This window comes from Myiozetetes cayanensis, unplaced genomic scaffold (assembly GCF_022539395.1).
Source record: "Myiozetetes cayanensis isolate MyiCay16 unplaced genomic scaffold, myiCay2020 scf1, whole genome shotgun sequence".
NCBI classification, from domain to species: Eukaryota; Metazoa; Chordata; class Aves; order Passeriformes; family Tyrannidae; genus Myiozetetes; species Myiozetetes cayanensis.
Genome location: NW_026086604.1, coordinates 80,751,888 through 80,823,976, shown reverse-complemented (window position 1 = coordinate 80,823,976; position 72,089 = coordinate 80,751,888). Strand labels below are relative to the sequence as shown.

General features: G+C 37.7%; 1 protein-coding gene across 2 annotated transcripts; it reads right to left on the bottom strand.

The window, feature by feature from the left end:
* Positions 1 to 19,071: 19,071 nt before the first annotated feature.
* On the bottom strand, positions 19,072 to 59,464 carry MC4R (melanocortin 4 receptor). 2 transcript variants are annotated; one of them, XM_050312578.1, is made up of 2 exons: positions 58,503 to 59,344; positions 19,072 to 19,139 (listed from the first exon to the last, which is right to left on the bottom strand). In XM_050312578.1, exons 1-2 carry the CDS (start codon positions 58,937 to 58,939, stop codon positions 19,097 to 19,099), a joined length of 480 nt encoding a protein of 159 aa, XP_050168535.1. In that variant the 5' UTR covers positions 58,940 to 59,344; the 3' UTR covers positions 19,072 to 19,096. The 2 variants fall into 2 exon arrangements, with proteins under 2 accessions (XP_050168535.1, XP_050168528.1); XM_050312571.1 differs by lacking the exon at positions 19,072 to 19,139 and having other exon boundaries at positions 57,516 to 59,464.
* Between the last annotated feature and the right edge of the window lie 12,625 nt (positions 59,465 to 72,089).

Genomic DNA, 72,089 nt, shown 5'->3' with positions numbered 1-72,089 from the left:
AACAGAAATTTGTGTATGATAATGTCTGCATAACAGCCCTTTAACTCTTTCTGACCACCTGACCTGCCTATGCAGTGCTCTCACTTTGGTCTAATGGCAGTGCTCTCAGCATACATCATGCCTTAGTATGAGCTGTGTTAGCCAAAATCTATGCAGCAGTTGAATAAATAGTCAAAGGTGTGCAGCCACATCACTGAGTGGCATGACCATCACACCTACATTGCCAGGGTGTTCTGAGGGAGTCCCCGAGACAGGGCTGGGAGCAGGGTGGGGAAGCAGAAAAATGGAGCACAACTTGGTTGTCCCCCTGACCGTGAGTCCCCCTAGTCCTACCAGGCAGATTTTCACACTTGGGAAAAAAATGGCCTGTTTTCCAATGTTGTTGAGATCCTAGTGTCTGCTTTTAACCCCCAGAGGGTGTTGCTTTCTTTCACAAACTCCCTAACCTCTAGTGAAGGTCAGGGCCAAGGAGCTCTGTGCCAAGCCCACTCAACTCACCATACAATCCACCCAACTCCCTTGGCTTGGGATCAAACCCCAGAAAGCTTTTCAGGGCACATCACAGCTCTTTTACAGTTTGTTGCAGCAACAAGACACGACAAGCACATGGTGACTTGGCCAAAGTGGCTGCAGGGCAGAGTAATGTCACCCAGATGCCCTCTGCATGCTTCACTGTTTCTTTGTTACACACAGCTATGAGTAGGAGCAGCCTGGTCACATAGTCATCCCATCTTTGCCCATGGAAAATGAGGGAGCTGCACTCTTTATGAATCTTCGTAACAAAGGTCTGAGTGATTCTCTTCCTAAAAATTAGAACAAAGGTTATTTGGTTAAATTTAAAAAGACAAATAAAAACCACTCTACAATGTAGTGATACCACAGGTTCATGGCCAGGTTAGTTTTGGCAGTTGTTTATTATCAGTGGGGAAAAAAAAAAACCAAGAAGAAGACTCCTACACTTAATTCTGATGTTCATAAGCCATATCATGTTTTTTCAGCTGACAATGAGCTCATTTTTGAAATGTCTTAAAGTTCATCCTGTAAAAAAAAAAAATAAAATTAGCAGGTGGTTTGTTTTTGTTTGTTTGTGTTTGTTTGTTTGTGTTTGTTTTTGGTTTTTTGTTTTGTTTTGGGTTTTTGTTATTTTTGTTTTGTTTTGTTTTCAAAACTTACAGTTTATTTTAACAGTATTTCACAATGCATGAGAAACATGATCAAATGGATGTTTTTTTTTGTTGCAAGACCAGGGTGCACTAATATTTGCCTTTCTGCAGAGGAGAAAGATGCTGCGTTTTTGATGGACAGACACGTTAAGGGGTAACCACACAGTCTGTGACTGTACCTACAGCATCTGTTAAGTGTAGTTCACATTTAGATTTTTACTACAAAACTAACTGAATTTATGTGAGCTGTGAATTACAGCCCTGGACTGAAATATTCCAGCATTTCAGAATCATGGCTTCAATTATTTTTGCTGAACATTAACACTGGACTATGTAGCAGAGTTTCTGTGCTACACCATCACCTTTAATACTTTCTCTGTGAGACTGCAATAACTCCAAAACATTGTAGGCTCATTTAAGGTAAAATTACAGCCCTGTCAGTTTATGCTCTGTGGAGTAAGAGTGTTTAACAGCTACCTGATGTGCTGTAGAAAGAGTCAAAAATTTTTTGTACCAAAATTGGCCTGTAAGACAGTCAGGAAACCAATACTACCTAGTAAGGCACATTTAGTACACAGATATTTTTGTACTGTACCAACCCACTTAACCATCCAACTCTAAACAAGTTTGAAACCAGCCTCAATCCCCAGCCAGTAGCAAGTATTTACAGGGGGAAAAGGCTTGCAGATTATTTTCAGTCACATATAATGCAGAGGGTTTGGCACAAGGAGATTATGTAATGTACAAAAATATTACATTATTTGATGACTTGCAATTAAAATCAGTTTTACTTAGTTTATACTGCTCTAAGAGACTACAAAGCCATATAGATTTTTACCCGAAAATAGATTTATAACGTGTGATTTTAAGGCGTAGTTATATACTATTGCCTAGTACTAGAGCCCAAGGGAAAGTTTTCTCCCTTTCCTTTAATTAAACACTGCTACAAACTTTCTTCCTATTCAATTATTGTACATGGCTACAACCAAGCTGATATAATAAATTTATTCAATACAGCCTCATTGGCAGTCAGCAGCATTCCTGCACCACTTGCTTCTAGCCAAGTTCCATTAAGCTCTAGGAAATGACACTGAAGCATTGCTTTTTTCGAGTTAAGTCCTGCGAATTTAGCTTAGAATACCAAAGCAACTATAATCCATCCAGCCCAGATTAATATATCACATCATCATGTGAACTAAAAACCAGACCAGGATAACCTCAGACATTAGGTAACACTTAACATCAGGAAGAAGTAACATATAAGAAGCTGAGTTTTAAAGCAAGGAAGAAAAAACCTGAAACTTCAGGCAGACTAATGGATGGCTTTTTGACCTTCTGCTTGCAATTTTTCCATATGGCCAAGTTTGCCTGGAGCATAGAAATTTAGTCTAATAAACAATAAGCAATGTTTGCATGCCAGATTGTCAGAATGATACTCAAATTATTTGTAAACAATGGCTTTGCTATCACCAATGAATCTGAATGCATGCTTAACTTAATTGAAAACATCAGGAATGAAAAATGGTGGCTCGTGGCCTTTTATCCCTGCAAATTATACTATAGCCTGTCAGAGGTGAACGAGACCTTTTCAGTACTTTGCAAATAAAATTTCATATGCAAATACAAGTAGTAGCTCTCAACTAAGGCTCTCAAACATGGCTGGCTGCCCAGCACTGGTTTGTCATACGCCTTGCTGAACAGGGGAGAAGTGGGAATATAATCAGGAAAGGAATGCTTTACACAGATGCTGTCCACCACTACTGCAAAAACAAATGTATGATCACACCTTGAGTTTATCTGCACTAAAAGGCCAAGATACAGGAGCAATTGCTATAACTTCATTTACTACAAAAGATTGGCTTTTACAGTACATACATGTTGGTATTCGCTGCAGCTGTGAACCATTCCCCAACTAAACCAGTAGTGTCAAGACCACTATAAACTTGATTGAAGTAGTGAGGATGTCCTAAAATGACAGATGGGTGAAACAGATTCTGTATAATAAATAGCTTTCTCAGAACAATCTCTATTATTTTTCATGAAGTGAGTAATTAAAAGGATATGCAGATCAATATGGAACACAAAAAATAGCATGTTTCATACTAATGTTGGAAAAGATACATTCCTCAGAAAAGGATATTATGGAGGCTGTAAAGCATTAGGCACCATTAAAAAAAATTAACTAAATTTAATATGTACATTAAGATGATGTATACGTGTTTGCTGAAGTTAGTTATTTTGGCAGAATGTTCAGAAGCATCCTATTTTCTTTAGAGTCAAAACTCCGTATGTCCTTGAATATCTGAACAAATTTGAATGGTTTTACCTCTTTCTGTTACTTCCTGGACTGTATTGAGTTAAGGCCTGTGTTCTGCTTAATGCCTCTGTAAAAGCTGCAGAAAAGTTAGGTGAAAAGAGATGGGCAAAAAGGACAGGGGAACTCAGTCAAGCATGTCATAAACAATGCCATCATTAAGAGGGGGAAATGGAACAATGCAAAAACCCATCCAGATTTGCAAAAATATCAGTGTTTCAAATAACTTTGTCATCAATGAATGAGTAAGGAGGGCATTTTCCTCCTGCATTTGTAGGTACGTATCAAACTTTAGTACCTAAGTTATGAAGTAATAATTATTGTATCCAATTTAGGAGCCTACTTTTGTCACTGACCATACAGATGAGACAGCATAAATAACTATTCTGATCTATTAGCTGACTCCAGAGTAGTACACCTCTTTCCATCATATGTCTTCTATAACAACAAAATCTTTTTAGAATGTTATGAACATCACTGGAGATACAGAATTGCCACAAAATGTATACTACACATTTGGTAAACCTCAGTTTTTCACACAAATCTAGTCTAATTCACAAATCAATTTTTCAAGCATCCACAAAACAATGAAACAAATGAGGCATGTATGGTTTTACCTCTTTTAACTCCATAGTTTAGGGTGTCCCTATATTCAGCAAGTATTTGTTCCGAGGACTCTGGCTGGTTCAGACAGCTCCAGTATAAAACCTTTCAAGCCTTCCAGAAGCTGATAGGGGTGGTGAAAGTCCAGAACTTTTATTTTCTTCATCACAAGTTTTCTTAATGTAACACAGGAGAATCTCTGCCACCTCAAGCAAGAACCGTTCTGTGAAGCCTTTAGTATTTTTAGCAAGTAATAAGCCATGCAAAAGTGAGAACATGCAAGTAAGTGTTAAGCTTTAGCTGCTCAGCCAGGATGGTCAGAGACTGTTTTAGTGGCTACGAATATCCTGCAGAGTTTCTCCCTGGATATCCATTTCACAGGTAATCAAACAGGAATGGGGATGTAACAAAACAGTGAGGAAAGGCAAAAACATAGTTAAGAGCATGCAGCCTTAAGACATGAATGTTTTGGCAACATTTGTAATTATGCTGTATTTCTTGCTTCTGAAGAAATACCACGGAGTGCCACGGAGTGCCACCTAACTTGTGAGAGACTTGTCATTTGCAAAGTGACCATCAGCCCACAAGTAAGGCGAGGAAGGGTGAGAAGCAAAGCATTAGCTTGTTTTACACTCTTTCCTGGACACAGTAGTTTATTGCTCCACCTTCCAGCAGCAGTGAGAGAGTATGCCTCCCAGCAAGAAAGGCAGAACTTAACCATAAATCTTCACATTGCTCCAGAGGTGACTATGAAAATGACCACTGTACTTTCACAGGAACAAGTGGAGACCACCAAAGGTGACCATTCCTTCCCCCTCAGCATGGTCCTGAAAATACGTTTCTGCATATTTACAGGAAGAGAGACAGACATAAGTGGAGGATGGGAAAAGATTTCCATTATCTGGCTAGTCCCCCTCAATGCTTTGCACAACTCTTTTAGGAATCCATACCATCATCAATTTTCAACCTCTCTGACTGAGGCAGCAACCTCAGTACTATTCTCTCAGGTTTTGTCTGATGAGGTGAACAGAAGTTTTATGTCTAGGTAAGTTTTGAAGAGGTAAAAGATATGACAAAGATGAAAAAGACTTAGAGAATCATAAAGAATGATAATACACAGAGGTAGAGGTTGGAGAAGAGGGATCTTCATGCTCAGTGTACTTCACTTCTTCACTTTCTCCTCTCTCTCAGATATGGTGGTGGTTCCTAAGAATTCTGCCATACTAGCTCCACAGGAAGCTACTGAGGCCCTATGAGACTTGCCTGAGAGAACAGGAAAAAAAAAGAATGTGTACTCAGTAATATTTAAACTGTAGAAATTCACAAATTACTAGTTGTTGGGGGGGGGGGAGGTGCTTGGTTTTTTGTTTGTGTTGAGGTTTTTTGGGTTGGGTTTGGTTTTTTGGTTGTTGTTTGTTTGTTTGTTTGTTTAATTTAGGTTTATCTGATGCATGGGTGTTTGAAAAATAATTCCCAAAGCTCTTGGTGCAAATCTCTCTCTTCTCCCACTCTTGCTGGAGACTGCAGATGTGTATTTTATTTACTTCTCTAGGCTTAAAATTAATGTCTTTATCTGCAGAAATAACATCAAGATAGGGACAGGGAGAGAGAGAAGAATAAGAAAAACATTACTGGGAACTTAAGAACTTCCATACCTATGAGATGGGCTCACTATCTGATTTAGCTGAATATTGGATGATCATTTGAGTATGAAAGTAACTTTTTGGCCTCACATAGCCTGACACTAAAAAAACAACAGGTTAGAGAAGCTGAAAATGGAGTGAGGCATCTGAAATGGCTCCTTTCATGTTCAAGTCCATTAAGAAAAGAGACCAACCTTTTGTGATGGTATAACAACAAAAACACCAAAGATTAAATGAAGAGGTTCTATAAGTACCAAAGAGGAAACCTGAAAGCCTTACAATTCTTTCAGTCTTTAGGGCTCTGATGAATCCTGTAACTTTTCACTTTTCTGAAGTTCCTGTTATCTAGTTTTATATATAATAAGAAATACTTTTCTCAAGGTGAAAAACTTTTAATATACCCATGATATCAGTAGATCCATTATGAGGTAGGTATTAAGAGAAGCATATTTACCACTAAACTATAGAAACAGAATGTCAGTTACAAGAGAGTAATTTATTAAAAGCACCTTTTGCAGCAAATATTTATTTTTATTTTTTATTTTTAAGAAAGAACTTACTTTTATTTTAGATATTAATGAGACAAAGAATCAATAGCATGCTATCAAAAGAAATATAGGCCACTTTCTCCTGAGGGGTATGATTGGCATTTCACAAATGCAAAATAAGGACTATATTGATTCAAAAAGCTCTGTTTCAGTCCCTATTCATGAAAAGGAGAATAAGGGAGACTTGAAAGAAGGTTTCACTTTCTTTTCTTCCCTCTCCGCCTCTTTCAATGAGACATATTTCTCAGAGAAAAATGGAAAAAATGTCTGCTGCCGCTTACAACTCACTGGTTTCTAGGTATTTTATGGATGTTCTGTTTACTTTCCCATTGATTTGTCAAATGATATTGGCTTACCTTTTTTTTTTTTGTTTTTAAACTCACTGCACAGAGGAAGCTTTGCAGACTCCTGCCCTGGTTGTACAACCTGTAACCTGCACAGACAAAATAATGCTTTTAGGTCCTAACTTCTTTCTGTAACTGTTCTGAAACTTACTATTTCTTCTGTAACTATTTTCTATCTTGCAGAAATATTTCTATGCCAGTATCATAGTGCTCGTTAGGTATGTGTATGTTTTTGAATGGAAGATAGTAACAAACGGAGTCTCATATGCAGTTTTGGCTTTCTTGTTCTCTTCTCCATTGTAATAAAAGATTTGAAGATAATTAGGATAGTGAAGGTTTTTCCAACAAAAGTTTCAGAGAAAGTACATGTTAACTTAAAACTTTGTGCTAGGACTCCAATTTTTTTTCTGAAGTTTGCTTAAACTCCCACTCCATGTACAGGCTCTTAGAAGACATCACTCTCCTGAATCGTCTTTCCTTGTCTGCAGTAGGAAAAGTTTATGAGCAGTATCTGTCCTACAGAAGATTTCAGGGAAACAAGAAAGGTGAATGAAGTACCATTTCAGAGGAGCACAACAATAGTTTGAATGTATGAGATCTACATGTTTAGAAGAAATATTTCAAGATCAGGATCAAGAAAAGATAAATTTAGGTTTCCTGTGAAAAGTAGATTTCTTCTGAAAAAGCCATACCACTTTACAGTGGAGGAAACAAATTATATGGACTAAAGTGTAGGGATTCCTTGGATCAGCCATCCTTGTAGCAATACTTCAGAGCTTTCTGATAATTCCTGAATTAAACCACAAGGCTTGTTTCACCAGCGTCTGAACGACCTCCCTATGAACAATTGCACAACTCCATGAATTTTCCCTTTTCTCCTGAAACCATGGGTTGAAAAAGGAAGTGTTGGGATCCAGACTGAGTGACAAGAGTGCAAGTGGAGTTTGCCTTAGGGGTAAATCTTAGCAAAGTAAGTCTTGTTGATAAGCCCCATTCTAGATTTGTGCTTATTTTCCAAATATAAATTAAAGAAATGGAATTGAAACATCATATTTTTCGTTAACTAATGGCAAGTTGGTACAGTGTTTTTGTCATGATTCTACTGCACTAAGAAAGAAGTCCTCCATAGCTACATAGAAATAAATGAGCTGAACATCTTCATGTTATCTGTTGGCATCAACTGTTACATACATACACACACATGTGTAAAGTAACCTACACACTCCCTGTTGCACGTGCAGTGAAAAATATGATGTCTGGCAGAAGTTGCCAGTGTATTTTTAAGCCAGTGGATTCTACACACGAATGTTTTCCTTTTTAACATTTCATCCCACAGCTACCTCTGCCTAATTTCCATTATTTTTAGCAGAAAACTTGTATACAAATCTAAAGATGAAATATTTGCCTTCAATGACTGTCTAAAATGAAAATCGTTACAATTTACTAAACTTTAACTATTGGCCTTCGCTTTTGTTAACTTTGCTCTCAACTAATTTTTCTAATATAAAATTTATATTACAATAAACCAAGTCTTTCTGAATTTCACATTTATTTTAATTATTCTTTCCCTGAAAAAGTCTTGTGAAAAGCCAAGTACTCTTCAGCAAGCAATATTACATTAAATTATAAATCCCAATTATTTTAAATCTTAAACATGGCTAACATGAATTTAAAGCAATAGTGGAAAAGGACTTGGAAGTATTAAGTGTCAAGATTTTTGATACCTAGATTATATAGTGTTTAACTCCAAGTTAAGCAATTATAACTATAGTTGTATAGATTATCAGCAGTCGAAATTACATGTCACATCATCAGGAATTAAACTAATTCTTTCCAAACATGTTATATAATTTTGGATTTCACTATTGCTTTTGGAATTTGACAAAACCTCAAGAGACCAGACCAAAACCTCTCAAAAGATTTACTCCATTTTCCTCTGTGAAGTTAATTTTTACTGCACTTGAATCCCTTATCTCAGCCAACAGCAACATAGAGATGTGACAGCACGCTCAGTAGCTCACCTGGTCCTATGCTGGTGTGTTGTGTGCTATACAACCCTTTCTTTACACATCCAAGCAAAACATCAAGCAAACAGAAGCCTTGAATTCTCCTGAGTACAAGAATACTTCAAAATTAGCATGGCTAGTCTCTCTAACACAGATAAAGAACAAAAAAAAAACCAGGTATAAAAGAAAACATATGCTGTTCTCAGGGCAACATTTTAAGGTCGTATGAAGCCTCTTTCATTCACTTCCAATCTAAAGCCCTTTCTTCATGGCTTAGGAGACCCTGAGTTCCTTAAAACTGGAATAATGCATCACTAGCCTACCTGTATGCGTGAAAGATAAATGCAAAATAACATCAAGAAGCTTCCTGCTCTCTGAATTCATTTGTACAGAAAGAGCTTGGAGAGTTAAGAGGAAAGCACTTAGCTCAAAAGACTCATCAGATTAGACATCACTCTTGAGGCACAAAGTTACATCCCATTTAACACGTTGGAGGAAGCCTGGGAGAAGGACAGAAAAAAAGCTTTTAAAGTGGCTGTTCGCTTGCAATTTCCTCAGAAAAAGATAAGACATGGACCACAATAACACCTGTCACAACAATTTTGGAAGCTGTAAAAGCTACACTTTCCTTTCAAACAGCTCCTTTGAGTACTCCATGTTCTCAACAACAATAATTGAAAGACAAAGCTTTTACAGCTTCTGAAATGCTTGTCCCTGTTCCTCCTTTACATAGATCAAGGACAGTAAGAGACTAATTACTGACTCACTGGAAATATATAGCCCACCAACATCTTGAAAAATAGTAGATATGCCCTTTTTTCTGTTCTTAGCCTTTTCCTTAATTTGATGAAACAAATGGACTGAAGAGGGCTTTGAAAACATTGGTTCTTCACCTTTGTCAAACAGTTACTTTACAAAATTATTTTTCCCCTTGATCTTTCTTTTTAGATTTGCTGCCTGCAATGACCTATAAGGACCTAAAATTAACCTACTTGACCACAGGGGGATCATCCTTGCTTAGATATCTCCTTATTGTAATTAAATCTACACTATCTTTTTATTAGACACCAAGGAGCTGACTCCTTCACACCTGCAGTGGCTCAGAGGCTTTTGCCTTATTGAATCTTCAATTCTCCCTTGGGCAAAATCAAACAGTATCCATACTGCAAACTGTCTGCTTTGCCTCCTAACCCAACGGTCATCCACAATATTCTTCAGCTGGAAAGTGCTGTCTCACTTGCCCTGCAACACCCACAGCATCAATATGCTTCTCTCATGATACCTGGCATGGTATCATGGCACTCTGGCAGATGCCCTGGCACTCTCTGCAGAAGGCCATGCCAAATGCTTGATCTGAGTTACTGCACAAATCCCACCACTTCTCCCTCTGTTTCTATTGATGGCAGGGAGACTATAACACCATGAATGGGTTCATTTTTGGGACAGAGGAAAGACATGAGCAAAGGTGTTTCCTCAGCTCCAGCAGCAATTCATGTTGTTTTAAAATGACCATGCAACTATGGCCTGAGATTATTTAAGATTTGTGTATAAGATGAATGTCCCATACATGCACATGCACAGAAATATCTAGAGAGCAACACGTCCTACAGCAGATTTCCCTGTGTGGCGATGCCAACATGACTTAGGATAGCCTACTGCACAGATTATTAGGGAGAATGGGAAAGTAAACCCTGTCCAAAATAAAGGCCTGAAACTGACTCAAGAGCATTCATTTAGTCTTCAGTGTGGGCTGAGGCTCACATGAATATAGCTTCTTCATCACCAGGGCACCACAGAGGCAGTTTAAGTCAGCCTTGGCAAATTACTCCACTTTCTCTCCATGTCACATTACTCAGTTTGCATCCTCAAATCTGGAATTAACTGTAGGACAGGTTTCCCTTTTCCAGGGACTTATCTGGGTTTTTTTAAACTACCTCATTTGGAAGGTGTCATGACACTTAAAAAAACATCACTTGTTGCATCTGCCATTTTGTGTGAACAATGCCCATATAAATAATGACATGAAGTTAGCCATAATATACTACACTACTATCTTTGTCTTAACTAGCAGCCCATTAGAAACCTTAGTGGTTTTTTTTGTCTAATCTTGGGCTAAGACTGACTCTAGATAAAGATAATGAACTATTAAACACTCATTTACAGAAAAAAAAAAAGTCTCTGACTTGAAATTTGCAAACTACAACGCAGAAAAAAGTTGAAATCTTTAGCAAGTCATCTGAGTGACACACAACATGTTCAGTTATGATTTATGCCTATAGACCTAGTCTATATGAGATATCTTGCTCTATTGTCTCTTATGCTGGTATGCAGAAAATTGTGACATTAATTGCAGATCACAAAAAAAATAAAAGGCAATAAAAGACTCTTTTCAAAGTATGACACTCTGGTTTTGACAACATAATCTAACCTCTTCATATACAATTATGTCCTTGAAGTGATGCTGGAAATGCTGTTTCAATAAATCACCAAAGGAAAGCTGCTCTTGTTTCTGCATTATAACATGTTACTTCAAAATCAACCCAAAGCAAAAAACTAGCACCAAAAGAAAGGCTAAAATACGGAAACAAAAGGAAGTTAGAACTATTGGTGGCCCTAGCATACAACTCACCCAAAGCCACTCAAAATAAGCCTCCAAAGAGTGCCAAACTGTTCTAGACATCATTCTGCTGCTGTTGAACTTTTGTCCCATTTGTGGGATAGATCAGTGCTAATAACTATTTGCCTTGCCCAGAAATTAAATAGTTTTTGTTATAAGCACTGGGAAATGCTACAGAATCAGAATGAAGTTCTTCAAATGGGTTATAGGATGGGGAGGTTGGGGGGGTGGGGAGGGGAAATTTCCGGGACAAAGTTCTACACCCAAATAATCAAAGAGTAAAGTAGAAATTTGATTGGCTAAGCGAACAAGAAAAGGCAAAACACAGACCAGTGTGCAGATTTGAGCAAAGGAAGAGCAGTGTAGAGAGAAGAAATAAAGAAAACCTCAACCTTCATAAATGTAGGAGGATCATATCTGGGGTTAAATGAATATCAGATGTTTCAAAGCACCAGTGCATTATTAATAACTAGACTTGACTACATAAGTATTATTAAGTCAAATAATTATGGCTTGTAGACTAGGAATCTAAAGCTCTCCTGGTTTCAGCAGACAAGTCTTACACCCCAGGGACTTTTCTGCCTCCAATTAATTTTGTGTGTGCTTCTCCAAAGGGAAAGCAGATGTCCTGACTCCTTGCTGCTGGCATCAGAAAATGGGGCTCTGGGGACACTTCTCCCTCAGGGATACATCTTCTCAAATCCCAGCGTGTTCCTGGGGCACAGCCTGACTCCCCTCGAGTCAGCTTCCTAGCTGATGCTATGGATCACACAGAGAAGTGAAAATATTAGAGCTGCTCTCTCATTTGATGCTATTTATTCACACATTTCTGGAGTTTTAAAAGGTGCAAATTACTAATTGTCCTATAATTGAGCTAGGTGTGATAGAGACAGTGCATCTTCAGAAAGACCATTAGAGATCAACACTGCCAATGCAGTAATTTGAGAAACCAGTACTGCTTAGAAATGATATGCACATTGGACACCAGTATATAGCATTTTTCTCCATATGAATTAAGCCAATTCAATCAGCACATACACCCAGCAGCAGCTGAAAACAACAAATCAAAGACACTATTAACATGAGAGCAGAAGTTAAATTTAAAAAAATGTGCTTTATAATGATACAGACTTAGCAGGAATAACAGGGACACAAAACAACTACTAAATAAAACATTTCTGCAAGGAAAAAAATGAACATTTTTCTGTCATACTCATAGTACTCAGACATTTAGGAAAATTTATACAACATTTTAAAAAAGTCACCTATGCCCCCAAGTTCTTATAACTACAATAATTTAACATTTTTTATTCTAATCATTCAGATGATATAACTATGCTTCCAACTGTAGTTTTTTTAAATGTAAAATCCAAGTGGCATTGTGAAACACTTTTCATGCTTAGAGTACAAATGTAATAATATGTGTTGAACTCAGAAATATTCCCCACTCAATTTCACTATGTCATGCAGTTAAACCACTTTTTATAATACAAGAGGTCATAAGCCATTTGTGTAAAATGTCCTTAGAAATAGACTTTAAACTAACCAAGAATCAGGCAATCTACACACGTCACAGAATAATGAATTTCTCAAGTTGTGCAAGGTTGAAATTACTTTAAATAATGAAATACATTAGTATTCTAGTGAAATAAAATAGTATTCTGGTATTTAGGTAAGTGCTCTTACTAAATTCTAAAATTAAAAATATATGGTTTTAAACTGGGTTTTTAATAGAGTGCTTTATTGTTTTGTTTGGTTTTAATTTTTCATAGAAAGTTTGGAAATTAATTAATTTTCCTCAGCTTATTTTTTTTAATATGAAACTGAAATAATTTCTAATTTAATTAATTAGAAAATTAATAATTTTCTAATTTTCTGTGATTGAAATTTAGAAGATTACACTTTGCGTGAAAGTATTTTGTCCTATTCTGGGAGGATATTAGGTCAAACACTGCAGAAAAATTATACTAGAAATCAGAATGAAAAACTGGTAATACTTTTTTTCATGAATCTTACTTAGAACAATTAGCTGACGTTCTCTATGTATTTTGACCAATTTCAGTATTTCATGGTTGAAATGCGTTTTATTGCAACCACGTTCAATTTCTAAAGACAAGGTACCTTTAAAATAAATTTATCTTTTGCTATTTCTTTTTTAAGAAGATATTTCTCCTGAACTTTTTTTGAGCTCAAAACATTCCTTTGAGGCCTTTTAATTTATTTACTGACAAAACTAAATCACCACTTATTTATTGTAGCCCAAAGCAAAGATGACTTCTTTACTTCAATTCAAAACAAACTGAAGTCTTTGGGCTGTGGTCCAAATAGAGATTGGCACAGAACTGCAGTGCCTCCAGAAGAGACTGCAAGCTGATTTATCATTGTCTTGCCTCTGCTTTATTCCCCTCCTTGTTGTCCTTGCTGAGCTGTGTCTCTGGGGTAAACTGAAGGAACAAGTGTCTTACAATCCCTCAGAAAGCCTTATGTGAGAAATAATATAGAAGGTAAAGAAAAAAAGAAGGCGATAAAGAAAGAAAACTGAAATCAATTCCATAATGAGTTGCTATTTTGTAACTCCTCTTTAATTTCCATCATAGCCTTTGTGATGCATTTAAAACCATTATAAGAATCAATCAGGGTTAAAAAAAATAAAATCTTTGAAAGCCTAAAGGCTTTTTTCTTCACTTCGTTTTTAGAGGATGCTAATTCTTGGAAAAGGGTTCTTAGAACTGAAACTTGTTGGGAAGGTTTCTCAGAACTATGCTTGCGTTTCTCCTTATGACAATAGGCTGAAGACGCACAACAGCCAACAGGTCAAGTCATTCCTCATAACTGTAACCATGTGGAGAATCTGTTGGAAATGCAGATGTTTTGCACGCACATTTTTATGGCCTTCTATGATGGAATGACTACCTCAGTGGGTAAGGGAATGGCTACAGATATCATCTATCTGAACTTCCGTAAAGCCTTTGACATGGTCCCCTACAACATCCTTCTCTCTAAATTGGAGAGAGATGAATTTGATGGGTGGGCTGTTAGTTAGATAAGGTATTGGTTGGACGATCACATCCAGAGAGTAGTGGTCAACAGCTCGGCGTCATGATAGACATCAAGTAACTGGGGTGCCTTGTGGAACAGGGAGGGAGCAGGGGAAGCGTGTGATAAGTGGTGTCCCTCAGGCATCTGTACTGGGACCACTACAGTTTAATATTTACATTTATGAACATAGACAAAGGATCAAGTGCACCCTCAGCAAATTTGCAGGTGATGCCAAGCTGAGTGGTGCAGTTGACACACCTGAAGAACAGGATGCCACCCAGAGAGATCTCAACAAGTTCAAGAAGTGGGCCCATGGGAATCTCATGTGGTTTAACAGGATCAAGTGTAAAGTGCTGCAACTGGGTCGGGGCACCAAAAACTTTTGTATTCAGAAAACGTTACAAAAGAAGATGCAATTTAAACCAAATAATTTCGTATATTTTGTTGGAAAGTAGAACTGTCAATGAACAAGTTCTGTCCACATCTCTCAAGGAGTGTGCCACGCAGCATCTCCAGGCTGGAAGGACATTTTTCAGTTGCTGTAAACACAGGGCACTCAGGACCTTTCTCTGTTTCTTCTTACTAATACATTCAGAAACTGCTTCCTTTTATGAAGAGTTTTAAAATTCACTATTCTACGCTTTTTTTGGCTACTGTAACTGCAACACGATAAAATGAAAGTGTAAAATATGACATAAGAGGTAACATAAATGTATTTATAGTAATAGAGTAATAATTATAAGTATATTTTAATAATATCTGTATCTGAAAACTTGTGTGACCTCTTTCCTTTTATATCAAGCAAGATGTGTGCCTGTGTGCCTGACTCTTTCAAAACAGATGTTAACACACTGCAAATGGTGTGAGCTGGAGGAGTGGTGAGAAAATTTTAAAAGAGGCTAACATGAACTGAAATTAACTGGAAAGAAATCCATGGAATGAAACAAATTAGTAAATATAAGTAGATAGTTAACTATTTACTATGAGGGAAAGGGAAATATTTCTCAAAATAGGAATATGTTGCAGGAAATTAAATCTTTTGCTCTTGTTTTCTCTGTGACCCAAGTGGTCAGAGCTTCCAAATTCTTTGTTTCCTCACTTCAATTATTTGGCTTATAGGGCTTTAACCTGAAAGCTGTCCACCTTCTTTTCCCTTGTTAACTTTCAACCCTAAAACCATCCAAATGTGCAAGGTTTTTTTGTTTGGCTGGGTTGTAACTTCCTATTTTTCAGTTATTCAACATAATGCTTGCCTTCTTCAAAGTATCACTTATAAGCAATTAATAAGTATGTTTTTGGTAGCATGCCTAGAGATGAGAAAACAAAGCTGACTGACTTAAGTAAAAAGCTGACTAATTTAACAAAAAACACAGCCTGACCTTATTTTTCTTATACACCACTTCAGAGGTTATCAAAGAAGTGACCCCTTTCCCTATAGATCTGTACTAACAAACAATTCCCCAAGACTTCCACTCCAAGAAAAATAAAATTCAAAACAAACCCTAATAACATTATCAGGAGAAAACCCAGGAAGGCAGCAAACAGCCTTGGAGAAAGAAGCTGGTCTACTGAAATTTAAAGTGTCATGGAACAGTTGTCCCAGCTCTGTCATGGAAAATCATACAGCACCACCTTGTGAACTTCCCCTAAAAACACTCTTAAAGGGACTGGAAAGTTATAGTTGGAAGCATACTGAGCAGACTTACAGCATAACTAGCAAAATGAGCAAAGGCTCTGAAGCTTGCATTCAGAATACATATTCTGTATAAAAGCAACTTTATAAAAAAGTAAAAAGATAAAATAGCATTCAGAAATAATGTACTAGTTAATGAACCCTGAAAACATTACCTTTATGTATACTGTCAATAGTTTTTCTAAATAACAGCCAGATCTTCAGAACTCCTGTATTTCTGCCCCTGTGGAATGGGGCAGCCTTACAGCAATAGAGCCACTGACAGCATCAACAACAAGCTCTGAATGAAATAACAAAACCTTTCTGACAGCTTCTGCTACTTCAATCCAAGAACAAACACATCCCTTTTGGAGCCCACAGTAAATAAAAGGTACAGCCACTACATCCCTTGTACACACACAAGACAGCACCATAACCAAAATGCAGTCTAAATAGAGAAATTTTGTATATTAAAATAATTATGTTGGGATAAGCCCTGGTGTGACTGCAAACACACAAGAATAAAAGTTCCCTAGAATGCTGCAGCTTAAACCCTTTCAATAAAGTTACGTCAATATAAGCCCATGTACCAGTGAAATAATACCAAGGCTAGGGCAGTGGAACATTAAACCCATGTCACGGTTTAAGCCCAGCTGACAACCAAGCCCCATGCAGCCATTCCCTCACCCCCCCACCAGCAGGATCTAGGAGAGAATTGGAAGGATAAAAGCTAGAGAACTCGGGGGTTGAGTAAAGACAGTTTAATAGGGAAATCAAAAGCTGCACACACAAGCAAAGCAAAAAAGGGATTGATTAAGTTCTTCCTGTGGGCAGGCAGGTGTTTGACTGTCTTCAGGAGAGCAGGGCCCCATTACATGTAAAGGTGACTTGGGAAGACAAATACCATCACTCCAGAAGTCCCCCTTTCCTCTTTCTTTCCTCCACTTCATATATACCACATTCTTCACTGAAGTCAGCAGGAATTACATAGTTTCAAGTCCTTTTTCTGTAAAATAGTGGGGTTTTTTACTATACAAAAGAAGAGTAACAGGCTCCTGGTAGTGAACTCATGCTCCTATTTACTTTTGTCTCTATGACTTTAATTACTCTTATGTTTATAATTTGGTTTTAATGTTTGAGAGCCATTGAGGTCAGGGTAAAAGGCCAGAAAGTGTTAATAATATTGTCTCCTGACATAGTACACCTTGGAGCAAGAAATGCAATTAGACGCACTTAAAGTTATCAGACATAGAGGGTGCTGTTGCACTAAGCATCTAACGGTGGTCTTCATACAGCTCTGAAATCTGGCATTGTCTTTTTACTGTGTCTTATAGCTAAAATTCACGTTATTTACCGTTACTTGGGGGGGGGGAAGAAAGAAAGAAATGCTATTAAAAATAATAACTCACTTTCATTCTTTTGAAAGTGAAGATGAGCCGATGGCAGCTTCATGGCCTTAATAGTAATACAATTTTTAGTTCATAAGCCCACAAGTAAAACATTTATTTCAGTGCCTGGTACCAGCTGTAAGTTTTAAGCACAATAGGAATTATAGGATCAACTGGTGTTGTAACAGTCTAACATGGAGACTTTTTGTTGGTCTCTTTTTAACCATGAAACATATGGTTGGACTTGATGATCTTGGAGTTCTTTTCCAACCTGGTTGATTCTATGATTCTATGATAAAGAATAAAGTGTATAATTCTCCATTTCTCTTGCAGGAGTCAGTACTATTAATATCACCCTCAAAGCAGGAAAAGGTTTCAGGGAAAGTGGACAGGTTAATAGACAGGTGACTGAAAGGAAAGAAACACTTCAAAAATATTAGTCAATTTAAATTTTATATATTTTTTTATGTAGAGAGTTCAATTTCAACTTGAGCCTTTCAATAAGCAAGTTATTACTTTTGGGCTGTCTTGCTCAGGTTTCTGATATATTCTTTCTAGATAAATATGCCAGTGAAGAGGTAAAAAGGGAGCTAATCAGCTTCTGCTAGCAAAAGACCTTGCTCTCTTTCTATGTGCTATGAATTGAAGATAGCTTAAAAAGTAAGTCCAAGTACCTGAGTAATTTTTAGAAGTCCCAGATCCTGGAAACTTTATTCTCAAGGGGGAAGAGAAGAGGGAATAATAAGTTCCTCTTGCTTCTCTACCTCCTGCCTTAACAACATGGTTGTGAGGAAGCATTTGAAATATGTAGCTGATATATCTTAAACACTAAAAACTATGTAAGGAGTCAAAAACTTATTCGAAAATATACCCTTAACTCCTTGTACTCTTAATTTTTTTTTTGCACTGGCTTTATGACAGTCAGGTAGGAGTAGATGCTCTGTGAATACTAGACTGGCAAGACTGAAAATGCAACCCTTATGTTATTAATGGATTTATTTTTTGTTTGTTTAAGAACAAAAGATTCTGTCTCACAAATAAACATTTTTTTTTTCCCCAAAGAAAAATAGATGTTCACATCCCCTGAGTAATGGAAGGTTATGCTGTCTTTATGTGACGGTTTAGAAATTTTATCTTATAGTTTGATATTGCAGATTTGCAGTACATATATGAGTTCAAAAGAGAAAGGTAAAGATTTGGTACTATAGTGTTCACAGTTCTTCTCTTAGGAGCCCATAGTGCAGCAATGAGAAATCTGAGAACATTATGCCTGAATAAATTATCACCCAAGTGGGTTATGTTGATTTGCTCCCCTAGTAGACATTTGTCCCAGGAAGATTTGATAACAATTGTGAGTTGTGGGGCTTAATTCTTTGTTTGTGTCTTTCTTTCTTTTTTTGTTGTTTTGGTTTGGTTTTTTGTTTGGTTTTGGTTTTGTTTTGTTTTGTTTTTGTTTTTAAGCAATGTCAAATAAAGGTAATTTGAAAAACTCCCCCCCTCATAATTTTAACTAGCAGTTTCACAATCTTTTCTGTACTGGGGTAGATATAAAAGAACAACAGAGAGCCCTGATTGTGATGGTAAGAAACATGACGTAAGTACATCAGCTAGAGTAGTCCTGGAGGAACTTCAAAACCTATTTTTGGCACAATTCCTTATTCACAATAAGGAAACAGGAAGACAGATTGCCTACCAAAAATTTAGATCACAAGTTCTGTGGGACATGAACTTTACCTGTTTGAATGTCCAGCCCCTTGCATCACACATACCTCAATGATGACAGAAATCCCTTGCAAACCACGCTGTAAAAAAATCAGTTAATACAAGACATTCAGTTTAGTGGATTCAGGACCAGCACAGTCACAACACACATACAGTGTCTAAATTAGCATAAATACAATATCCAAATCTAAAATCAAATTTTGAAAACATTAAAAAACAGTTTGTTTGATTGGATCAGCATGATTAGCTTGGTAAAAGAAAAAGCAAAGGAAATGTATGGCAACTCCAAGTTCATCCCTGGAGTCAGGAAGACAGCAATTTCCGCTATGAGTTCTTGAAGTATACATTTTGATGTCTGGTTGCTGGGAGTAATGGAAGGTGAAAGATGACTCAGCTCCAGACAACTAGTCGATTGTTAGGTTATATGGGGGTCAGCTGAAATAATGAGCTGTAAGATCAGAAAATTGAGGCTTGTCCAACAAGGTAAAGGACCAATTTTCAATATAATGGAAGAATACAAACGTCTGTACAGATGATAACCCTGTAATAGTTTTATAGTGAGGAACAGCAGTTCAACATACTGAAACTAGCATTTACAAGCTTACAGGTACTTTAATTGCAATAAGCTGACTCACTAACATTGATGCATTCCCATCTAAACCAAATCAGAAAAGGTGCTCTAACATAAGGTGCTCTGAAGTTCAGCCAAAGTCATTGAATCATGGCAGAGCTGTTATCCTGACGTTCTTCCTTGGACAGTTCTTCCTGTAGGCTCCAAATAGGTCCCTTTAAAACCACCTCTTTTCACCAATACATCACTTTACTACGGACAATTCTCTGAGAGCAAGTCAATTCAAGTAGAACACTCTCTTGGAGCCCATCCTCACCTGTGCTGGAGAGCCGGTAAGCAGAACCAGGTCAGCAGCTTATCTCTTTCTCTATGGTGAGATAGGTCTGCTTTTTCCACTTGAGCTTTGACAGGAGCCAGCCTTGCTTGATATTCTCTTCCCTTTCCAATATGCTCTCCCAAACAGTCAGCCTTTCCCTAACCTTTTATATGATCATTGTCTTTTGATCCTGGCTTTGGTGAATAACCAGGCATGATGCCCTGTTTTATTTGAAATGATGGACCTTGCCAGTACTTTAACATTCTATTGAATTTCTTTAGTGCCTTCTGGTTGATCTACCTGCATTTCATATAGTCTACAATCATATCTCAGTTTCTTGTTATTTTGTGTCTGAGATATGAGAAGTTTCTTTCATGGTTTTATCTACTTTATTTCAGTACATTTTTGCATGTTTATGCCAACTATAATTGTAGAATGAAGTCAAAGCATGAATATAGCTATCACCTGTGATAAAATATTTTAAACTAGTAACAGAAATCTACAAAGAAGAAACACCAAAAGATACCACACAAGAGGACTTTTTCTAGTCTCTGACTCCCACACTCTGGGATTTGACAAGGAAAAATATTGTGGGTGGTCTTTCAACATCCATGAGAAACTCCAAATGTAGGATATTTGAAATAATATCTGTAGAGAGTTCTGCTGTGGTATTACATCGCTATGGTAACAAAACTGGTTACAGACCTAATTTGGAGGACATTTCTTTGTTCTGAGAAAGCTTTCACTTCTTCTACTTGTCTTCCCAGCTCTTTGAAATACGTTATATAGCGCTTCTAATGAAAGACAATTCCAGTAAGTCAAAGAAACCTTTCAGTAGTAGTTTATGAAATTGAAATGGGAGGTCATATTTAGCCATTAGACGCAAAGAATAAGGTAAAAAATTAATTAATGACTTAAACACAGAAGGAGTCACTCTGCACTTCAGGGGGCACTTATATTGCACATGAAACAATTGCCACAATGCTGAAACTAGAACAACTGCAACTGTAAAAGACAAGTATTTCAAAATTTAGCCTGGATAAGCATAAGAACAGGTTATGGCATGAACTTTACCATTACTTGAAATCTTTTTATTCAAACAGAATGGCTTTGTAAGACATAGGCTTTATATAGCACAGCGACAAGCTCATCACCCCAAAACTGAGTGAAATTTTATACTGGCTCTATGAAGATGGAAGATTTTTAAGGTTTATTATTACTGTCCAATCTTCTGAAATATTTTATAATTTACCAACTATAATAGGAAAGAACTCACTGTGCCTGCTTAGAAATAGTTGACTGTTTCCTCAGCCTTTACCTACTGCAGCAATAAAAGGAAGAGTTTGAGATCAGTGTCCTATGAAAACAGAAGAGAACATATATTATTCTTAAAAAAAAATCAAAAAAAACCAACAAACCAAACAGAGAAAAAAAAAAAAAAAAAGAAAAAAAGAGAAATAATCTTTAATTAATTAATTAATTAATTAAAACCTCTCTCCTTGCTTGCAGAAGGAAAAAAACACAGAGAGGGGCTATTTTTCTCTGAGATAACATCACCATGAAACTTGTACTGAGGGAACACATCAGACCCCACCTGAACAAATTGCTTCCCAACACAAACTGCTAATTCTGCTACTGCTTCTCCTAACAACTGCAATTCACTTGTTGGAGGATACACACTTTATACACTAGTACTCCCAGAAGTGTTCCTAGACTAAGGGTAGCATTTGAATTTTTACAGCTGTAAAATGAGATGCTTATGTTTCCCCTTACTTGAGGCAGCTCAGCAAAGACACCTGGAAATAATCTCCTGTGTTAAATACCTTCCAGCAGATATAAGTATTTTTTAACTCCATATGCCTTATCTGAACAGGCAAGCAAAGTAAATATAATTCTGCAGATTAAACCCTCCAGTGATTTTTATTCTGGATGCAGAAGCTGGTTTGGATAAAAGAAAGAGAGGAGAAATATCAAAGGGGAAAAACAGAACAGGAAGGTAAGGATAAGAGGAGAGGAGAGCTGGCAACCCATGCATAGAAAAAAACCTCACAGTCCAGACTTCAAAACTGATACAAACAGTTTGATATCACCAGCAACAGACACCAGTTTATGCGAGGATGGCTCTGTCACTCAAAACTCCTCATCTTTTTTTGCTAGAATTCTGTGAGGGGAGAGGAGGTTTGCTAGGGAGAGGGGATGGGGAGGGCTAGTGTGCTAGTAGTGTCCTAATACAACCTTATTGAACAGTATGCTCCTTATAAGCCTGGGTTACCATACAACTGTATGGCAGTAACCCAAGCAAGTCCCTGCTTGGGGCAAGAAGCAAGTTGGTGGGAGTTTCTGCAGTCATGATCACCATGTCACCCTGGGACTACCCTACTTGTTTCAGCCCAGGCTCCTCTGGCAACAGAAACAGCAGGATCCCTGACTTGCTACCACCCTCTCCCTGAATGCCTTTCTCCCCATGTTTCTCAGGCTTGTGGTTTACAATCCCACTAGTCAGGATGGCAGCTCAGGGAGAGCCAACTCAAGCAGGAGTAGCGGCAGTGTGATGGGTATAGGAAAAAAGCAGGAAAAGCAGGATAGGCAAAGCAGAGGTCAGCTCCCACTTCAGCACATACTTCTCTACCTACTTTATACAAGATTTTTTGCTGCTGAGAGCAACCACCACAACCTTCACATCTTTTCAGCAACAACAGCAACTAGCTGTGAAGATCTGGAGAAAGGTTCCATTTTACATACGGAGTCCATCAAGACAACCAGAAAACAGCTTTCTTAGAAAAATCAGAGGTTTCTCATATTTTCTAAAACCACATACTGGCTTTCTTACCTGCTGCTGATTCTCCTCAAAGTTGTGGGACATCATGTCCTTCTTTGTGCTATAGAAAATCAAAGCTTCATTGACACTGACATTGTCTCTTAGTAACACAGTCAACCAGTCTTAGCAGCACAAGATCACCCTTTTCTTATGGCCCATCTGATGCTACCTTCCTCAGTTTGCAAGACAAGATCTACTGAGAAGGAAGAGAAAGGCCCTAGAAGTGTATCAAGACTCATGGTGCCTTCAACCGGTCTTTGTCCCCGCATTTGTATCAGGGCAGCATTTACTACTGTTTTTCCATCTAGAACTGAAACAGGGGTGCATAGAGTTGTCTCAGCTACCAACCAGCACTACATACTGTTCTTGCCATTGCCTGCTAATTTATAAATAGGCTAAATCTGTTAAATGTATAAATAGGCTGTCATTGCCATACATTTGTGTAGTGAGCTTTAACCACTTGAGCTTTTGGTAGTGCTGCCTGCCTGCCTCCTTGCCTCCCTACACCCCATTCTCCGGTTGCACTTCCTTCTCCAAGAAAGAAAGCAAACAAACAGCTAAACCCCACAACTATTGTTAATGAGAGAATAGACACCATTTAATAAATCTCACAGTCTTTGGAGTTATCTGGCTTTTTATTGCAATCAGCTTGTTTTGAGAAAATTCAGTACCCTGCCCATCTTGTTGTTGTTTCCCCCTGCCTCCCAGGTACTGCCTAAGGAAACCAGAGATATCACATGGCAGCCTGCAGTTTTTCTGCTGTAAAAAGTTCACTTTCCCATTTACACTACTGTCATGTATGCTAGAATGAGTGGCTAGAAATCTCAGAGAAGTACCCTTCTCATCATCCTGTCTGTAGGTCTGGCCCTTTCTCTGTAAATAATGTTGAGAAATCCCATCCAATTCAATCCAGTTACATTTTTAAGTAGGTCTCTGGAACCCAAAGAACTTTATGGTTTGTTTTTTTTTTATCCCTGCTCTATCCGCTGTTACACTAGAGAAATTATCTTCTTGTCCTACAAATTTTATTTCCTAGCTGCTAGAAAACCCCTACTATGCTTATATGCACAAACAAGCAGAAAGTGAACTTGCCATATATGAGGCTGATTGGTTCATTAGCAGTGATCACAGAAGGCAGTGAAGGCACCTTGGCTGGCCACTCTCATTACAGTCATCAGACAAGCAGGTACTGTGCGGGCTCACGGTGCACAGATAGTTACAGAAATGAAACACTCTGCCAAAGGCTTCAACCTGCTGTCAGCTCTGGCAAGATAAAGCATAATTAGATTTTCAGTGGCACTGTCTAATTAACTCTCAAACTACCATACTTCTCAAGCAGAAAGGGCATCTGATTTTAACAATGTCAGCACGCAGAAGGGTGTGGAATTCAACACTGTGTTTTAAGGATCAAGTAGGAGATGGATATGCCTTTCATGTATATTATCAAATGCTCATGACAGCTTTTCAATGTGATAGAGAAATATTTACAGGAGAATTAACTCACACGGTTTATGAAGTAAAATCTGCCACTAAGTATTGGCAAGTATTCTCTGCAACTTCAAAGGATCTAGTAAGGTCAGAGAGACAGGGGGAATTGGTTTTCCTTAGTCACAGATCATCAGGATTGTATCATTCCTCCTTGCAGACCTGATTTCACCATGACGCTGCCTCTCCAGGCCGCTGCTAGGGTGTAGGATGCTTTCTTTAGGTGCACTGTAACTGAGGGTGTGGCTTGCGAATTTTCAGTTTGTCACAGGAGATGCAGACCAGTGGGAAACCAGCTGTTCTGACAGCTTCTGTCTGCAAGTGTGTTTGTTCCTCAGCAGAAGGACCCACAACCCAGCTCCCCCTTCTTACAAGTCTGGCTTCTTTCAACCTGAACCAAGTGGAGAAAGAGAGTGTAGGGTGCTGTCAACCTATCCTTCTGGCTATTTGTCTCCAAGTCTGTAAAGATGTTCTATCCAGTATATATTAGAGCATTCATGTGACAGATAATTTTTTTTGTTGTTGTCTGACCTGAAGCAGACACTACAGCCTTCATATGAATAGAAAAGAATGACAATTTCTTTTCTTTAGAAATGTTACTTAAGCCTCTATTACTTTCATGTCATGGATAGATTAGTACAGAATTTTAAACCATTTTCATTGGATTCTACGTTGTTAAAATCAAGGAATTATCACACCATTTTTCCAAACTGTTTGAAGAGACAGTTTTGATTGAGATGAGGGAATGGGACACAATAGTGCATTCTTGCCATTTACGTCAGAGAACACATAATAAGACGTAAGACTATATTCTACGTAAAAATGCAGAAACATTTTTCAATAGAAAAACTTTAGGAAGTCTGAGATTTAACTACCTTGTACTAGACCATTCACATCACCACAAACTGTAAAACAAGCATGCTGTTAGTGTTTTAACTCTATTTCTTTTCAGAAGCCTTTTAAAGTTTGGTGGAAATGCAATTTCCCTATTAAGTGTCTTTTACTGTTGTTTTTACTTGGCAACGGAAAAAGGTGTAGAAATTATGAAAGTGATCTGACTAGTGGCAAAGAGTTCTTATGGAAAAATCTTAGTACATTGTTCTCCTAATGTTTATCAAAGAGAAATCAAAGAGTAATTTTAAGTATTCAATATATCATTCACCAGTAAGTAAATGCAAAAGAATTTAGAATACTAGAAGTTTTAAAGAGTTCTTCAGTCTAGTGAAGAAGAAATACAAGGAATAAATTAATTTCAATAGCAATTATTAAAGTGAATTTTCAGTGAAGCTGATGAGTAATTTACTTGAATGACTAATCAAACAGTGTAATAAGGAGAGCAGCAGATCTGGCATCTCTTAGTATTTTTACATCAAATGATATGCCCTTCTTGGAAGCCTGTTGGCTAAACAAGTTGTTTTGCTGAGCTCAAGAGCTCAAGTTTAGAACACAAAATGCTCAGGAGCGCAGAACCAATTTTTATTTTTGTGGGAAAAAAACCTACAAACCAGACAGCTCAGACTTCATTAATTTTATTTCTGCTTGTATGGCCCACTTATGGGTCATACAAGTACATACTGAACTAAGAGCAGGTTCCTGTGTCCTTGTTCTTAACAATCAGCTCAGAGGAAATAAAACTTTCTCTCTTCTACAAGGCAGCATTTGCATCTGTTAGAGATATGCTGAGATTTTTGAAACTACAGCTATCTCCAGCCTGTTGTTTGATGGTAATTATCTGTAGAATCAGAAGGACAGATCAGGTAATCAAGTAAGTGTTTAGATACAAACATGCCATCCATTCATGCAAAACAAAGGAGTCAGATGGCAATTAGTCTTCCCAGACTTCAGACTCCTGGGTTCCACACTCAGGTTAATTTTGAGCTAGTTAGCGTTTGCAAGTTTAAACAAATACTCAGAGTAATATAGACCTAGTAACAGTACCTATCTTATTTAGAAGAAACCAAATATGCTTTCCAACTGGTGGCAAAAAAGAAGGAAGGTTTATTGCTTGTCTTACTCTGAACTTTTACCACCGGTGTTGTAACAAAGGTTAGGTGAGGACAGAAGTAACCTTTTAAATTCATCATAAAATTACTGTAGACTAAAAACTCATATGACACACTATTAGGAGGTTTCTTTCTCTGTGAAGAAAACCAAAATAAAAATGTTTTCAAATAAATTGCCATAAAATTCAATCAAGGTCTCCATCAGCTCAGGCTGTTTGAAACTATATGTTCATCTGTAGCTACGGTTCATGTGATAATATCTGTACTTTTTTGCATTCATAGTTATATTGATTTCAACAAGATGATGAAAACTCAAGAAACAAATTGTCTTCATAGTTTTATAAAACAAATTATTTAGATAGCTTTTTTACTTTTTATAACCACTAATTCCTTACAACCTGAATCCTTACGAATGATGAAAATAAGGACATCCTAGATGCCAGAAACTACCTTCTTTAGGCAGGTATCTGAGCTTTTCTCCTCAATAAATTGAATGTATCACACAAAGAGTTTACAGTTGTTCAGTTACATTTTCTAATGATAAGAAGAAAGCAGTGAGGAGACTACTTGGGGGACCCTGCCCCCCATCACCCTATTCCAGTTTCAGGCTGGTTTCCCCCCCCAGATCTGCTGTGTGAATCAGTTTCCTTAATGATGTGGGTCAGCTATATGCATTTGTTATTTTCAGAGTCAGGAAGCTGACAGAGCAAGGTTCAACTCCCAGCAGGACCTGTTTGTTATTACTGGTCCTGACTGTGGTGAAGCGAAGGCAGAGCTATTTATGGCTTGATATTCTTTTCCAGCAATATCTGTGTCTTTTCAACATTATTGTGTTATTAAAGCTCACCAAGAGTTTTTAGCCAGTGCAAGTGATGTAGTGTGGCTGGTTAAAATAGGAAATTGGCCTAAAATAACTGAATTACTGCTTTTATTAATGTGGGCATGTGGAACCGGTTTTGGATCATTAGGGTTCATTCTGTCAAACCCAGGTGCAAAGGATAGTCTCCTTTTAACTCATTAAATCCAGATCAGACATTTCAGAATCAGCTTTTCACACGCTGAATCATACGTTTTCCAGAAGTTTCCTTTCCACCTGTACATTCAGTATTTTAATTTCTTCCTTCTCACTTTGGGGGAAAATATGAGTCTTTAAAGACTCTGCAAATACCTTTGGGGTGGAAATTCTAGATATTTAAATAGCTCTTACAACTGAAATTATTTTACCATGTACTCCATTGTCCAGCTTCATGTTTGAAATGGTACTTATTCTGAGTGCCATTTTTTGCATCTAAATAAAAGAGAAGGTAGAAAATTGAATCAAATATAATCAAAGGCTGATAAAACTAGGACCATCTATTGTACAGAAAAGACAGACATGATATGAGTTCAGAAGTATATAAAAGAGGAGGTTAGTTACAGATTATGACCACTGCAATTAGTCATTGTAGGCAGAACAAAGCCGTGAAGTGAAGTTCCTGGCTGGAGTGCTGAAGTTAAACATTACGAAGGAAACTCTACCTACTGTAAAGCAATGGAGCTGTCAAGTCTATTGCATACTCATGATTATTGAAGATATTTTAAGCTGGTGCAGACATCCAAAGGTAGATGAAGAATAATTAAATTAATAGACACCCCCCCAACACTGACATACAAAACAGGAGGAAAGAATAAGTCATCCATTTGCAACTTCAGAATGGCAGACACAAGTAGAAACACACAGAAAAAAAATCTTCCCCAAAACAAGAAAAAAAAATCCTAAACAACCAATAAATCCACTCAAATCCACTTATATAAGTAAATTACTTTCCTAAAGCAACAGTGGTGAACAAAGAGGTAGTGGATTCACCATCCCTGGAAGTTTTTAAAAAGACATTGGACATGGCCCTTAGTGCCATGATATAGTAATTAGAGTTGGATCAGGGGTTGGACTTGATGATCTTGGAGGTCTTTTCCAACCCAATCTATTCTACGATTCTATGAAAGAGAAAACAGAAATAGCACATTACTCACATTGTTTACTGAACACAGGTCATGGTTTAAGAATGGTAGTCCCAGTTTAGTGCTCCCACGGAGACTCTCCAAACTATGTGTTTTGAAATTGTAAAAGGGTTAAACTCAGCAGTTTGAAAAAATCCTCAGACAACAAGAAGAAAAAGGATTAAAGAATAAAACGCAACTGTTAGCACTAATGATTGGAGGTGTAAAGTGGGAAGAGGCAGAAAAGAGAGGCTACTCTAATGCAACGTTTGAGACATTGTTTGGAATGAGAGGTTCTAGAGAATAGGAAGTGTGCTTAACTAAAAATACTGCTGTAAGAAGTGACAGCATTCGAGAACTTTACATGTCATCATAAACATGATTTACAGACCCTCATAAAGACAGGAAAGATGCACTAAAGATGGCCTAGACAGGTCTTATCAGTGTTAAAACCTCTAATAGAGGCAAGAGTTAAACAATTGTAAGAGAGAATATGTTAATAAAGCTAAATACATAATTAGCATATAAAGAAAACTCCAGGAAATAAATAATTTGACTACATCACTCTGAATTTTCTTGACTTACTGAGGCTTTCTGGAAATTTATAGTTATAGAGTTCCTCAGTATTCTAGATAGTGGCCCAAAAATGCAGATGGAATTTCTTCCATGGAGATTTCAGCTAGCATAAAGAAAAGTTGAGTTTTTAAAAGTGTTATACGTTGAAATAGAATCCCAGTTAAACAAAAAAACCCAAACCAAACACAGTTGATGTGACCAATGGGTAGTTTCATGTACATTTGCACTGCTTTATAATCTATTCTATTAATCTATTATTCATATTGCTTTAGCAGTGGGATTGAACTAGATAATCTGCAAAGGTCCCTTCCAACGCAAACCATTCTGTGATTCTGTGATCTGTAGCAATGACAGACAACATCTGGAACTTAAGAAACAATAGCTAACTGACAGAAGAATAAACAATTAAAAGTGTCAGACATCACATTATGCTTACGAGTCCCCTGTTTGATGACACAGCTAGAAGACGGGAGAATCCTGGGAGTGCCAAGTGCTGGCTGAAGAGTACCACGTGGCACAGCTTTCCTACATGGGCAAGGTGGCTGGAGGAGAGCAGGTCAGGAGGTGAGAATAAAGGGCTGCACACAGGTCTGAGAACACAGGAACATGCGGTGCAGACTTGAGGCTCTACCTCAGTCTCTGAATATGTGGCAGGCTCCCATCTGTTAATTGTTGCTACAGTTGCAGAGATCCCATCAGCTCTAAGAGCTTCCCAGAACTGCAGTGTAAGTAATGACCTGGATGTTAGTTAGCTTTTAGCTGTATATGTTTTGCTCAGGTTGCTGGGAGCAGCATCTCATATCCTCATAATCTGATAGCTGTCAGGAATATGAGATTGGTCTAGTGTTCATTATCAGCAGGTAAAAATGTCTTCTGTTATGTTTAGGAGCAGAGGAACTGAAGGAGTCCTGAGTTACTGAATGATATCCTGTGACATCTTTGCACTGCTTTATAGACACCTTTTCATCAGTTAAGCAAGTTACATTTTGAATTTAACTGTGGGGTTTTGTGAGTTTATTGGGGTTTTTTCCTGCTTCAAACAGGTTTTTCCTGCTTTAAACCATGATGCTTTGTTTTCAATCTTAATCTATCAATGGTCTTTTTATAGCCATTTGTTCCTGTAGTGACATTGTCCTTCAGTTTAGTTAAAACTTGATGTTTAATCTCATTTATGAACCCTCTCAGTCCTCATTATATTAGCTAAGCCAAAGCATCCTAGCTTCCCCTAAAAAAAGGGGGCTCATCAACTCCCGTGACACGTCTAAAAGCCCTTCTCTTAGTTGAGCAAAAGTGTTATATATCAATGAGCAACAGCAGAGCTGTTTATGATGATTTCAGCAACCCCTCTTCTGTTAGAAATACTTACCTTCATGTGTTTTAAGACTATAATGTCATTTTTCATATCTCTGCTAGTTGGCCAATTTGTCATGAAGGCCATACAACCCAGTATTTTCCAATCAGGTGCTTCTAGCTGAGCTCTTTACAGCTTATAAAGAGGGTTAGTTCACAAACATCCAACCTTCTGTTTGTGTACTGATGATCTGCACCTATTTTCAGCCCAGTCTACTCCTTCCAAATCAGTACCTTATTACTTTCACATATTGACCATATTTCGTTGGCATCAGTATATGCCTTGTTCACCACTCCTGACCTGAAAAATATGTACCCTTTATGTCATGTCCTTAAAAGACAACTAATTCATATTATCACTATAAAACAGGAATGAGAACTTCATTCATTAGTCCAGATTCTTCCATTTTTTGTCTATTCCCTTGGTTTCCATTAAAAAAATGATTTAGAGTTCATTTTCCCTGATCATATCTATATTCTAACTAGATGAATGACTACCACTAGTACTATGAGTTCTAAAAAAAAAAAGTCTGACAAAACTATGCTCATTTGAATAATTTTAAACCTTCTGCGTACTAACACCAAACAGAAGTTGTGTTGCTCTGTTATAGTTCTCTTCTACTCTACTGTAGCCCCCTCCTACTTTAAAATGGACCTCTGGGCCTCTCATGGTCTACCTGTGAAAATAAATTCAAAGTGATTAGACCAGGTTTCTATTCACCTACTGAAAGCTGAATGATCATTTACCCTTAACAATAAGGGGCAGATCGAGACATGCAGACACCTTCAACAGAGTTTCGGGTTGATCAGTCCTTGATAGAACAACTCCACTGAGAGGAACTTTGCCAGAGATAGTTAGAAAATTTATGAGAAGGGGTCTAGCAAGGACAGGGAAGTCATGTCTGCAGAGAGAGTGAAGTGGGGGAAATACACCAGCAACCCCAGTGGCTGGAGGGGAGACAAGAACTTCAGGACATACAAAGCAGAGATGCCAAGAACACATGATCTCTGTGGTCTTCAAATGTCAGTGCATGCTCAGCAATGTATTTGATTTTTGTTTGAGTCACTGATCAGAAATATCAGCAATTTTTCTTTACTTAAGAAAAGCCCAATATGCATGACTGTACTTAAGGGTTGTAGCTTCAGAAACTGAGCCAATCAGAGGCAGTTACCACATAGTGGCATTCTTTGCAGAATGACTGAGACTAGGAAGCAACCCTCTGAAAGCATACTTGGAAGGAAGAGGAACTACCAAAAATGAATGAAAAAAACCCAGAGTAAATCCCCAAAATGGAAAATTTTGGAAAAGGCATCTAATAGACAGGGACATTCTCATCAGATTTGGAAAAGAGTTGAAGGACTCCTCCTAAATCCATGCTAAAGATGACTAACTTATTTTTAAGGCAAAACCTACACAAAGAAGTAGGTCGGTGTACTTATTTCTCAGAGCTCATATCAATAGCAGGGAAGTGAACAGATGGTAACATCCCTGTAATATATTTTTTTCACAATTTCTGCTAATTTGGAAACCATCCATATCAACTGCCTTCTAAATGTGTAAAACAGACCCAGCACAGCAACACGCACCCAACAGCCATAGTTTTGTGGGCATGAGTCGTAGATACATCATCTCTGATAAAAAATGTCAAAGTCCAGACTGTATTAAATCCTCCTGTGTGACCATACACACAAGAAAACCAAACCCTGTGGTTAATAGCACTTAGCTGCAAAACAGAACTAATGAAAAATGGTTGTAATTTTTTGGCATTTATTCAACCAACATTCCAAAATTAAATTGTTCTTTGGGCTAATGGATTAAGTGTGAGTCCTGGAAACTGGTGGATCTATTGAAAGACCACACAGTCAAAAAAATAAACACCAAAACAAAATCTGCTTTGGGTTGTAAGGATGCATAAGGAATCTGGCCAATTTTTATATTGTGGGGGAAGGAGAATAAGGGAAGAAAAAGTAGACATTTGAGGCTTGTCACCTTGAAGACAATCAAAAGACAAACCTTGGCAAGGCAAGCCATGTTTCTTTCCCCTCCCCTTCCTGATCCTGAAAATACCTGAAACTTTTTATTCTTATCTGCTTAATCTTAATTGAAACTTATGTAGTTCAAAAAGCAGGTGGGGATTTTTTTTTTAATGTTCTGTGTTTCAAAAACTACCTTACAGGTTGGAAGGAAGTAAGAGAAGGTAAAATAATTTATAAATCACTTCGTAGTTTGCCCATTCCTAGTACAGAAGATATTTGGAGGTAAGACATTTTCTATACTCCTGATCAACGCACATTCAATTCACTTTTTCAGTCACTCTGACACAGGATGTAAATTAAATTCAAATAGGTGGATAGTGTCTCAAGACTACCCTTGCTGAATTTCATCACAGATTTCCAAGTGCCACCTCAATCTAATGTAATCACACTTGATTCAATTCTGAGTATGTTCAATTGCATTGTGCAGTAAGCTTTAGGTTTATTTATAAAATGATATTTCTATTGCAATTTATTACAGTTCTGAGACTGTAATAAACTTTTGGGTACAAAACAATATAAGCTTGTAAAGAAGTTCCTCAAATCTGACAGGGATAAAAACCCTCCTTCTTCTTTTATAGAGATGATTCAGTCAGCCCAGTGTATCATGATGAACAGGCTTTTACTCAGAGATACTTGTTCAGAATGAGCTGAAGTTTTGTACAGAAAGAGTAGTGAAAACAACCTCAGTATTAATCTAAAAATGCTCATAATCTTGGGAACTCTTATCCAAGTAAACTATTGCAAACTGGGTTCCATGAGTACCCTAGCTGTCATACATCACGTGGCAAAGCAATGTTTGTTGTGATAGGATTGGTCATTCTATATTGGGTATAAGGCTCCTACAAAGGTTAAAAATGAAGGAAAATGTTGAAATCTCATGGGAAAGTACTGCTGCATCAACCACTGTTTCATAAAGGGTCCAAATATCAGAGAACAAGGAAGAATAGTTTTGTTGGAAATACATTCTGCAAAAAATATAATATCTGAGATCAGGAAAACAAATTCAGAACAAATGGAAACAAGAACACAGTGTTCGGAGAAGAAACACAGGATGATAGTGGTTTCAAAACCAGAACAATTTCTAGAGTGAATAAGACTGGATTCCTATATCCTCTCACAGGAACTGATGGCAAAGGGAAATGTATTTTATCATCACATGGTATAGATGTCATTTAAAGGCTCTGTCACACGATACCTGAAACTTCAGTGCCTGTGCAAGCTGAGAAGCTAGACATTGTTGGTAGCTGTTGGACTTTATTTTTTAAAAAACATGAAGTTTGACTCTCCTGACAAAATGCCCTTCAGTTTATGACATGCTGTAGCACTTCCCGTAATATCGACACATCTGCTATGATCTTTCTATCTCCCATCAAAACATTATCAGAGTGAACAGAGTGAGGTGCCTCTGACAGGAGATCAATTGTACAGATATTAACTAAACGAAAACAAAGTTTTCCCAATACAAATAGCTGAACATTTATGACTTTTATGACCTTTATGTAGAATATACAGTCCTGTCTTTTGCTTAGTTCTTACCACGATCAGCTAAAAGAAGAGGAAAAAAACCTGCTAGGAAGTGATGTTTGTATAGGCACCTAGGCTGAAGGTGGAAATGCTGTTGGAAGAGTGCAAACTCTGCATGGAGTTTCAATTAACATGAACCCAAATAGAATGGGTTCAGTCAGAAACAAAAACTAATCAATCTACAATGATTGTAAGACATGCACAGTATCACAAGTTCAAAAGGTGAATCACAGATTCTTGAGAGGTGTTAAGTCTGTAGAGGAAGATATGTGCCTGGCTGAGGGAAATGAGGGGGCTGAAAGTGATCGAACCACTCTTGATTTTACATGAACCTCATTTCTGAAAGAAACATGCATTGAAGTACTGAGAGTGACATGAAATCATTATTCTGAACTTTATCAAGTGACAGAAACTCTCCTGGTAGTTCCAGCAACACAGATGAGGGCTGAAAGAATATCAAAGCTATGATTTGCTGCTTCATTGCAGAGCTCCAGCATGACAAAAAGTGTTAGGAATTGTGACTTAGTTCAGTCAAATAATTTGCCTGACATAAAATTGTGCATAGCAACAGAAACATTTTGGAAACATTCAAATAAAGTAAGAAATGTAAAATTTAAAGAGCTGAAACCTGAAAACCAGAAACGATCAATAAAGAATGTGATTTGAGTATTTTTTAAGCAGTAATGATGTCATGTCTGTGTGGGTGGAAAGTCAGGGAGGAGATCCTGAACTGAGCAATTTGAGTAAATAAATAATGAAAAAAAAAACCAAACTCAAATGGTCCAAAATAAATATAAAATCAATTTGTTGTGTACCACAGGAAGTATTTTTAAGCCAAGCAGATATATGTTACAGAAGAATAAGACATCAACTTTTCAAAGTTCAAGAGTTGAAGGAAATAAAAACTTATGTTAAATACAAATTTAGGTAGAAAACAGCAAACTTCTTAAATTATTCTTTTTTTCCTTCAATTTCATAATCCCACAATTGCCACTCTCACTGAAGTCAATGACAGCTTGACTTTGTAATGATAAATTTCTTAAAAAAACTTCCAAAGCTTCCTCAAGCTTGTCTGACGTACAAATTAATTCCTTCTTTCTTGTCTCCAAATTAAATAGGTCACAGTGACCTATTTAAAGGAAAATATTTTCTACCATTTTGTTCTGTTTGTCACATATGTCCCTCCCAACAGCACCTCTCCCTGGTCTCAGTAAGATGAACAAATGGCCTTAGGGTCACTGGAGCAACAAAATGATTAGGAGGTCTGCATTGCAACAAGCTGAATAGACATCTTACTATCTAGGTCCTGCCCTGGTTTCTTCTCCTTTTATCCATCTCTGAAATTTCATTTCACAAATTCCCCTCAGAGGAAATTTAAAAAACCTCTATCACACAATAGAAAACATATGTTTGCCTTTTGTGGGGGCTGCATGGGAGGAAGAACTGTTCCATTACTTTGTATATTAAGTAGCTGGGTTCATCCTACTTACTGATGATTGAATGAGATATCATAAGTCTATAAAAGGGGAAAGTTGGAGAATAAAGGGTGCTGTTAAAAAGTCTTTGTATGTATTTAATTTCTATGTCTTGCTAATGCAGACATAGAAAACAACTTTTTAACTGTTTATTTCAAAGAAAATTATAGGAAACTATTATGAAATATCAACAAAGACACACTGCTGAGTAATTTTTCCTCTACATCAAACCCATTAAATAAGAAATTGGGTTTGTGCTGTGGGAAATAAAAGCCTATGAAAGCAACATAAATGTAGAAGGACCACAGATGAGATGGCATTAAGTTTTTTCATTGGAATAAACCGAGGGAAACACAAACAGTGCTCTTAGAGTCATGGATAAAAGCATTTCCCAGAAATCACTATTAAATCCTGACCTTCCACTAGGACATGACAGCACGTGATTCTGTGCTGAAGAGACAACATAATGATCAGATGAAGCAAAACAGAAAGTTCAGGCTTTTCAAAAAAAGAGATGCAAGTACCCAGGATTCATAGAATCATGAAATGGCCTAGGTTGGAAGGAACCCTAAAGATCATTTAGTTTCCAATCCCCCTACCAAAGTCAGGGACACCTTCCACTAGAACACATTGCTTAGGGCCCCATCCAACCTGGTCTTGAACGCTTCCAGGGATGGTGCATTCACAACTTCTCTGGGCATCATGTTCCAGTGCCTCATCACCCTCACAGTAAAGAATTTCTTTCTAATACCTAATCTTAACCTACTCACTTTGAAACCATTCCACTCTGTACTGCCATTACATGCACTTGTAAATAGTCTCTCTCCATCTTTCTTGTAGGCTCCCTTCAGGTACGGGAAGACTGCAATTAGGTAATCCTGAAGCCTTCTCTTTTCCAGCCTGAGCAAACTCAAGTTCTCTCAGCCTTTCCTCGTTGTCCACCCACATTCAAAAGCCCTTCTAGGCTGCATGCAGAAAGTACCTGGTGGTACATGTGGACAGCCAGTCTGACCTGCTGGCTCTTGCAAGGCTGCAAGCAGCACGTTGCTCAAGAGGAAACTCAAAACCTTAGTTACTTGCCTGCACTGGTCTGCAAGAAGCAGGTGATTTTGGCAATTATATTGATTTCTAAGCTGTTTCACAATTTACTTTATTTTCTCTTTAAATTAAAAAAGAAAATCTGTAAAAATAAATGTTTTGCAAATATCCTTTGTTATGAGTTCTGATTGCAATGAAAAAGATAAGTAATTTTCTCTGTAAAACCTAAAGAAAAAGATTTCTGTACTCATTTTTTAGTTTGGTAGGCCAAACTGAGGTTATAAATAAAGGGTTTACTCTGAGAGAATGCAGTAGCAGATTGAAGCAAGTAGAGTAAAGAGACATAAAAGCACTTCAAAGCACTGAAGCCTATATTAAACTGACAGGTAGTCCCATGCTTTTACAAATAATGCATATATAGTTAAGCACATTAATTAAACTGATTAACTTCTCATGAAACACATATATACCATTTTTCCATGATAAGAATTTTTCTTGAAATAAAATATTAAAATTAATGTTACCTTGAATTAATTATTTGTCAAAATCTAGCATTCTTTTACACTAGACTGCTTACAGAATTTATAGTAGATCAGAGTGTTTTGCTAGAGTCCATACATTCTGATCAGCTTCAATTATCCTTCTTATATGCACTTCACAACAATAGACTTCATGAGTCTAAACACAGATTTTTATGGAAAAAACAGTATTTTAATGTGTACGTGACAATTGCTATGATTTTAACCGACAGACAGAAAAAGTGATTCCAGGAAATTTTTAGTTTTAATTCACCTCTCTTTTTCTGCACACAGTCTTGTAAAACCTAATAATATAACAGAATTTGGCCACAATATTTGAAATTATGTTGCAGCAAGATATTAGCATCAAATTTTGCCTGTAGGTTTACAGCAAATGCAGCAAACACAAAAACATGTCTTTTTTTTTCTGATTGATTTTGCAAACTCTCAGATTGCAGGGACTTTCATGAGAAAGAAAGGCTGATTTATATTTCAAGTGTACTTGTATGAAGACACAAGTTTCTTATCTATGTTTAAGAAGCTATGTAATGTCTCTATAGCCATATTTTCACTCTTTCAATATTCTATCATGTTCCTGTCAGGGAGCCTTTCCATCCTTTGTAATAGGATAAATACAACAGATATCTAAAAAGATATTAATAACAGGGCAAGACGTGCCTTCAGATGTCTGCCAAAGTCTGACTGTAGTTTTAGCTACTAGGTAAAGATGAAGACAAAAGGAAGATTGTGGTTTGCCAGTCTGCTGAGGATAAGCCGTGCTTATCAACAAATGTACCTTTTCAAGACTCCTATCACATTAAACTGCTGGAAAGGGAGACAGGCTATATGTGATTAAAAAGCTCAGCCAGCTATAATATATACATAGATCTATGCTATAGAGAGCCAAGAGTCATAAGAAAACAGCACACAACTCACTAGAGTCAATTTAACACATTCAGGGACAGCCAGAGGTCACAGTCACTGGAACATGCTGCTGCTTTGGTTCCCACTTTGTCCTTTATGAGCACCTATAGGAGAAATCACACTTCACACTTCACAGGGTCTGACAAAAGAAAACTTAATGGTACGTCGCGTGCTGAGGAGAGCTCTGCAGGTAGGCAAGGCTGAGACAAACAGGGCCCTCGGATAACAGGCAGAGTCCAGAGCAATGATTTGCAGTCAGCAGGCACACAGCTGCCCTTGGGGTAAGGATGGAGGGTCAGAGTAGCAGTGCCCCAGAACAGCACATAGTGACAAGTGAGAGAAAGATTGGCTAGAAAGGGAGATTTTAAAGCCGTGTATTTGAAGTTTCTTCTACAAGAAAAAATTAACCAAAAGAACACAGGGGAAGTGGAAGCTCTAATAGGAGGAAGGATTTTTATTTTCTTTTTTATTGGATCCAGGAACAACCAAACAACAGGCCTCATTCAGAGAAAGGCAACAAAAACAGCTTAATAATAATCTCTTTTTTCAATACAAACTATCTCAGGGGGTCATTCACTGTGAGATACATCAGCCTCTCATTATATCAAGTAATTCAGACCATTCTGTGTCACATCTACTTTTGCCTAGGACCCATGGTTCAACCACAAGTGGATTGTACCAGCATATTTCTTCAACACACCTTGTATTTTAATAATTCCTGCTATCAACTCAGAAGCATTAGCAGGTTAGGGAGAGACAGTGACAAGAAGTATTAATGCTATAGTAAGTATTGACTCCTACAGGTTTAATCCTTTGTGCATGATTTTCAGTTTTACCTTGGCTGTGCAGTGTCATCACCTCACCTTGGTTATTTCTGGGTTTAGTTTTCATAGTTACCATCCTAGACATGTTTCTATTGCTGGACTGGGCTGAAAAAGAGAGGGACAAAATCAACCATTTTGGCCAAGAGTGCCTGGATAGAAAAGATACATTAGAGATCCAACAGTGAATGCTCCAAGGAAAATGTATGGATCCCTAATACTTTTTTCTAGTTGGCCTTCCTGGTGGCTGTAGTATGCAGAAGCTCTACCTAGCAGTAAATCTCAGTGGACCAAACAAACCTTCAGCATCCTGATCACCTCTCCTCACTGCTCCTGCGCAGTGCTGGTAGGTATGTTGGAAATCTAAAACCCCTTTATCAACCCCTCAAGAACACCACTGTCTTTTGAAAATACTCAAGGAAGTAGTCTGGGTCCATTATTATCCACCTTTTACCAGCAGAAAGGAAAAAGAGCTCAGGACAGAATCACAGCCTTGATCTATTGATAAATTAGAGACAAAATTATCTTCAAACTGATTTCTGAATCTACAGCTACAATACCTTCTACCGTAATGCACAGGCTATTAGCCATTAATCATAAAGGTTGGACTCCATGATCTTTCCTAGTGTGGGAAATAGTTATTTCTCATTAATAGTGCTGTGTTCTCTCTGTCTGTCTGTAGAGAAGTAACTCCCCTGCTTCAAGGAGAGAGAAGATTCTCAGAGACATGCCTAGGGACCCTTGGTGGGCCAGTCAGGCAGGCCATAAGACACAGGGGAGAATACAACCTTGAAAAGTTATGCACATATGAAAGGTGTTATAAAAGCACAAAAAAGGGGTTTCCTGCTTCACTTTTTCTGCCTGCTGCATGAGTGGTCAGTGATCTATTGCAGTATGTTAAGGTCCCTGTTATGAAAATAAACCTTTCCTTTAAACCATAGCCATGACCTGGTGTGTGGAGTTATCTGTGTGCATATCAACTTTCATAAGCAAGCAGATATATGAGTGGAGCTGTTAAAAGTTTTAACACAATAGTCACTTCTCATACAGGTTGAAGAGAGACTTGCACCACGGTGCAAGAAGTACCATAAATGAGCCAAAAATGAAAAGCCGCAGCAGTCCAGAAAAGCAGGAAGCACAAGCACAATAAAGTATCAACATGGAAACTGGAAGCTCCTATTAACATCTTTTCTGTCCCGACTCTCAATGAAATATGCCATTTTGGAAGTCCAGTAACTACATGAATAGTTCAATATAATGATTTTAAGTAAAAGAGAGCTAAAAAACCCACACCAGAAATCCAGACAGAAAGAGATATTTGTGCAGGGTGCTCATGATGCCTATCTGTCTCCATACAGTGAGCTCAGTCTTTGTCTCAAGAGCCTCTCCACAGCCATTTGACCCTGTTCTTGCTTCTCTCTTGTGGTCTGTATTGTTAGCATTCAGACCTACTCACATTCAAAAAAACCCCCCTGTCTTGACATAGCTTCTGGGTGTTTTTCCTGCTATCTAGTGAGTAGGAAATGTAGCTTAACTAATTTATAGATCTCTTTCCGTGAGTTTAGAGGCAAATAGGAAAATTAAATTACCTTAATTTTTTCCATTTAAGTGTGTAAGTACTTCTTTTAAGGATTACTCTTAATCTTCCACTGAAAGATGTTCTAGGGTCTGAAACATCCTCTGAAATTGCTGTCTCCTACATTGAATATATCCTTACTTCATGTTGTTGAAGCAAGACGTACTGTGCCCAAAAGTACTGGTCACAGCTGGAGAACAGACTTCTGAGGAAACTCATACCTGCCACAGGAGGTCTCAGAGCAAATCCCTTTTAATACCACTGTGCCTGTAGAGTTGCCAGGGCAAAACTGTCCCCATTGCATTTGATTATAGCTACCAACCTACTGTATTTTGTGCCAAATGGAGCTTTATTCGCAGAATGCAGAGGTACTCTACTATTTGACTGTCATGCTTTGCTGGTCCCCTTTTTATTATCTTTTCCTCTCTGGTCAAAAGCATGAGTATGAACTGCATAATATCTGTCTGGAAAATAGTATTATTATGTTTCTACCAGTTAACAGCTAATCCCAGCTAATCCTAGCTCCCTCTTTGGTGTTAGGCAAATTCTATACAAAACTAAGTCAGTGGTCAGAAATGATACAAATATTCTAGTTTGCTGTTTTGCACCTGTTTTTCGGGGGCCATTAGCCCATTCAGTGGAACAGCTTTTAGTGACACAGACTTTAGTTTGTCAAGTCACAATGATGTTCAGAAAGACAACATGGAATTATAGAACAGTTTGGGTTGGAAAAGACCCCTATGATCATTCAGTCCAGCTGTTAACCTAACACTGTCAAATCCATGTCTAAACCGTGTCCATGAGGGCCACGTCTGCCCATCTCTGAAATACCTCCAGAGGCGGTGACTCCACCATTTCACTGGGCAGCCTGTTCAAATGCTTGACAACCTTTTTCATGAAGAAATTACTCCTAACAAATAGTCTAAATCTCCCCTGGTGCAACTAGGGGACACTTGCTCTCCTGCTATTGCTTGCTACTTGAGAGAACAAACTAACTCCTGCCTGGTTACAGCATCCTTTCAGGTAGTTGTAGAGAGTGATGAGGTCTCCCCTGAGCCTCCTTGATCTCCAGACTGATCAACCCCAGATCTCTCAACTGCTCATCATCAAGGTTGTGCTCCAGATCCTTCAGCAACTCTGTAGCCTCTCTCTGGACATGCCCTAGCACCTCAACATCCATCTCATAGTGAGGAGCCCAAAACTGAACACAGAATTGGAGGTGCAGCCTTGCCACTGCTGAGCACAGGAGGATGATCGCTGCCCTGGTCCTGCTGGTCACACTATTTCCAATACAATCAGAAGACTTACTTTCTAGTTCAACTGGTCAAAAAAAACTGAAAATGAAGAAACATTTCAATCCCACTCACCACTTCTGGGAAGCTTTGCTGTGTACAGAGTTTGCATTCTGATTCTTCTGCTCCTTCACCCTTTATAGAATAGTCTCAGTTAAAGTCTGCTCATTAGAAAGCTCATGAAGCTCAGGTTGTGCTCAGCAGATATTTAAATTCCTTGACTTTCAGACTTCAGCAGGCCTTAGGGAATCAACATAGTAGAGGACTATATACTACTTTCTTTGAGGTACCTGGCCTCTAACATAAAATCCCAACCCCAAAAGACACATTCTTTAGCTCCATACACAGTTCACTGAGAAACACAGGCCATGTAAAAAACACCCCAAATATCCATATCCCTCAGGTTGAGCAGAGCAGCATGTAGACTTCCATATAGACAAAGCAGTAAGTATGTCTGAATTCTTGTTCCTTCACTAGACCCTCTGACAAATTATATAACTTTTGTTTTATCATACACCCAGAGGCCCCAGCTCTGACTGACTTTTTTCTTTTTTTTTTTTTTTTAGAGTGTAGCTCCATTTCATATGACCGGCTTTGAATTCAGATAAACAGTGGGCATTGTGGTACATGGCTTGTGCCCACTTGCCAGCAACACCTGTGTCTGACTCATGAATTTCTCAGCTTTTGGGCAAATTGACTATAGAGGTAGCCTGAGACTAGGTAATGAAGTCAGACTGGCATTTCTAGATTACATCTGCAGTGATTTATCTGAAAATGGGATCAATTACCCTTCAGAAGCATCTTTATCTCCTCTGTTTAAAGAGGGAATAACAGAGGAGTAATTTAGCCTACAGATCTAACTTTAAGAAGTCTGAAATTAGGACAACTAAATCTCCATTGCTAGTCATTAGCTTTGTAAACTGTGCAACTGTCCTCTGATTTACTTTTTTGTATTAAAAGAATTTTATAAATAGTTGAGTAGACAATGCATTTCTTTTAATGCAAAATATTGTTTGAAACTTTTAAGAGAGATAACTATTAAGATAGTGAAAGTTTATTAAAAGATTTGCCTTGATCTCAGTTCTTTCCCTCGAAATTTGTATTGGGTCTGTCTGAAATGGAGTTAATTTTCCCCACAGCAGCCCTCAAAGTGCTGTGCTTTGCATTGGTAGGTAGAAAGATGTTGATAACACACCAGTGCTGAGCAGCACTGGTACACAGCAGTGCTGGCTCTCCTGTAGGCTGGAGACCAGTAGGCCAGGGGTGGGCAAGATCTCAGGAGAGAACATAGCCAGGACAGTTGACTCAAAATGGGCCAGAGGAATATTTCTTACCATATGATACCTGCTCAGATATAAAATCTAAGGCAAAGGAGGAGGGGAGAGGCACATTCCTTATTATGACATTTGTCTTCTGGAGCAATCACTTAATGTACTGAAACCCACTTCCTGGGATGCGGCTAGATAAATTTTCTGTTTTCCTTCACTTCCACACACAGCCTTTACTTTTGCTTTATCAAACTGATTTCAACTGACCAATGAGCTCTTTTCCATCTTATTTTCTGCCCTCTCTGTCCTGCTGAGGAGGGGAATGTTTGGATTGGCTTGTTGGGCATCTGATGTTGAGCCAGGGTTAACCCACCACAGTCCTTTCTGGTGCCCAAGTGTGGCAAGATAAGGATGGTAACTGGGAGACCTAACAGGCAAATGATTGAGGAGAATTTGTGTTGCTGTAATTATGGTGAAGGACTGAGGGCTAGATTGTGCGTAAACTGTTCACATTTCCTGGGTGTTGTGATGATACTATTTTCATTTTGATATGGGGAATTCTTTTTTTTTTATGTGAATGAAGCTTGTGAAGATTATATGATGAATGTGGATTCTAATGATAATTTTTAAATATGTGATTCACAGAGGGGAAGGGTGGAATTCAGTTTGTGTCTCAAGGTTTTGGTAGCAGGGGTGCTACAGGTGTGGATTTTATGAATACCTGCCAAAAGCTTCCCCATGTCTAATTGAGCCCATGCCAGTTGCCTCCAAAGCAAACCTCTCTCTGGCCAAGGACAGGCCCATCAATAAAGGTAGTAGTACCTCTGGAACAATGTAATTAAGAAGGAGAAAAAACTCCAGTGCAGAACAAGTCAGAGAGAGGTGTGAAAATATGTGAGAGAAGTACAGATACCCAGGTCAGTGCAGAAGGAGGGGCAGGAGGTGCTCCAGGAGTCAGAGCAGAGAGTCCCCTGCAGCCCATGGTGAAGACCACGGTGAGGCAGGCTCTTTCTCTGCAGCCCATGGAAGTCCATGGTGGATCAGATATTTGCTGCAGCCTCTGAAGGACCCCATGCTGAATCAGGGGAATAGTGTGAGGATTCCTCCCCCTGTGAGGAGGACGGAGCAGTAGAGACAACGTGTAATGAACTGACCTCAACTCCCATGCCCTGACTGCCTGCACCACCACAGTGAAGGAGGTAGAGAAGAAAGACTGGTAAGAAAGAAGAGGTGTGAAGAAGGTGTGTCGTGGTTTTTAAGATCTGGTGTAATTTCTCACTATTTGATTGGTAACAAATTAATTTCCCCAAGTCAAGTCTGTTTTGCCCATGATGGCAATTGGTGAGTGATCTCTCCCTGTAACCAAGAAGACTTCCATTATATTATCTCTCCACTGTCCAGTTGAGGAGGGGAGTGATGGAGTGGTTTTGGTGGGCACCTAACATCCAGTCATGGTAAACTCACCATAATATTAATTAATTTCCAATAATCTTTTGATCTTTAAAATGCTTTTCCAATAATATTCAGCAGGTGATTCAGAGTTTCTTCTTCAAACATCTCTTCCCCTCCCAGCCCCTCCATCCAGACCTCTTCTTCTCAACCCAGTTGTCAAATTGCCATTCACTTTGCTGCATGCTGCATGTTTCTCTTAGAGTATTATGTGTCCTTAGAGTATAAAGCAGCACTTTTTCCTATGCAGGGAAGCTTCAGAGAGCATTCATGAAACTTAGAGCAGCTGTCCTGTCAGATAGTCTGTAGATTTGAGAACCAGTAGCAAGACTCACTTGAAAGATAACTTACAAAGACATTTGGAAGCCATAGACAGGAAATGTTTGATCAGAGAGGAGGATCAAGATAATGATAGGATGAGCTCTGGGTAGAAGGATCTGATGAGACTGTCAGGCAAAAAAGCAAAAAGATAAAAAAAGAACACTAAAAGGGCGCTTCAATGAAATTCCGAATTTGTGTTAGGAAGACTAAAACTATGATCACCCAGAAGCACTTCAAAATGTCATTACTCCATCTTGATTCTTCCCTTGTGCAAGCAATATGAACAATATCTAGTTCTCATGCTTGTAAATTTTGTTTCAGATATTGCCAAACATCCACAGTAAGTCAATGAACCTGTAGCAAGCTGAAAAAAATTATTAGCATACAAAACAAAGAGGTCTCAAACATCCAAATTGCATGTAGACAGAGTTTGGTATCTAGTCCTGAGCTCTAGTAACACATCTGAGCTTTCCTACCTGAGAGTGACACAAAAGAATTATTGTTGTCATAAGAATGAAATAATTTTTGGGACTGTATTTCACTTACCTAGAGCTATATCCACTTTCAAGGTGCAATTTGAAGATTTCGACTCCTTATTTTCATTTTGATTTAAAGATCTCAGATTGTTCAGTTTGTAATAAGCTACACTTAATCTTTAATCAGCTAGGGAAGCCAAGATCGTTCAGTCAGTGAGAAAATAAGGAAAAGCAAAGATGCCTTTCTCTTGCAGTACACTTCAGTTACACCTTACACATATTATTAATTCTTCTACATACTCACGAACTACATATTGTCATTGTAATAAACAACGTTAGTATAGGGAACCTAATGAATTGCATTTATTTTCCCTAAGTGTTGATTTTCTGTTATCTAAGGAATGTTAGAAGAAAAACAGGAAAGAAACTCTTTTTTTTCAATATAGAGATACTGATACAAATTAAACCTAGTAAAGCAGGAATTTAACCATTTGTGAGAAATCCAGACTTTTTTAGAAGTGGTTCTAAGTTATATAGCAAGGTCATGTAACACAGGATTCCATTGATAGAAAAAGCATCCAAAATTTAACCATTCACCTCTTTGAAACAAGAATATTACTGAAATTCTACTGAAAATCCTTGTGAAAGGACATCGCAGCAGGCCAAAGAGGACCTGCATTTGTGATAATCTATATTTTCTGATGTTGAATGAAGAATCGTCTTTGGATTCTGAACAAATGTTTAATGTTTTGTTTTCTAATCTCACAGGAAACTGCTTTGAAAAGCATGTCTTTTTTCTTTTCTGGCAAGCACTGAAAATCCTTTCCCCAGAAACTTCAGACAAACTTCAGGTGATAAGAGGCAGAGAAAGCAGAACAACATTAATGTGCTTATAGAATTTGTCAGGAAAAAACATTTATTTTTTACCTAAATCCCAAGAATTCATCAAAAAGTTAGCTATAACAGAGATATTTTTTTCCCCACACTTGGATTTATGCAGTTGAAAGCAGACTGATGGGCAACATTGTATGAAGTGCTAGCCAGAGCTTTGAAGTGATGCTATCTACTGCTTTCTTTATTGGAAGCTCCTGGAAAAAGCTTTCAGTCTCTGAAGATAGTATTCTTTGTCACACTTTCAAACAATGAATTTTTGGCACAGAAAATGTAGAGCTCTGCTGCACAAGATGCATTAAATAAAGGGAAAGAACTGGCACCAAAGTACCTCCTACTTTTCCCCATGTTAGCTCTCACTAGCACCTTTCTGTACATTCCTGAGCTACAAGAACTTTAAAAAAAGTGAGTCAACCCTCCTCTCCCCCAGCCAAAAACCCACCTACCTCTCCATCACACTTGAGCTGTAATGAATCCCTTCTCCTCCCATAACATTTCCAAGCTTTATGTTCCCCTAGCTGCAGTGTTTCCCTTCTGCCCACCCAACCATGCTTTCCAGCTAAGCATGCTCAGCTCCTCCCAGGTAAAGAAACCTCTGATGGGATGCACAGAAGTATGGGAGAAAATTTTAGAGGAAGAATTATTGAGGAAAGGACAATATACAGTCCAACTTATTGGGGAAGAATAAATCATATGAAGAAATAAGATAGAGGAAAGTTAAGGCAGAGTTTTCAGAGGAGCATTTAGAATCTGATTTTTATGATCACGTAGAAACTTAAGCAAATAAAACCTGTACCCTTGGGCTCTTTCAAGTGGTCACTCTGACATTAACAAGAAAACAAAATGAGATGTCACCAGAGAATATTACAGTTGGGATAAAAACCTTGCTATAAAGGTTATTTTCATTTCATAATGCATTCTCTGTATTCACAGTAACTATATGTGATCAACAGTGGCATTTAAATGTCAGAGGTGAAACACAGACTTCACCAAAGTCAGCTCAGTTTCTTAATGACTTCAAAGTGACCAGAACTGCAAAGAGTTTCACAAGGATCTTTATAATCTATAAATATATGTTATTCCTCCTTCTACTACTCCTCTACTAGTATTACGTAAATGTTCCTCAAAAACTGAAGACAAGCAGAGAGCAATATTCCTTCTTATCAGTTTCCACAATGCATTGGGATGAAAAGCTGAAGCATTCTGATTTTTACCATTTAAAAAAATATTCTTTGGGTTTCCCTGCCAATGCTTTAATCACTCCTACCCCAAAATCCTCAGAGATTCCTGAAAGACAGAGAGGGAGGAGTGAGAAGAAGATAGAGAAATTATTTTAATTTCCTGGGAAATTACTGCAATAACATATCACATATCAAAGAAATTCAGCTTCCACTTTTTCAGTAGTAATAAAAACTACGTTATATGTGTATAGAACCTTTCATCAAATTATCTAGGTATTACTTACTCTAGAAATAGTCTTTGAGATGGTGTCTGTGTATCACACTATTGTAACGCACTTAGTTCAGCGAGATCCAGTGTGGTTGCAGGACATAGGAACTAATGTAACAAATATTTTCTCTTTAAATGAAATCAAATAAATAAAACTCTCAATAGACAAGCAGAGCAGTTAATCTCTTTTAAATTTTGTTTCACAGACAAAAAAACAGAGTGTTTGAAAAAAGGAGTGTTAAATCACTTGAAAGAGGTTTTCATGAATCTGTGGGATCATTTAATGAATCGACTGTATTGCTAAGAAAGATTTGCAGAGCTCTTACTCCCTTGGGGCTGGGCAGGAAGGGAAAGTTTATATTAAACCAAAGCAAGCTCAGATATGCTTAAAAATTGACAAAGACTTCAATATCTAAAATGGATGAGCACAGATCTAAATTGACAATGCTAAGGGGACAGTCCAGGACTCATGCAATATACTGAAATAATCTATTGCAGACTTGTTCTAGTTAACAATACAAATCTGTAGGGCTGTTGTAGCAAAAGTTCTAAATTACACTGATTTTTATGTCCAAAAATCTAAGAAACAAACGAAATGCTTCAGACCTGAAATGTATTTCCTACTCATGCACTTCTGGCTCTACTAATATTCTTCTGGTTAGCACCTGGGAGTATGTTAGGCATGTTTAACACTAAAATACAGGCAAGCTCCCTACCCTGAGACGCTGCAGATATGGTAACAAAGAAAATATGGATACTAATGACAGTTGAGTAAATTAACCAGTAAAAATAGTGCAAATGATACCCTAAAAAAATGGGTAGTACTTACTGAATCTAATGGCCTTTTAGTCTTTCTTTTAAAATTAATTTTGAGGGTAGTTCATTTTTTCATGTAATTAGAAGACAGGTTCTTATTAGAAGCAATCATTAAACTATCTGTAGCTAGAAAAGTGGCTGCTTTTCTACTTATTTCTAATGTTCCACTGGTCTACACCTGTTAAATATTGGTACTTTTGTAACAAGAAATGCTAATTCCTCTAAATTGAATCTGTGTTTCTAGTACAAGACATTACAGTCACATTCCTCACAGTGGCTTAATTGTTTAACATATTTATGTATCAGCCCTTTCAAAAGTTTCATGCAATTTAGTTGTAGAATTCACTTTGGAACTAAATTTTCTCTGTGTTTCCTATTATAAAGCAACAATAAATGGAAGCTCAGAACCTTTTCTTATGTTATTTGGACTGGTAATGTCAAAGCATTATGTGACCTTTGAAGCACAATAATAGCCTGGAAGCACTACTGAAAAGTCCCTCAGGAGCTGATAAACCTACCCAATTTCAGAGACAAATGCTCTGTGTATTATACTTCACAGGAAAAAAACCTGGGAAAATCATTCATCACCTAAGTCATGAAACTGCAATTTTTTTCAGTCGTTTAGAGATCCCAGCTAAGACTGTCAAAAGGAGAACATTTTTTAGAGGTACTTGCACAGTCTCTTGAAGGATTGCTATAAAACCAGCCTATTCCTCTGGCTATGCAAAGGCCATGGGAAAAGAAATCCTCATACATTTCCTTTCTCAAACTGATTTTAAAAATGAGTTTCTTTGCTATAAATGCTGCTGGTTCTCATTATTTCATTTGAACTGCACAGGTGTAATTGAAAAAGGAATTAACCCTTGACCTAAACTGCAAACTCAATAAACTAATACTGTGTCTGTGGCATATAAAAGAGTGTCTCCAACTGCATCAATCACAAGGGTTATGCTTTAGGCAGTTTCTATTGTGAGTCAGGATATGCAGCAAGAGAACAGCCTTTGCAGTACTTACACCTACTGAAGAGGTGGCTACCTTTCCTTTTCTGACAGATGTGGAGTTTGAAGAGGTCAGTGCAAGCTGAGTGATGGAAGAGTCTGGAGATGCCACCCAAGAAACTAAGCATGTGATCCAAAAGTGACACTGTCTTTCTAACGAGTTCTTTCAGAAATGCATCTATTTAGTATGACCAGAGTGAAATTGTTCACCCAGAACAGAACATAGGAATGCTTTCTTTCCCCTGACATACCACCTCTCAGCAATTAAAACACTGAAACTGCATGCCAAAAATTTGCCATATCAATGCACATATGACAGACAGGATTAATTTTGTTTTTTCTCTTAATAGGTTTTATGTGTTAGTGTGTTAGATGAAGGGATTTGTAAGTTGCAAAGCTTTATAGTTCTGAGGTCAGAGCTGCTTCTGTTCCTGTTTGTCAGGCACTGAACTTGCTTCCCTGAATGCTCTTCATTAACCAAAGTACTTTACATTCAACTATACTGAGGGTGCATCATATTCTGCAATTAACATCTAACATTACAACACTTGGCATTTCTAAATTACTTCTTATCCCTGAAGCTGCTGTTAATCACATTAGTGTTCCAGAACACCCATTTTGAACAACTGAGAGGGAAACCTGATAAGTTAATTATAAGGTAAGATTTATCAGATACAAAGATTTTCTACTCAATATTTCGAGTCTCAAGGTACAATCATCTAGCCTACAAAAATGCTTTCCTCCCAGATCTTTTTGCCTTTCTAATTAGAAGATTTGAGGATAGTTAAAGCCTTTTAAGAATCTCAGCTAACAAAAGGGAAAAGATACCCTCAAAAAATTGCATTTTGCAGTCCCAGCATCTAATATGGAAAAAAGAGTGTCTATGTTTTGAAAGATGTGCCAAGTATTACCTCCTTGTGTCTCCTTCATGCATTAAATGAGAGAATGGCCTCTCCACAAAATAGTGTTACAGGCTGAATTTGGAGCCACATAGTCACATTGCAGTTCACTCAGATTACATCAACTGGCTTTCCTTGATCAGCTAGGTGGGTTACCTTGTCATAGAACAAAATCAGGTTTAATACGCAGGACTTTCCTCTGTACTGGCTGTGACCAATGACAGCATTGTCTTTCAGGTGTTTTTCAATATCTCCCAGAATAATCTTCTCCATAGCTTTACCAGGCACTGAAGTGAGACTGACAGGTCTGTAGTTTCCAGGGTCCTAAAGCATCAGGAATATTTTATTTCTATGCAGACAATCACAACATTTCTTTCAGAGCTAAACTAGTTGAGATCAAAAGACTCTTCTAAGTTGGGAGGCGATCAGATGGTTCACTGTTTATAATTCTGTGTTTGATAACTAAGGCACTGCATGTGGCAGAGGTGACTGAGGCTTCACAAAGGGACCACAATATTTGAATACTCAAAGGAGATTTGGGCATTCAGAACATTTGTATAAATAAAGGATCCTAACTTTGCGGCGTCCAAAGTTCTGTCTGGTTGGTATTCAGAATCAGGTAAAACCTCCTGAAATATTAGGTAAATATATGTAACTAAATATATGTAAAACATATGTATGGTATGATATGCACATGGTATATAAAGTTCCATACTCTTTTTATTTTAGTGCAGATATCTTAGTACTGATAAAGCTCTTGGTGGCACAGTAGCTCTGAAGTTGGGAAAATGATATGTTTGAAACAGGGCCCATAACAAGGCCTGTAAGGGCATGAAACCTTCTTTAGAAAATAACCTGAACTAACATCAAACTAGTTTACTCAGATTTTACCTCTAATTTTTTACCAGCCACCCATTTTCTTGAGCCAGACAAGTGCTATCTTCTGCTTTGAGGAAAGGCAGCAGCCTGAGTCACCTGTTTTCTGTACAATAATGAGAAATACATGGTTTCCAGCAGAAATAATGGATACTTCACTGACATGCATCCTCCATGATGGGGTCAGTACCAAATTTGCTGTTCAAATGCATAGTTTAACCTCCCTTGAAATGCCCAGTTGTTGGAAATTGAATTCCGGATATGCCAGCAGATCTTCACATCTGAAAGGAGCTGTTTGAAAAACAATGAAGATGGGTCATCTCTTGCTTCCCTTGACCCCTCAAAAGTTTCACTATCTCAGTCCTTTGCCTTGGGCATCCGTTAGGTGATGGATACTCCCAAACTAAATGATGCTGGTGTACACTGGTACATAGTTCACAAATAAGAAGAATTTCTACCAGCAATACCTTTAATATTGCATGAAATAACATCCTATTTGGCCTGGAGACAATTCTCACAGAGAACCACTGTTCTTATCTTAGAGGGGAAATTGGACTGTCTGTATTACTTGTGAGCATTGTATTTCCACGGATGAAGCTGAAAATAATAATAATAGGAAAGCAATTACATTCACCTCATCCCCCCAGCAAAAGCTTAAGGATAAATAAGTAAAGACATATTTCTACATAATTTACATTATTTGTGTTTGTCTTCACATACAGCCAGGCTTTTTTCCAGTTTTACTGTGTCTGTATTTGTATTTAAATAATTTGAAGCATCAGTGATAAAGTATGGTATATACGGTAAATAACTTTCAATTCCTTAATGCCAAAACCCATGAGTCAATCAGAACTTTGCATGTTTGTGCACAGGCAGTTAAATCTCTGGACAGATATCTGCATATTTTCTGCTTTTCAGAAAGCTTTCAGATGCCCTTAGCACAAGCAAAATTGTGAGAGTATGCAAAGTGATTACCACAATAGTAGTAATTTAATAATTTTTTTGTTGTTGCTTTTAATTTAGGTGACTTCTTTTCTCTCCTTGTTCAAGCAGAAAACAAAGTTTGATTGTCGGGGTTTTTTTTTAATAAATCAGTTTTCAGATGGTATTGAATACAGCTTTAGAAAGCTTGATTGATGTTTTTTATGATGCACTCGAGGGATGTAAGTTGAAATCTGTATGTTGATATCTGAGTTTGCATGAGAAGAAACCTCAGAACTGCACAGAGATGTTATCACTAGAAGATATTTTTACATCAAATACTGTAATCACTATATGTTTTAACTCCTCTGCACTTCAAAATGGTTGCTGAAGATTATTGTGGGAATTAAGTGTTTTATTTATGTTCTGCTGACAGTGGCTCCAGATGTATTTGCAGTTCTGTTTGTTTATTCACCTACTGTCTTTTTATGAAGAATACGGCTCTAATAAGCTACTGCATATTTGTTTCAAAAACAGTGGTTAAGTATGGCAAATTACAGACCCACACAGTTTTTGGTTTTCTTTTTTCCACCTGGAAGAATATGTAAATGACTTCTTATCAATGCATAATGCATGCAAGATTCTCAGTGGATGCCCTGATACAGAGGGACTGCAGCCTCATATGTGCAGGGCTGTGTCCAGAGAGAGATGCCAGGGACAGAAATCGGTGGTACAAGTCTGGCTGCCATTTCCACAGAAAGGACTATCTGAACATCGGTTAGAGAAAGTGGATTGTTCAGAGGATTGAAACAATAGAAATAAGATAGGGTTCATCAGTACAGTGTTCAAAGGCATTCATTCAGAAGCTAATAACAGGTTTTGAAACTCTGCAGTGAGAGCTCTTCCTCAGGAAAGAGCCCAAAAGGGGAACATTTTGAGATGATTAGTTCATCTCAGGGGAAAAAACTCAAAACACAAAAGAGGCACTCTGGACATGACAGAGGCACACAGTTTAGGTGAAGAATTTTTTTGTGGAACTTGACTATAATGTACAGAGCACCAGAAATGCTGCTTACAGTGTTGTTCCCTGCCACGTTAGACCCAGCCCTGCAGCAGTGGCAGCTGTGGGGGGGCAGCCCTGCAATGAAACCCAGTTGATTCCAGTGGTTCCAGAGGCCCCACTGCAGGGCACAGCTAAGCCCCTCAGCCATGGTGGCACAAGTGTTTCCCTGTAGCCCATGGAAAGGCCCCAGGATGGAGCAGGGAAAAGTGTGAGGAAGAAGTGGCAGAGAGGAGCTGGTGTGGGTTTGCCAGAGCCACATATTCTCCACTGTGCTGCTCAGGTGGGGTAGGAGGTCGAGGAGTTGAGAGTGAAGGACTGAGGTTGTAGCTGAGAAGAAGCATTAAGGATGAAAGTTGTTATTTTAGTGTTTGCATTTGTTTCCCACTACCTGAATCACTAAGTAAGTATTTTATTTTGCCATAAATTAAGTTCATTATTCCCAAATGAAGTCTGAGTCATCTGCAATAGTAGTATGTAAATGATATCCCTGTCTTTATCCAGAGCTTTCTCAATCCTGTGCTTATTTTCTCCCCTGATCCCACTGACACGGGGCATGAGCAAACAACTCGGTGGGGGTTTTGCTGCTGGCCAAAGACAAACCTACCATACAGGCAGGAGATGACTTGGAGAACTCAGATTGGTGGCAGTCCAGAAATACATATAAATACAGAAATATGGATAACAACTGAAACAAATTACAACATTTGCAAGGGAACAAAATGGGTAAAAGCAGAACTGACGAAGACTTTTACCTTATAAACTCAAAGGGGGTGATCTGAAAATCTCTTCATCTATAACCAGAGTGAGTAAAAATATGAAAAACAACTAGGACAACAGAACCATTTGAGACAAATAAAACCCAAAAAAAGGCCAGGCAGAGTCAATTCATAACCTAGCTTATGTGACAATGAGCATCTGCAGTAGCAGTAGACAATTCCTTGTAATAAGTGAGAGAAGTGTTTTATCCAAAGAGAAAACTCTAACATACTTTGGATATGATGAAAGGAATCATAATAGTAATTTCAAATCTGAGATATTTTCTGGACAAAGAATGAAAATTTCATGCCTAAAGGTACATTTTCTGAGAGCTCCTTCCAGTATGATTGAGATTGGAATTTCTAGCAAGCCTACAAGCAATACAGTATATTATAAATAACACCAGGACCAAACTTCTCCACCAGAATTAAGCTTGAGAATGAAGGAGCACTCACTGAATACACTGTATAATAGGATCAGTTTAAAAGCAACTAGTTAATTTTAGTATTACATGATTTTTAGAAAATAACATGTACTTTGCATACCTCTTAAAGGCACAACTGAAAGCATCATTGTTGCTGCACATTCAATAACGTTAGTCCATCAGACCATTTCTCCTTACTTCCAGATAACAGCATGTTTCAATTGTAAAAGAGATTTTGTATTCAAAATCAACTCTACTGAGACCAATCCCAGCATCCTAAGTACTTTTTGGAGTCCTTTGCTTTGTTCAAAGCTAAAGGGATGTCCCTCTTGATGAAAGATATTTAATTCAAAAGCTTTGTGTGTTACATTACTGTAAGTAAAACATACCCAGGTATTCTTCCCAAGAATGCCAGGGCAGTGGGAGGATTAAAAGGAAAGGTTTATTTCAGATGTAAGGACCAATCTTTTACGATGCAGCTCATCGGACCTTCAGGGCCAAAAGGCAATGCTCCTCCTCCTCCTCTTCTCTCTCGCCTCCCCCACTCTCTCTGGCCCAAGGAGGCCTTGTACATGTCTGTAAACATATTATCTCTCTGCATACCAGAGAGCAAGGCTGAGAACTTCTCTTCCTATGCGGGGGAGGGGGGAGGGGGGGAAAGGAGAGGGGAGGAGGAGAGAAGAGGAAGAATTGAAACGGCCTCTGAGAAAGAGCCACCACCTATGCAGAAAGCCTTCCTGGCAAAAGGAGTTCTAACTTTCAGTTACAAATTCTTCCGGAAATGTATCAGTCAGTTATGTGAAAAGTGTGGAGAACACTATCATCAATTTCCAGCTCAAGCAAAGACTACATTCTAGAAGGCTGAGCAAATCTATTAGCCTCTTTTTCCAGCAGGAGTGAAAATGTAAATACTTACACCTGTAAAGTGGAGACAAAACCATTTCCTTCCCACAGAGGAACATATCATTGTTACCTAACATGACTAGAATGATAAGTGCCAAAGAGATTAGAGCCTCAGTTATTTAAAGAAAGAAATCACATTTTCTTGGGAAATTTTCAAATAGAAGAACAAAGTTCCAGAAAATTGAGTGTGAAAAATAATCTTACACTCTCTCCACTCTCCAACAAGGTAGATTAATTTATTTATCTTTCACAACACTAATTTATGGGGCTGGCAAACTGATTCAGCTACTCAGTAGGAAAAGATTATCTGAGAATAGGAAAATTATCTATGTAGCAGGTTTTCCAGTAATTTCAATTAACTACGCTCTTGAAAATGATACCACGAAATGAAAAAGTCCTCTTTAATTAAAATCTCCATTTAAAAAAGTATTTATATACATTTACCTTTATGAAACAAATCCAGAAGTGCTGCTAAGCAAGCTCAGAGCTGCTAAAGCTCTGGAATAAGCTAGTTTTAAAAATTAGGCTTCTAAATGAAATTTAAAGTTTAGTGGGGTCACAAGTCTCTTGACTAGTCTTAGTCCAAACAACCATAAAAGAGATAGACACTGCTTTCTGGAAACTACAAGAAAACCATTGATGAAAATTAATTATATCTCTTCTGCTTAGATTGGAAAAAACCCAAACCGTAAAAGTGCCACCACACACAACAAAAAAAGAGATTGTTAGTTTTAAGAATCAGCTGGGAGTTCAGAAAGTAATTTGCAGAAGCATATCCTCCTCAGAATTCAGAGGTCTTTAAATTAAGTGTCTGGTCCTTGTATACGTTAAGGGGAGAAACAGAGACTTTCAAGGTAATGTTCAGAGCACCTAATGTAGCACCTTGCTCTTGTGCTGCTTTTCACTGGATCCTCTTTGAATTCATGGACTGCAAAGGAAAATCTGGATCCCAGTATCATAATTTACAGTCCTAAAACAGCTATAGAAGGTGAGGCAAAAGAAAGATGATGTAAGATTTGTGCCTTGTTCAAACTGGCAATTTCTTTCATTATTGCCTGAATATTTTTGCATAGATAGTATCAGGTTTCGTAGGAGAGGAAAAGGCCTTTATTAAAGTCCATTGAATTTTTGGATAGGCTCTTAATTGAAATACATTCATTCTTTTCTCCTCTTGAGCTTTAATTCCCCTTCTCTGGCATTTTTTGTTCTACCAAGAGCCTTCAATTCATAAAGTCAAATTACTTTCCTGCTCTCCCTGTAAGTAAATTGGAGTTAGAAATACTGAGACCCACCATAAGTCCTTCATTCTATTTAACAGAGAATGAAGACCAAATTTTGTCACCATTTTAAAATATCCTGAAAAGTTACTCACAACTGAAAAATCACCTTCTGTCTGAAGAATCACAGGTAGCAAACACTGGTCTCTTTGAAAAGCTTTTCATTGTATGTTTTCCTTTAATGAGGGAACAAACATCTTGAAGAAACAAGCTGTTTCTAAGAAAACTAATAGGACTGCTCGTCCTCTTTTTAATTTATTCATTGCTCATCTTGGTAAAATCAAGTATTCTGGATTAAATCCTGAGTTGTGCTGTACATTTTATTTTGAGTTTTTAAATCAGAAATTATGAGATCTTCTACAAGTTTCCAGTATGTTTTATACTTATTGGGAATAAATAAATTAATTTTTCTGTGTCCTTACATAGAAGCTGATATTGTCAAGTTGTTAAGCAGCATCTTCATGGAATCCTGTGTACTCCCATTTATACTTTGAATGCCTCCAAAAGTGCTAATACTAGGGACCTGAGGTCCCTACTATAACCTGTGGAGAGAGAGGGTTTTTAGTGTGAAACTGAGAACACATTCAATTAGATGCTTGTAAAAGTGAATTGAATTCAGGCAGCAGCAGCACACAGGGCTGCCAGATACAGAACATGGGTAACCAGACTCATCAGCCAGCACTCACCCTGTGTGGTAGCATTTCCTCTGCAAGCCCCTTATGTTTCACAGTGTGGTCTGAAGTGCTCAGACCAAATTAACACGTGCCTTGACTCCTCTGTAAAGATCCTGGCAGTGAATCCCATCTGCTAACATCACACTTCGGAGCAGAGGGTAGCTTGTTTCCAGCAAGGATGTGTTTTTGTCTGAAGCACATATTCCTTGTTCCCCACAGCACCTCAGAATAAGGGCTGAATGTTCAAAATGAAGTTCTGACTTTATCTTCATCAGGTAAATCTCTCAGTGAATCTTTACACTGGTGCTGGTACTGTCAAAGATATTACTGTATCTGCCTCATGGCTGAATGGAGGGTGCTAGGCTACCTGGATGCCAGTGTAGCAAATGTATCCAGGGCTAACTGATGCTCCTGGCAGCAATTTAAAGTTTGCAAAAAGGTAGTCTCAGACATACAGCAGTCATCGCCTGGAAAACAAAACCCAGCCCAAATCCCAAGCATTCAACTGTCTGTGTAGCAAGTGTTTGAAAAATCTTGTTGCTGTGGGCAATAACTGTAACAAAGATTAAAATTGCTGCTGTGGAATAGAACAAAAAGAGTTCAAAATGAATAAATACAACTTGTTGGTTTTACTAATCTTTCTGAAAAATTTGCTTTCTAATTTCAGAGAACCTCTAATCCACTAATACAAAGGTATATGCTCTCTTTTAAGTTGTATATAACATAGTGGATTGCAACAATTACTTCAACAGGATGAGAAACAGTATCAATCAATATGTACTGTAAGTTAGGCAAGTTATTTATTTTGTCAGCAGTTGAAATATAGAGCTGCTCATGTTTCTTAGTATTTCACATTAATCATTACATTTATTTGCTTCTTACAAACTGCTGTGAAGTGCTGCTTCTCTTTCCAGCCAAATAAACTACAAACTGTATGCATTGCAAACATTTTACAGAAATATGAATTACATGTGAATGGGATACAAGAATGAGAGAGAGGGGAGATAGAAAGAGGTGCTCACTCTTAAAGATTTAAGCCAAATTCTGCTGAGAAAGAGGATCTGAAGGCTTGGAAATCTGTGCTGCATGTTGTGTACACAGTAACATATCCATCCATTTGGTTTAGTATTTGCCAGGGAAATCACAAAGCCCTCTCAGGCTACAGCAGCATATAATCTCCTTGAATGTTTTCCTGAGCTCCTGACTCCGGAATGCATAAATTAGTGGATCAATGATGGAATTGCACATGATGAGGATGAGGTAGAAGTTAAAGTGGGACATAAAGCATACACAGTAAGGGTTGTAGGGGCAGGAGATGTAGAAAATCAGGTGCAGGAAAAATGGAGCCCAGCACACAACAAAAACTCCAATCAGGATGGTGAGAGTGATGGCCCCTTTCATGTTGGCCCCTTGGCGAATAGGGCCAGTCCCTGGAAGAACAGCAATCTTTTTTATATGCATCCGAGCCATCATAAACATGTGGACATAGAGGGATGCCATGAGAATGAGCATAGTGAAGAACATGCTAATAAGGCAGATGATGACAACACTACTGTCTGAGTAAATGATGAACAAAATGCCTGAGACTGTGCAAGCAGCCCAGATGCATGTGATGATAACCCCTACACGTTTCACTGTCATGATATTATGGTACTGGAGGGCATAAAAGATAGTAAAGTACCTGTCCACTGCTATTGAGAGAAGACTGCAAATTGATGCAAGCAAGGAACTGCAAATCACTGAGTCAATGACATTGTCAATGTTTATGGTAAAGCTCTGTGCATCTGTGTCTGTGTTGTTTAGCAGCGTGATGACAATGGTTTCTGATCCATTAGATACACTCACTAGCATGTCAGCCACTGCCAAGCTACAGATGAAGAAGTACATGGGTGAATGGAGGTTCTTGTTCTTGGCTATCGCCACAATGACCAAGACGTTCTCCAGCAAGCTGATGATGCCCAGAGTCACAAACACTTCAGGGGATACAAAGAGTTGCTCGTAGCAGCCTCCCGAGGAGTGACCCTTTGCGTTTGGCTCGCTGGCACCTCCGTGCAGTCTGTAGCTGTGGTTCCAAAAATGGAGAGGCTGGAGTGTCCCACGGTGCTGAGAGAAATTCATCTTATGGAGATCCCCTTTCAGCTTCCTGCTTTTAAAACTCCTGTTCCTTTTGCATTCCACTGAAAACCTTCTTTGGCTTTTCAACTTGGGAAAACAATTAAAGTAAGCTAGGACCGAGGCAGACAGCAGTTCAGAACACTTTGACTACTCTGAAATACTGGTTTACTCTCTCACAGATGCAGTTTCGGATTATCTTCACATTCACCTTGGTGATTTATGTCACAGAGTCCCAATAGTCTTTATGTTTGCATCAAATTCTCCCCTGTAGTCAGTTCCTGTTTAGTTCACTGGTATGTTGCAAGGCTTTTTTGTTCCTTTCCGTTAAAGAGAGGTGAGCATAAGATGCCCAAGTGACTGCTGCAGAGTGGGAACTGATTCCAAACTGCAAGCACCACTCTCGCTGTCAGACAGTGCATGCCGGCTGCCTGTTTTACGGTGTGTGGAAGAGACAAATATTCAGGGCAGTCTCCGCCTCTGCTTTCCCTTCGAGCCAATGGGACTCAGGAGCTGCAGAAAGTGGAGGGGCTGCTGATTTCGAGCCTCTCTGAAACATCACACGGCACAGTAGCTTCAGATGCAGCACAGGCTATAAGTAGCTACAGGAACGCAGATAGGCTACCACAGATTTGCTTCCCTTCTTTAACTTCTCAGAATAATATTTAAATAGTTTTTTAATTAGGAAACTTACAGAACTGTACTAGCAATCTGACAGAATTCTGGCAGTTGAACTGACAGCTTTTTATTTTTCACTACATTATCACAGACTGTGTTTTACTGTGTTTAATCCTGCTCTGCCTTGCCTGTGTGACCAAATAAGAACAGGGAAAGGAAGTAAGAGAATATATATTTCCTCTTGGTTCTCTCTCCCAGGTCTCCTTTGCCTTACTAAGTTTTCTATCCCTCTACTGCTCACTTGCAAGATGTGTTGCAAGGTTGCATTATATTCTCTAATCTTCTTACAACTTTTAAGAAATGGATACAATCTAAGGACCAAAACTAACATGACCCAAAATCACAAATGTCTTAATAGACTGTCTGAAATACAGCAGTTTGTTCTAGGTAACAGTCCTCTTCATAATCATATTTTCGGGAAGGAAAAGATGATGGAGCTGATTGCAGAAGCCCTGTAACTATCAGGAATTAAGATACTGGGCAGAAGAACCAAAATTTGTATTTAGAATAGATGAAGGAAAGCAACAGGAGAAAAGTTGCAACCTGTAAGAAATGGAGCTCATACAATAGTAATGACACAGAGGCATTAATAAATTTTCTAGAGGTCCATATGACCTGTCAGGCCTTGAGAAGAAAGAGGAGAAGAATGCCAAAAGAATATGAAGAGACATGACAAAAGCTGTTTTGCTGTTACGTCTTCAAGCATTACAACCATGGATGGAAAAATAAATATATTGAACAAAGCTTACACTACAGAAGAATTTGAAAGATAAGGAGGCTATTAAGCAAGTCAGTCACTGCACCTGAGAGTAATGTTTGCAAGGAAATTGTTTGAAGTAACATTTTCAGTCAACTACCAGGAAGACTATGTAGGGATCTGTATCTGCTGCAAGAGTCCATTTCCTAAAACCTCTCGAAGTTTTTTCATCTTCTATGCATTAGCTGGCTTTAAAATGAACAGCTGTAAAGAGGTACAGGAATACAGCACATGAGTACAAGCACAGCTATCTGTATTCAACATCTCAGCACTAGGATGAAGCTGGATTTTACTTTCACATTTGAATTTATATAGATCTACAGTTATGAAGACCTATATCAGAAGAAGAGCCTCAGTCAATTTTTTCTAGGCCACTCTCCAGACAGATTGCTTCATAAAGATGGAACATAAACAGCCAAGACAAACAAAATAACTTGTAGCACAGGAAATCCCACATTTATCAGTTTGGAAAACATCATTTACCAGCAGCATACTTGAAATGAAATAATTTGCTACCAAAAGGGTGAGATTTGCTTTCCTATCAAGACATAAGGCAAGCCAGGATTCAAAAAGATTTGTTACCTAGTTATAGTCCATGGGACAGCATACAGCATGCACTAACTCCTACCATAGTCAGGACTTACACACCCAGCCCTTAAAGGACATAACTACAGTGTGAGAGCAGTGAGAAAAATTGTGTAAAGACTGATGTGGGAGAACAACATCTCCCCAGATAAGGTATTTTTCTACACCTGCAGCCAGAAATGAGTAATCTTTCAGTTATCCCAGGGAGGTGGGCACTCAGCATCCCTTCCCTCATGAACCACTCCATGCTGGAAGTGTCCCTGACACAGGGATCTCTCCCCTTCACCTACTTAGGTAGAGGTAGAGCAGTCAAACCAGGCAAGAACAGAGAGAAGCTACCTCCAGAGAATGCTGCCCCATTTGTCCCAGTTGTCTGCCTGCCTGTACCTCTTCTGGCTCCTCCCTTTCTTTGCAGATTATCTCTCTTCTTATCCCCATTTATCTTTCCATTTACTCTCTTCACCTGAAAGCTGTACAGGCAATGGTTCATGTTTGATTTTTCCTTGGATGTGGTCATTAAAATGCAATGTTGGTTAAAACAAAGGAAAGTACACTTTTTTTCCCACCCACAGCCACCACTCACCTCCAAATTTCTGCTTATGCTCTGCATTCTTGGGGCACATTTATTTTGGTCCTATGCATTCATACTTGTGGGGTGAGGTTACATGACTGGAAGCAGAAGATTTAAGGTTTAGCAACTTAGTTGAAGCTCTGAAGAGGTATATTAGCTTACTCTAACTAAAAGGTAAAACGAGCTTTATTAGCATTTTTTTTAAATAAGAGATAATCTATATACATCTAACTACTTCAATGGTAAAAAAATGGATACTTTTCTCTCATTCAATAAAATATAATGTTAAACATAATGTTAAAATCATTCAAAGAATCCTAGTTCTCTTATGCTTGAAAATATGCTAATATTTCAAATTTTTTAGTCATAGATAACAGGAATATTGCCTAATATACATTGCCTAAATTGTTTCTTAAATTTTAAAAACTTAAAATCAAGCAAGTATTTCTTTCTGGTGGCTGCCAAGCTATTTGGTGCCATGTAAAACCAACCAGGGCTGCAGAAAACTATTAATTGATAACTATATATATATCACTACAAAGTGATATACTAATATGAGCTCCAGCTCTTAAGAGAAATGAACTATCAACAAAGATCTGATACCACCTTCCCCTTTCAACATAATGAGGAATCATGTAATAAAAATTATTATTTTGACTTGCCTTTAAAAATATCAATTTTAAGACTTCCTCCTACACAATTCCCCCATGTTCTATGCTCTGTTTGCAGCTGCTCATCTATACTCACCCCCCAGATAGTATTATAGTCATCTCCACCTCACAACATCTTTTGAGAGATGAATTATCCTCCAGCAGTTGATTTTGAAAGTCTGAAGAAAGCGTTCACTGAAATCAATAATGAGCAGATAAAATCCTAGTAGTAATACAGGAAGACAAGCAGAGCCGTGAGCAGGCTGTACAGGTCCACTGTGGGAGAAAAAACAAAGGTAGAGGGAGTTACCACAAGCCCTTTCTTGCTCAAATGCGCAGCATGTGAGATCTCCTTGAATCCCATGACCATGTTACTCGAGCACCGAGATAATACTTAGCACTTCAACATCTGTAACTGGAAACAGAGGAACGGTTGTGGGAAGATGGGTAGAAAAAGGAGCCAAATAACAGATTATTAACACTTAATCAGTCCCTCAGAGTTGTTGCGAGTGTGCTGGTACTGTGCAGAGGGTGATGCTGCATTTACATGCACAAGCATAATTCACAGAAGATTTTGATTACATGTGCTCAGATCCATTTTTTCTGGGCATTCAAAACCTCAAATCCATAACACAGTAAAAACACTGTAATATATTTTAGCACACCAATTTTGAAATTAAAAAAAAGAGCCAGGCAAACAAACTTTGAAATCTTCTGTGAAACTTTAGTCTGTATCATCTTTTCATATTATAGCAGGGGCAAATTCCACCTAACCCTCAAAATACCAAAACCAGTTGAAATAATGTAATGTACTTCTCTATCCTATCCACAGATGTCTTTGGAAGAAGCATTTATTTGATTCTTTCTAATTCACTAAATTAGCATATGAACAATATGGAGATGTTTGTTCATGTATTTGGACAGGTACTTTTCTTTTGGTCTCCCAACATCCCCCTGGAGCAAATCTCTGCTCTAGTCTGTCCACCATTCATCCTCTCCTCTTACTGCAATCTGGATTGTAAATGATGCATTCTGTATTAACATCCCTGTTAGTCTTGGAGATATGAAAAAATCATTCCCAAACTCCATTTCTTGCCCAGTGCTCAGGACATTGATCACTAGCTTTTGGGACCATCTGTCTAAGCAGTTTTAAACACACCTGTGATATGCAAATGGAAACACTGGTCAGTGGAAAACTGGTCTAATATCTTTTCACCTAGCATTTTATTTAGGAGTACTGATAGCCTTGGAATCTTACTTATTTGAGATGAAGGCAATTTTTGAGTCCAAGGGCTTCAGTGTTGAGAGCAGGAGCCTCTTTTCCTCCTATCTGTTAGTTAGTAGAATAGGAGAACTCTTTAGTCAATCTGGGGACTGAAAAGCACATAAATGTTGATTTTGCTGGCAAGTGATACCTTTGAAGATGCTGTAACTGTACAGAAGTGGAATGTTTTCCATTAAAATGGCACGAGGAGTGCAGAGGCTTTAAGCATGTAACCATTTAAATCTGATCTCATTTCTATTTTAGATGATCGTTGTTGTGGTCATGGAGATTATTAATTTGTACTCAATGCAGCAGTCACAATCCTTGTCCTATTGTTTTCTCCCCCCATCCCGTGTTTCCCAAATAATGACTTTCCTTTTATTTGCTTGTAGATTTAGGTGCTTGTCTGTTCAGATTCATCTGAAGCACTTTATTCAAGCATCTCCATAATCTCTTTGGTGTTACTATTCCTCTCCAAAAGACTTAGAGCAGCATTTAAGATTAAGTATAAGTAAAACACTGCCATTCATCCAGATCAGCAAATGAAAAAACAATAACCTTTAATTTATAACTTCCTTGATTTGTTTTATGCCAAATGAATAAGCTGTTAACCTGGTCATTTCCTTTGTTCATGATCTTTGAATGCAAATACAACAGAGGTAATATCTCTAAAAACAATACACTTTTCTTCACTTTATATGCTCATGAACAGAGAAGTTTTCAGCACTATAATTTCTTCTTTTACATTAGATCATGGGATCATTTTATATTATGAAGTTTAAAATATTCTTTGCTTTTCTAGTTTATTATGTTCACTTTTCTGTCATAATTGATATTCAGTGTTTATCTGTGTGTGAGTTGCAGTAACATATTATTCTAGCAAAAAACTGATCTAGTCAATCCAGCTATCTAACCATGAAAGACTGAAAAATGGTATGCCTCATTATAAGCAAATGAGAAGTAGAGAACCAAGTCAGAAAACCTGACAGATCATCATTTAGTGATAGTCCAAGATTGCATTGTGGCAAAAAAAGCAGCTATTTTGTATGACATCAAGTCACTTCAATTCAGTTTTTTTCAATACACTCCTCAGAGTAGATGTATAACCAACAGTTAATGTGAGATGGAAAGTTATTAACTGGCTTAAGATTTCTCTTCTAGTCCCTTCTCTTTTGAGGGCTATTCTTGTTATTCCAATGCAAAAGTCGTATGGACACTACTTCAACTCCCACTGTAAAGTGACTGGTGCTGTGTGTGCACAAAGATTAGCAGGTTTGAAATCCATCAGTTAGGAGCTTCTGATAAATCAGGGTTATTTGTTGCCTGAATTAAGGAATTTACCAACAGCAGTTGTCAGGGTCCTGTCTCCAGTGTGTGTGCCATCCTATAGCTCTGGATGGCACATGCCCTAAAATGTATGCTTGCAGAATCTGGGGGCTGAAACCCTCTGGTGATGTACATAAGGTAGGCAGTGGCATGCAGATACAATCAAAACTGCACATTACATACAAAAGCAGGATATTTTTCTAACAACATTGTTACTAAATTGAATAAACTTAACACTTTTATAACATGAAAAGCTGTTTCTGAGGTAGAAGGTCAGCTGTTGTCCGTAGTTTTGCTGTATTCCAAAGCTGTCTTTCCTCAATTCTCTTTTTCTTCAGAGATTTTTCTCCACCATGAATATATTTCTTGTGGGGAACTTCCAACACTGACCCACTGGAAAGCAAATATATTTTATTTGCAAAGCTCTTATAGAAAAAGTCTTCTAAAATTCAGAGGCATGAATAAATTCCTGTTTTTGAGTATCAGAGATGGTCTGGGTCATTCATTACTCAGAACTTCTGGTCCTCACTGAAGAGTTATTTCTAATAAATTTCTAATAAATTCAGAAAGAGTCTCCTTTCTTTGCCTTTCAGAAGAAGAAAGTATGCCCTATAAATAATTTTCCTCTCCACTACTGGAGTAGTGGCTGCCCATGACAGAAGTTGATGACATTCTGTCATAGCAGACTTTCACAAAAAGAAAAGGTTGGATGAGTATAATAGAGCAGTACAATAAATTAAATAGAGTAGCTCATGTGTTTATGGTGTTCAAAACCCCATACTCTATGGGTGTTAAAAAAAGAAAAGGGAGAGGAGGTAGACATGGTAGAAGAGTAGTGCTGACGTCCACAACAGAGTAACACCTGAATCACCTCGTCATAGCATGGTGCACAGCATGATGGCTGAGAAATCAACCTGGGCTAGGAGATGCTTTTACTTCAGTGGAGTAGATAGGACTCATGAGGGTCTAAATCCTGAAAGTGAGTTAAATATTTATAAGGGCTCAGAGGCAGCCTTTTGTCTAGACAAATGTGGGTGAAAGTATATAATTTTCGAGAAGTCACTAGGAAAATCCCCAGAGGTCTCAAGTTAGACAGTTCTTTAATGTATTAGTAGCATTTTTATCTGTCTTTGTAAAGTAAATAAATTTTGTTGAAGTTAAAATTTTAGTTGAGAGATTAGAGGGTTGTTTGAAACATTTGAGAGTTAAACATGAATGACCCGAGTAGCAGATGCTGTGTCCAAACAAACACTGCATTGGTGTTTTTTTCCCTTTGATTTTGGTTGCAGACCTAGGAGTCATAGAAAGAGATCTTGGAGTTTATAGGTGGGAGAGAAATTAATTCAGGCCATCTAAGAGTTTATACTTGAAAAAAGGTGAAGACGACCTTCGTGTTATATAGGAAAAAAATAATAAAATCTGTAAAATGAAATAGAAAACAGGAATATCATCGCTTCTCTATGAGATGCAATTTGCTTAGACTTTATCACTGAGGGCTGTTGTAAAGAAGGAAGAAGAGGATGGAACAGTAGGAAGATTTACACAACCCTTACTGGAGCCAAAACTTTCTGGGAGAACAGAGAAAAACAAAGTACCAAAGGATCCTTGCACGCCATATGGCAGACTCTTCAATGAGAAAGGGAGTCTCTGCAGCCATTTAAACTAGAATGTCAAATGGCTTTTGGGCAAACTCATTCAGTTAGTCCCCTACTCCAGAGTAAATTTTACTTTGATACTCTGTGAGCAACAGAGCTGAGATTTCTTCCTCACATCTGCAAGAATGAGGTAAAGAATTGTAAATATGGGATGCAAGGGAGGTAAAGACAATTTAAATGCATGTTACATTTCCTTTGCAGTAAAGGAAAACAAAACAAAGCCTCAAATCCCTCCAGGGACTGTTAGCCTGGACAAACACGTATCAACACACCAGCATGTGACACCTTAATATACTGTGACTTGCTGCAGATAACTGAAAAAGTATAAAAAGAAAAAAAAATGGAAAAAGCCTTAAAAAAATCAGGTAAAGAACATCAGAAAAAAATGAAGAAACTTGTAAAAACCCCCAAACAATCAGAATGATTTTCCATTACCATGGAAAGCCTTTAAAAGCTTACTCAAAATATACATGGCAGATAACTACATCCTGGGAAGAACCGTCTAATTTAGATTTCTTTTTGAGAGAGGCAATGATTTCCAACAGTTATTGCTGATAATATTAAACAGAACTTCTTTGGCAAGTTATTTTAAGAATTCTAGAATGTTTTTTTCTGACCATCTTCAAATTCAGATATATGAAGCATAAGTAAATCATATTATGTGTTTTCTTGAAAAAAGTTTCTTTGAAAGACATCAGAACAAGCAGCTTTTTTCTCTGTCTATGAGGAGATTTTCTTTATCATTTTAGAAAATGCTTATCAAAATAGGATGAGAATATTAAATTAGAGGAGTGAAGTTGTTTATTTCTGTTACTAAATCTATATGCATTATCATACGCCTAGTGACAGGCTAATTCAGTAATAACCATAATGTCACATTACAACCAAAATGATCAAGAAAGAGAAGGTTGCAACACTAACCAAGTCATAGTTTCCTTATTCGGCAAAATAAGGAGTACCTTACATTATAATACTCTTCAGCAAAACTGAGTACCTCTGCTTACTTCAGATTATAATGAGACATTCTTGTAGCTGGTGGAGCAGCTCAGATCTCCTGTGAAATCCACAGAGGCTCTAAGAAACAATGACAAGCAGGCAGGGAAGGAAAGCAGCCCTAGCTCCAGTGGAGGAGCTAATGATGGAAAGAGCACAGACTTTCCTGTCAAGTTTTCTAAGTGTAGTTATATGTGTGGCATTCATCTATTAGGAAGTGTAAGCACTGCTAAGTCCTGAAAGATTTTTATTTAAAAATAGCTCTCAGAAGCATCTCTCTATATGGTTAGTTATCAGTACAAAAATGATTTTCTACAGTGAAGTACAGCAAGCAGCTTTTGAGGGTCATCAGCTTTTTTTCTGCCTCTTCTAGCATAAAGTCCACACAAATGACACTTAGCAAGGTCATTAATATTCAAGCAAGTTATTTTCTGAATCAAAGTGATTAAAATCACTCTGAGCCAGAATAGAGTAGTTTTCTGCACTAGAGTCATGGAAGACATGTAATTACATTTCAATAATTTACAGGATAGAAAAGAGAAACAAGGATGAAATATTATATGTCTGTTGGAACTATCAGATATGGTCATGTGCTCCTGCTGTTTGCTATAGGAGAGTACCTAAGTACTTTGTATTAAGCAAGCAAGAAATTTAAAGGCCAGTGATGTTTTAGTCAGTTGAATGCAGAAATCCTTCTCACACTAGAAAAAATTATTATTTTCTGTGCCTTTGCCCTACCTCCCCAGAGACAATTTTCCATACATAGTGGTACAGAATTAATGAAAACTTTTCATGGTTGAAAGCTTTCTAATGCTTTAGAAAGTCAGTATCATGAAGGGAAAATTTGTTTAAAGATATGTGAGTTCCAAACAGTCTGTTGCTGTCTGTGTATCAAATATCTGCAGAATTTGCAGTCACTTTTAATTACTGAATTTTATATCAAGCGTTTGATATATTAATTTGAAGGAATCAAATCAGCATGGAACCCCATTGTCATAGACACTGGGCAAAATAGAATCTCTTCTTCAGAGAACAATTTGCATCTCAGAGTGGACTGAGTTTTGTACAGGAAAGTAATCCTTGTCTAGCCTCTAAAATCTTGACCTAAACACAAATTTATACTGCATCCAGTCTCTCAAAATAATCAATATGGTGCAGTTCTGACTACTGCTATTAATTCAGAACACTTTCTGTGACTAGAGACAAATTTTAATCAAAATTTAAAAGCACAAGCCATTTAAAGAAAAGGTCAAACTTTGTAGGAGGCTTAACTCTGTATTGCCTTTTATTGGCTCCAATCATGTGACATTGTCTATCCTAAAGAGGGTTTCCAAGCCAACACTGCAGAGGTTAATGGCAGATACAATTAGCAAGCTACACTTTGGAACAAGTTTCTTGAAGAAAACTGCATGTATTTTTATAAAGCTACCAACATCTCATGAATATTGTAGTCTAACTCAGGGCTTTTTATTGATTTCTTTTCATGCTTTCTAGCCCAAGGAGTCTCCCCTTGTCATGTATTTTCAGTATGTTTCTTATCTTCAGTGTGAGGTATTGTTCAGATTGCTTCTTTCAATTCAGAGAGTAAATATACTTTACATTTTCATGTCTGAATTTCATAGGTCTGCTGTTCTGAAATGAATTTAAAGCGGTGATCAGACTTAGTACCTTATGGTTGGATAGAGATATCAGCATTTCTCATTCTAACATTGCTATATTGATCAGAGTTGTACACTCTTCTCTTAAGTTATTTCATACAGAGCAGGGATCATAAATAATGACGCTACCTGGATTTTCAATTCAGGTAGAGATGCTTTCTGGAACCTCTTAGAACTTTTAAATCTTCATTTTGAAACAGCTCCCTTTCTGAAATACCAGTTCTACTCCCTAAGTTCCTCCCTACTCTCAAGCTCTTGGAAGCTTATTCTAGGGAATGTAAAGGAATAAAAATACTATATTTTTTTTTTTTATTCTCAATAGTAATTTTCTTAAACTTTTTGTTTTACCACTTTTAGAAATGCAGTATCTTCTGTTGACTATATTGCTAAAACTCACGTGGTATATGGCAAATACATTGTAAATGTTTGAATCTTCTGTCATTCCTCAGCTATGGCTGCTCTTTGAAATTTTTACTAATTCATAGAAAACCTGTCTTTAGAAGTCTATCATAGCTACAATTATCCGAAGTCTGGTTTTGTCTGCCATCTTTCATTTAGGCCAGGACATAACAAAACCAAAAAGAGAAAGTAAATTCTGAAGTGTATGTTTCTGTCCAATTTATCAAATGACTGAGAAAACAATAATTCACCCTTAGTGAAAAAAACTGTAATTATTCCTTTTTTTATAAAAGTGTCAATTTACAGTGAACAAGACAAACTTTTGCCAGATAGAGCATTGTACTCTTCAAAGCAACAAAGTGTAAATGAACTGAAATTATGTGTGCCAAGAAATTATTCAAGACTGAGAAAGCGTAACTTTATGTAAATACAGTGTGATTGATGGTTTGGGATGACCACACAAATTCAATTAATGTGCAAATTATTCCTCTCGAACCAGAGTTTCAAAGGAATAAAATCTATGATATTTAATCTCTTGGTATAAAGCTGGAATAGCGCACATGAAATATAGGCTTTGTGTTAAGTTCAGCTTCTGTTTGTCAAGGTAAGAATTTTCTTAACTCCTTCTTGATCTGATTTAATACACTAATTTATAAGTTCTTCTCCTCTAAATTGAGATAATATGGAAAATTATATTATTCATTGTATATTAATATTATTTAATGAAATATTTAACTCACTGAAAAATTGTTTCTCAAATTGGTGAAAACTATCAACAAAATAATGAAGTATTAATAATGCATCCAGTCAAAAATATTTTGTAGCAAAAAATGCATTTAAAGCTGTTTTCATTTCTCACTTGAAAATTTTCATATTGAAATTTACACTAAAAGTGTAAATTAAAAAAAAAAATTTCTTCTTTACTTGTGGTGTTTTGGCAAATCCCAATTCTTATTTTTTTCTGCTCTGAAGTTCTGGTTCAGCAAAACAGCCCTGAAACTCCCATAACTATTCAGTGTATTACTTTGAGCTGATCAAAAAGTGGTATAATGTACCTGCATGTTAGTATTTCTTTAACTTGCATGTCTGACTATGCAAATTTAGTGTATAAAATACGTACTCAGGGGTATTCAGCAGAGATTTCTTAAGTCAGATGTATCATCTGACCCAGCCAGCATTTATGATAGGAGGGAAATTAATCTGCTGTGGTTGTGCATCACTGGACAGTGGCAGGAGACTCATCAACCAGGGCATACCATCTATAACACCAACTAAAGAAAAAAGAGGTACATGCACCAGTAGAAAGATCCCATTGTTTTTTACTGCGTGTACACTCACAAACTGAATGAACTGAACGCTTTTTTTTCTCTTCTAAAGTACATGAATTCTAAGGACAGGTAGAATAGTTGATTATGATGAAACCAGTAATTAGTTTAAACTACATACTTAATGTTTAGACCCTAACTAGGCATTGCATAACCATGCCCTTTTGCCTGGGGGAAAGTCTGTGCTGCGCAAGATATTGGACATCAGATTACAAGACATCAGATTACAAGACTTGTATATCATTACCACAGAGAAATTAAATGGAGGCTAGCAGACTTTTCCAAGCTTAAACAAGAATAATTTATTTCAAATCACCCTGAGAAAAAAATGAATGTGAACATCTTCTTCTGAAATGCCAGAAGAGGATAAAAAAGCAAGTAGCAATAAGCAACTATTCTTGACCATCTTCACTAAAAAAAATGTAAATATCCAACTTCCTCTGACCACTTTCTAATCATCAAATTTCACCAGTCATTACACTTTTTTTTCTTCTGTTGTACTCACCTGAAAAAAGATATGTCCTAATACTGCATGCGGAAAAAGCCATTCAAGATATTTTCCTGGAAGTCAAGTCAAGTAGTGAAGAATTTAATGAGAAAATTCTCAAGTTATAATTCAGTGAAGCTTCTAAAATTAAACCCTAAGCATTGCAAGGCTTGCTGATCACTAATATCTTCATTTTAATAAGCTGAAGATAGATTGCTGATTTTGTAAATGCTTTAGATAACCTGTTCAGAGTAACGTAGTCCGCGTATGGCAGAGAAAAATAGACTGGAGCTGACATAAACTACAAACCACTGAATTGAAAAAATGATACCAAGATTGATAATTTATTGAAACAAAAGGGAAAAACTATTTCATTGTTTTTCAGAGATGACCAGAAGTGAGTGATATAGATGTCAGTGACCAAGCATAAGCAGTGCTGTAGATTTGCTACAGAACATACTTTACGATATCCTTCAACTAAATAACTCCAAAATTACTGCAATGTGAGTAACTCTTACTCTGGCAGTGTGCAGTGCATAAGAAAAACAGAATTATTCTGACCTTCATCTGAACACAATATATACCTTTTCATTAATTAGCCAGTTGATATGTTTATAGGTGATTACAACGTAGAAATATATGGGCAGAGTTTTCTGTGACAATCAGTGGAAGTGGTGTTTATTGCAGCTCTTGCCAGTTCTATACTGTCCATGTATGATCTCAGCACATTGTCCCACCTGGAAAAACTGTAGGAATATAAGAGTGGTGCAGAAAAGGTGAAACTGAAGAAAAATTCTCTTGTGGTTGA

Excerpts from the sequence above, each read along its gene's own strand:
- MC4R (XM_050312571.1), bottom strand. The coding sequence starts at position 58,939 with ATGAATTTCTCTCAGCACCGTGGGACACTCCAGCCTCTCCATTTTTGG.